Genomic DNA, 72,089 nt, shown 5'->3' with positions numbered 1-72,089 from the left:
ATCAACGATGCTTTCGAACTCATTGATGGGGACATGCTGCGCCGAGTGTGGGAGGAACTTGATTATCGGCTTGATGTCTGCCGAATCACTAAAGGGGCACATATCGAACATTTGTGAATGCCTAAAAAAACTTTTTGAGTTTTTGTATGTGTGTGCAAAGCATTTTGAAAATATCTCAAATAATAAAGTTATTGTAGAGCTGTGAAATCGCTTCAATCAATTGTAATAACCCTGTACATCTACATCTATCTACATCCATACTCCGCAAGCCACCTGACGGTGTGTGGCGGAGGGTACCATGAGTACCTCTATCGGTTCTCCCTTCTATTCCAGTCTCGTATTGCTCGTGGAAAGAAGAATTGTCGGTATGCCTCTGTGTGGGCTCTAATCTCTCTGATTTTATCCTCGTGGTCTCTTCGCGAGATATACGTAGGAGGGAGCAATATACTGCTTGACTCTTCGGTGAAGGTATGTTCTCGAAACTTTGAGGCAAAAGCCCGTACCGAGCTACTAAGCGTCTCTCCTGCAGAGTCTTCCACTGGAGTTTATCTATCATCTCCGTAACGCTTTCGCGATTACTAAATGATCCTGCAACGAAGCGCGCTGCTCTCCGTTGGATCTTCTCTATATCTTCTATCAACCCTATCTGGTACGGATCCCACACTGCCGAGCAGTATTCAAGCAGTGGGCGAACAAGCGTACTGTAACCTACTTCCTTTGTTTTCGGATTGCATTTCCTTAGGATTCTTCCAATGAATCTCAGTCTGGCATCTGCTTTACCGACGATCAACATTATATGATCATTCCATTTTAAATCACTCCTAATGCGTACTCCCAGATAATTTATAGTATTAACTGCTTCCAGTTGCTGACCTGCTATTTTGTAGCTAAATGATAAAGGATCTATCTTTCTGTGTATTCGCAGCACATTACAGTTGTCTACATTGAGATTCAATTGCCATTCCCTGCACCATGCGTCAATTCGCTGCAGATCCTCCTGCATTTCAGTACAATTTTCCATTGTTACAACTTCTCGATACACCACAGCATCATCTGCAAAATGCCTCAGTGAACTTCCGATGTCATCCACCAGGTCATTTATGTATATTGTGAATAGCAACGGTCCTATGACACTCCCCTGCGGCACACCTGAAATTACTCTTACTTCGGAAGACTTCTCTCCATTGAGAATAACATGCTGCGTCCTGTTATCTAGGAACTCCTCAATCCAATCACACAATTGGTCTGATAGTCCATATGCTCTTACTTTGTTCATTAAACGACTGTGGGGAACTGTATCGAACGCCTTGCGTAAGTCAAGAAACACGGCATCTACCTGTGAACCCGTGTCTATGGCCCTCTGAGTCTCGTGGACGAATAGCGCGAGCTGGGTTTCATATGACCGTCTTTTTCGAAACCCATGCTGATTCCTACAGAGTAGATTTCTAGTCTCCAGAAAAGTCATTATACTCGAACACAATACGTATTCCAAAATTCTACAACTGATCGACGTTAGAGATATAGGTCTATAGTTCCGCACATCTGTTCGACGTCCCTTCTTGAAAACGGGGATGGCCTGTGCCCTTTTCCAATCCTTTGGAACGCTACGCTCTTCTAGAGACCTACGGTACACCGCTGCAGGAAGGGGGGCAAGTTCCTTCGCGTACTCTGTGTAAAATTGAATGTTCACAAACAACGATGGAATTTTTACGTGTGACAACGCGCCATGTCACCGGGCTTCAGCTATTCTGAATTAGTTTGAAGAACATTCTGAACAGTACGAGCGAATGATCTGGCCACCCAGATCGCCCTGCGTAATTCGCAACGAACATTTATGGGACACAATCGAGAGGTCAGGTCGTGCCCAAAGCACTGCACAGCCAACGGTTTCGAAATTATTGATAGCTATAGAAGCAGCATGGGGCAGTGTTTCAGGAGGAGGCTTCCAGTTACTTGTTGAGTCCATGCCACGTCGTACTGCTGCAGTACGCCGGGAAAAAGGAGGTCCGACACGGTATTAGTAGGTATCCCATGACTTTTATCACCTCTGTGCCTGATGGCTTGAAGTCTGCAGGGACGCTTTCAGTGAGGTGTCTCCTGCCTGTGGAGAAATAGCGAACCATTCATCCTCAGTAACCGAAACCAAGAGAAGACACTGATGTTGGATAGTCCAGACTGGAATGAAGTCGATGTTCCAACTCATTCCAGAGGTGTTTCATTGCGTTGAGGTAGGGATACTGCAGAGGCCAGTCCGTTTCAGGTAAGTTACTGCCCACAACCATTGTCTCACAGGTGTTTCATTGGGTTGAGGTCGGGATACTGCAGAGGCCAGTCCATTTCAGGAAAGTTACTGCCCACAACCATTGTCTCACAGGTGTTTCATTGGGTTGAGGTCGGGATACTGCAGAGGCCAGTCCGTTTCAGGAAAGTTACTGCCCACAACCATTGTCTCACAGGTGTTTCATTGGGTTGAGGTCGGGATACTGCAGAGGCCAGTCCGTTTCAGGAAAGTTACTGCCCACAACCATTGTCTCACAGGTGTTTCATTGGGTTGAGGTCGGGATACTGCAGAGGCCAGTCCGTTTCAGGAAAGTTGCTGCCCACAACCATTGTCTCACAGGTGTTTCATTGGGTTGAGGTTGGGATACTGCAGAGGCCAGTCCGTTTTAGGTAAGTTACTGCCCACAACCATTGTCTCATAGGTGTTTCATTGGGTTGAGATCGGGATACTGCAGAGGCCAGTCCGTTTCAGGTAAGTTACTGCCCACAATCCTTGTCTCACAGTCTCTTATGTTGATACATTCATCGTGTCTGGACAGTTGCTCTAAAGTAAGCAACACTGTAAAATGAGTTCGTATACTTCTAAACTTAGCGGAATAAGGGCCATACCCTAACCACGAAAAACATTCCACATCGTAACCACAGTCTCCTCCATACTGCACCGTTGGCACTACGTATGATGACAGCTAACGTTCTACAGGCTCTCGTAGAACCCAAAAGCATCCATTGGATTGTCACAGGGTACAGCGCGGCCCATCACTCCAGATCACTCGTTTCCAGCCATTCACTATCAAATGGCGTCACTATTTACATCACCTGAAGTATCTCTTAGCTTTGACTACAGAAATGTTTGGTTGCTCGACAAGTGTACCGCTGTCTTCAGAATGAGATTTTCACTCTGCAGCGGAGTGTACGCTGATGTGAAACTTCCTGGCAGATTAAAACTGTGTGCCAGACTGAGACTCGAACTCGGGACCTTTGCCTTTCCCGAGTTCGAGTCTCGATCTGACACACAGTTTTAATCTGCCAGGAAGTTTCATATCAGCGTACACTCCGCTGCAGAGTCAAAATCTCATTCTGGAAACATTCCCCACGCTGTGGCTAAGCCATGTCTCCGCAATATCCTTTCTTTCAGGAGTGCTAGTTCTACAAGGTTCTCAGGAGAGCTTGTGTAAAGTTTGGAAGGTAGGACACGAGGTAATGGCGGAAGTAAAGCTGTGAGGACGGGGCGTGAGTCGTGCTTGGGTAGCTCAGTTGGTAGAGCACTTGCCCGCGAAAGGCAAAGGTCCCGAGTTCGAGTCTCGATCCGGCACACAGTTTTAATCTGCCAGGAAGTTTCGTACCGCAGTCTTTTTTTACTTTCACACACAATCACTGTGCTAACTGGATTGCTTGTAGCACTTTGGAACTCATGAGTGATTCCTTCTGCTGATTTCATGAGACTTTCTATAACCATCCTCTGGAATGCTTGGTGGTCCCTGTCTCGGTTTGTTCTGGGCTTCCTCCTTCGCATTGCCACTTCACAGTCGCATCACCGAAATCGACTTGGGCAACTTTAGAAGGGTTGAGCGTCCCTGATGGATTTGTTAGTGTGGTGACTTACAGTGGGTAGTGCTCCCAAGTCACGGTGCTCTCCCGACCGACGTATCCTGTTTCTGTTCTGTAACTGTTTCTCTACTGGCGCGTCCGACTCTCTAGTCACACAGTGGTCATCTGAGCATTACGTAGGACTGGCCGCATATTTTTCATCAGGCAGTGCATGTACAAAAACAAATATTTTTAGGAAAATGGTCTGGGGGGAGGGGGGGGGGGGTTCATGGTTCACCCTTAGTATTCGTCGCTGACAGACTGTACCAGCATCGATTGTGTGACGTACACTTCGCTGATAGTCAGTTTCTATGCCTCGTCCATTGACTATCCTTACTGCTGACGAAGCATCCATTCGCTTTCTGCTCTTTCTTAGCTTCGTTAGAGCATCAGACTACGTATGGCAAGGCTACCACCTTTCCAAAGTACAAACCTACAGATCTCCAGTCAGCAGTGTCAGCCTTCCATTCACTTTCTGTCACACTGCCCTTGTGTTTGGTTCTCATTGCTGATGAACCTCAGTCTCCTGCTGCTAAGAACTCCCTTTAGTGATCTTCACCTGACTATCCACTTCTTCCCCATCCAACTTAAAGACATAAAGAACTATTGCCGAGTAAATATAAACTAACCTCTTGAGCCAAAAATCTAACAATCTAACAAAATTCCAGCAGCAGACTAAAACATATGTATCAATTTGACTGAAATCGTTGTGGGTGTCAAGCTGCGTCATTATGAAACAATAGAACTACTACCGAATCGACCTTTCAGTGCTCTTTGCAGCGAAGACTCTTACTCGTAAACTCCTCGTCTTTCCATAAGAAACGACTGCTTGCCACATCGTTATTGTTGAGTGACCTTCAGAAATGTTACACAACTAGTTGAGGACATTTTGCCTACCAGTGCACTGTGTAATCCTCAGTTATCATTACCACAGTTTCCCGATCTCAGATATGTGTTCTACGACTTATTTTCGATATGAATTTGTTTTAGAATTGACATTACCCTTTCAGTATTACCTTGTACCCTCTCTCTTCTGTCGTAAACGGATGGAATGAGAGATTGTGTCTTTTGATATTAATTTAGATAAGCTTAATTACAGTAACATGCAGATTTACTTTCTATATATTAGTATTAATTAATTTACTCCTTGTCCTTTTGTAGTAATTTTTTAATGTTTTTGAGCAAATATTCGTTGTTGGCCGTCCTATTACGATGATGCAATGGATCGGCCGGCATTGTCGAGTCTTAAGTGCTCACATTACGTTCCAGAAAGCCAACCTGTCTTCACTCAGTTACATATAGCGTCATTTTATTGCAAAGTTAATTCTAAAGCACAAAACGAATTAATAATATTTCCAGGGTCACGCATCATTGTGTTAAAGGTAGACCTACAACACAGGATTCGCCGATTTTCATCGTTCATATTACCATTATAATCACACTTTCTCTCTTCTCAGTTTTGTATTCACCACAAACAATAATTTACTAAACAGAAAGAGCTATTATAACGGTCTACGATCACAATATTTTGTTTACCTGTTCCAATTAAGCACATTTCGGTGCTACAATGTCATTTACACTGACTACATTTAAATTATTGGGCAGATTTTTCGTCCGGAAACGTTACTGTACTCCTTGATGATAACAGAGTTGTATTTTGTTTCGCCTAAAGAGAAAAATAAATAGCTGTGACAGAGCGCTATCAGAAAAAAGTTTCTAATTTAATTTTATCCATATTTCGCAGCTTCAAACGTGACTCTATTTAATAGACTGGAAGTATGGATTAAACAAAGACTTCAGTCACAAATTTTCGTGTTTTATTAAATACGCGATTCATTTTGGATCCCGCGGGTCGATCATCATATGTAACTTAAATGATTTAGTTTTTTCTCTTGAATGAGGTGAATATCATATTCCCGTCATGAAAACGTTCGACGTTACGTCATGAATTTCGTAAGTCAAACACGGAAAATATGTGCGAAATAGTGAAAAAATGAACAGTGTAAACTTGCCACATAATCCAAGAAAAGCGTTTTTAACTTTTTTGTACCATCATACATTCTTTTCTCCATCCTGTTCATACATATCACTTCACTCAAGAGACACATTTGCATACACATGTCTGTAAACACTTCACAGATGTTGTTCCACATGGTGTGATCAAAGATGAATTTATTCGTAGTGCCAGAGATCTAACTACTAAATAATTTACATCCGCAGGGAATGACTTTAGATTGGGTCTTTAAAATTACTGAAAGAACTGTGTCTTGAGAAATCTCTTTGTTAATTTAACAAAGATTCAGTTTTTTTTATTTTATGGAGGTGTATCTCCGGTCGTTCTAACAGATTTTGGTCTTACCATTAGCTTCATTATGTAGTAGTACCAAATTGTTTTCTAGACTGTTACAGCATGTTTCGTTTTCAACATATATTGAGCAAAAATTGGTTTTTTGAAGTGGTTGAGCCTGAAAGCATTTACGTGATCTTGAAAACGGGTTTCCTACTGCCGTGTAGCGTGATATTGGCTTATCAAAGGCTAAAGGAAGAAAACTTTGAGAATAAATTACCTGTTCCCCCAGAGTGTGGGTTGTGCAGTGGGCCACCTTCTTACTCACGGAAAAACTTAAAAAAAACAATAATATGCCCCGGAAGAACTGGAATCTTGGAAGACAAACTGGCAAAGAAAGAAGTAAAACGACATCTGGATGCTGGAATGTGCAATGTATCTCCATAAAACTGAATATATTACCAACAGGACTTGACAGTTTCAAAATGGATGTTGTTGTACTCTCTGAGACCAACAGGAAAGGCAAAGGACTAGAAAAACTTGGCAATTATGTATATATTTGGAGTGGGGTGGCCAAAGCGGTAAGAGCCGAAGTAGGAGTTTCCATTATGGTAAAGAAAGCATGGAAAAAGGGAATCACAAATTGGAAATTTATTAATGAACGTATTATTATGGTAGAAATAACTCCATTTGCCAGAGAAGTAGTAATTATTGGTGTAAATGCACCCACGAAAGAAGGAAGAGACCAGAAGAAAGATACTTTCTAGACAATCCATAGGGAGACTATAGAAAAAATCCCAAGGAGGAAGGAACTGGTTATCATGCGGAACGGAAGAGTAGGTATTAGAGAATCATGTCCGATAGTGGGGAAACATGGAGAGACAGAATATAATGACAATGGAGAAAGACTGACTGAAATGTGCGAACAGTTTGATCTGAAAATTACCAACACATTTTTTAAACACAAGGACATTCATAAATATACTTGGCAGCAGAATACCAGAGAAATTCGTTCTATAATAGATTATATTATCATTAGACAGACAAGCAGTTCCAAGGCAGCAGGTGTTAGATCTCCTAGAGGAACCCAGTGTAGATCATTATTTAGTAAAAGTGAATTTCTGTTGGTAAACTTTCCCGTTAAATGTAAAGGAACTGTGAGACAATATTAGCTGCGAAATGTCCCTGACTTCCTATGTTCCTACAATTTACAATTCTTTATGTTTTACTAAGTTTTCAAAGATTATGTCTATTGTTTCTTTAGTTGGTACCTTTGTAAATAGGTTAGTTACATCAAAAGAGGCAAACCTGGCACCTGCAGGAATTATCTTTAATTACTTTAATTACTTTAATTACTTTAGTTACTAATTCATTTGTATTATTAACTAAGTATGGGTTATGAGAAGTATAGTACTGCTTCAGAATTTCGTTCAGTAATTGGGAGACTTTGGAGCCAGACGTAATTTTAGAATTAACAATAGGCCTCAATGGAACAGGAGTTTTGTGGATCTCAGGTTGAACTCTCAGTCTTAGGACTGTGGAATTCATTAAAATGCATGTTCTTATTTTTTGTTCTGCGAATAGGAAATGGCATTTCTGAACCATTTTTCTGATTTTGTTTTGGAATTTTACAGTTGGATCTTGTTTAAGCTCTGCTGTGTCGTTTTCAGAAAAGAAAAGTTTCTAACGTTCAGTGCATCCAGGAAGTTCCAGGTGGGAACAATATATTGCGTATTGTAGTACTTACACATAAAAATCAGGTATTCGGCGGATCCGCATGTGCCCCATCACGGCCTACATAGACATCTAACGGTTTCCGCGTTCTCCTCGATATCTTGGAGAGCATCTCAGGAGTCTCACTTCGAAAAGATTCCACAACACTTTCGTGCAATTCTTCATTTGTCTTGTACTTGGGCTGAAACTGCTGTGAGATGTGGCCTGTAATTGCAAAAGCGTCATGATGATCTCTCCATTGGCAAAGATTTCGGGCTAGTTCCCCATTCGGATGTCCGGAAGGGGAATGCCAAGAGGGAGGTGGCTATGAGAAAAAGATTCAGTATCCAACCAGCCGACGAAAACACGACGTTCTACGAGTCGTGGCGTGAAATCCCAGAAGTTTTAACGTAGTGGGGAAACTAGAAAAATCTGGAAAGAGAAATAATAAGGCTGAATCCAGATATAGTCGGGGTCATTTAAGTGAAATGAAAAGAAGACAAGGATTTCTTGTCAGATGAGGGGATAATACCAACAGCAGCAGAAAACCGTATAACGGGATTAGGATTCGTTATGAATAGGAAGGTAGGGCAGAGAGTGAGTTACTATGAACAGTTCAGCGATAGGGTTCTTCTCATCAGAATCGACAGCAAACCAACACCGACAACAATAGTTCAGGTGTGAATGCCGACGTCGCAAGCCGAAGATGAAGAGAGACTGAAAGTATATGAGGAAACTGAACGGGTAATTCAGTACGTAAAGGGAGATGGAAATCTAATTGTCACTGGGGTTTGGAATGTGGTTGTAGGGGAAGGAGTAGAAAAAAGTTTAAGGGAGAATATGGGCTTGCTAGTAGGAAAGAGAGACGCGAAAGACTAATTGTGTTCTGCAATAAATTTCACTTACTAATAGCGAATACTCTGTTCAAGAATCACAAGAGGAGGAGATATACTTGGAAAAGGCCGGAAGATACGGGAAGATTTGAGTTAGATAATATCATGGTCGGGCAGAGATTCCGAATCAGGTACTGATTATTAGGCGTACCCAGAAATAGATACAGACCCAGCTCACAATGGAAAGTAAGTTTAAGAGACTAGACAAGAAGTATCAATGGGCAAAGAAGTGGGATACGAAAGTACAAAGTAATGAAGAGATATGCTTGAAGGCTGCAGATAATGCCTTAGGCAGTTCATTTGAAGATGAATGGACATCTCTAAAAAGGGTAATTACAGAAGTTGGAAAGAAAAACCTAGGTACAATAACTGCGAGGAAACCATGAATCACAAAAGAAATACTTAACCCTAGGTCGCCTAAGGGGGGGGGGGGGGGGTTCGTTGAACCCACAATTTTTTTATTTCCCCTGCTTTTGCCCAAGTAACTTTCGTACTACATATTCCCTTTGAGCTGTTGTTTGTCGGCTATTTTATGAAATGTTAGTGTCAATATATTTTATAGAAAATTCCTGCTTTGAAAGAAAAAATAGAAAAACTTATAATGGGTCCAACAACCCCCCCCCCCCCCCCTCAGGCTTCCATGCTATAGAAAATTTCCCTTAGTAGAACTTCGTACTTCTCATCTCTACAACAATGCAAGTTAGTTTCTTGTTGGTTGGTATTCTTGATATTCATAACAATCGGTTTACTTTCAGAGGAAGTGATTGTTGATGTCAGTCAGTTGTTATTTATCTTGTAAACATGCAGTGAGTTAGTGCAGTTAGGCCTCCAGTAACTTTGGTGTCCTACGCAGCAAAAACGAAACCAAGTAAAAACTTACTGATGTTGTCAACAATGCAGCACGATAAAGGCACTGTTGGAGGAGAGAAGAATAAAACAGAGATAAATGCATATTATAATTCCACTTAAGGTGGAATTGATATCATTGATCAAATGGTGCGTATGTACACCTGCAAGTGGGGAACAAAGAGATGGCCTCTATCTGTATTTTACTCTCTCATCGACATTTGTGCTATTAATGCAACCACCATATTCATCCAGCAACATCCAAGATGGAATGAAAAGAAGCACAACAAACAGAAACTTTATCTTCTGCAAGCTGGGATGGAACTAGTGAAACTGCAGGTAGAAGAAAGAAGTGCCAATGCAAGAGGGTTATCTAACCAAATTGTCCAATCAATGGAGACTATCCTACAAAACAAAATCAAAGAAGTGACAGCAGAAGCATGTCAGCCTCCTGCAGGAAAAGGTCGGTGCCATATTTTTGTAAGAGAAGCTAAAACAAAGAAGCAGAAGTACAACAATCAAAGTAAACCAAAACAGTAGTGTGGACAGTGTCATAAACATGTGTGTAACACACACACAAAAAAATTGTGAATTGTGTCTCTTGCCTTGAAGCTGAGGACTCAGAGTAGTCTATCGTATATGAACACATTTGTATTTTGTATTGTAATATCTCAATTTTTTATTCACACAATCCAATATCCATAACAATTAACAACATTTATAAACCGATGCCTTAGTTAAAACACATAAACCATTTGGAAAGTTGTAATTTTTCGTCAGTAAACTTATTTAATACCTGTGGGCTCGCCGAACCCCCCCCCCCCCCCCCCCTTAGGCATCCAAGTTAGAAAAAAACGGCTTGGGCGTCCTTGGGTTTGCTGATCGAAGAAAGAAGGACGTGCAGAAATGTTCAGGCAAATTCAGGAATACTGAAATAAAAGTCACTTAGGAATTAAATAAATAGGAAGAGCAGGGACCACAAGGTGAAATGGCTGCAGCAAAAGTATGAAGAAAAAGAAATGTTTGGGGGAGGACTGATTCACCACGTAGAAAAATTAAACAACATTCGGTGAAATTAAAAGCAAGGGTGGTAACATGCATCGGAATTCAACTGTTAAATGTAGAGGAGAGAGCTGATAGGTCGAAAGAGTAATCTGAAGGCCTCTGTGAAGGGGGAAGACTTGTGCGATGACGTGACAGAAGAAGAAACAGGAGCTGATATAGAAGAGATAGGGGATTCAGTGTTAGAAACAGCATTTAAAAGAGCTTTGGAAGACTTGCAATCGAATAAGACAGAAGAGATAGATAACATTCCATCGGAATTTGTAAAATCATTGGGAGAAGTGGCAACAACAGGGCTATTCACGTTGGTGTGTAGAATGTATGAATTTGGTGATAGATTATTTGACTTTGGAAAAATATCGTAAACGCATGAGAGAGGTTATTCTGACGTTGCAGTTGAGAATGGAAACAAAACTGAACAAAAATAAAGAGACGTTCGTAGCATTTGTCGACCTGGAAAGAGCTTTCAACAGTGTAACATGGCGCAAGAAGTTCGAAATTCTGAGAAAATTAGGGGTAAGGTATAGGGAAAGCTGGGTAATATACAACGTGTGCAAGAATTAAGAAGAAACCATAAGAGTGGGGGACGAAGAACGAAGTGCTCGAATTAACTAATATTAAATTTACACATTGACGAAGCAATTATGAAAATAAATGAAAGGTTCAAGAGTGGAATTAAAATTCAAGGTAAAAGGATATGGATGATACCGATTGCTGATGACATTGCTATCATAAGTGAATGTGAATAACAATTACATGATCGGCTGAATGGAATGAACAGCCTAATGAGTAGAGAATATGTATTGAGAGGAAATCGAAGAAAGGCGAAAGTAATGAGAAAGAAGTGGAAAGTAGTAGAAATGAGAAGAGTGAGAAACTTAACATCAGGGTTGATGGTCACAAAGTAGAAGAAGTTAAGGAATTATACTACCTAGGCGAAACAATAACGAATGACGGACGGGGCAAGGAGGACATCAAAAGCAGACTAGTTGTGGCAAAATGGCATTCCTGGCCAAGAGAAGTCTCCTAGCAGCAAACATAGGCTTTAATTTGAGGAAGTTTCTAAGAATGTACGTTTGGAGCACAGCATTGCGTGGTCGTGAAAAAGAGACTGTGGGGAAACCGGAACAGAAGAAGATCGATGCATTTGAAATGTGGTGCTACACAATAATGTAGAAAATTTGGTGGACTGATAAGGTAAGGTATACCTGGAATACATGGAAAACACTGAGAAAAAGAAGGGTACTAGAGGGAGCTGTAGAGGATAGAAACTGTAGAGGATGACAGAGATTAGAATACATCCAGCAATAACTGAGGATGTGAGTTGAAAATGCTACTCTGAGATGATGAGGTTGGCACAGGGGAGGATTCGTGGTGGGCCGCATCAAAACAGTGATAATACTGGTGAGAGATCGAATATTCAAGAAAGCGAACTTTGCTCTCTGTGGAAACGTTATGTAATGTGTTGGCAGAATAGCCAACACCGTGTTGCTAGAGGAGGCCAAAATGCACGCGTTAAGCTCACGCAGACTGGCGTGACGTCTCGAACAGTGAAGGGAAATTATAGTAGCAAACAAAGTACGTAGTTGAAGTAATACTTGACTTTAATCCATAATTGGTGTACATCGGTCTGATGGTACATGCTTCACAAGATACATAGCAAAGGATAAATGGCGCCTTGCTAGGTCGTAGCAATTGACGTAGCTGAAGGCTATGTTAACTATCGTCTCGGCAAATGAGAGCGTAATTTGTCAGTGAACCATTTCTGGCAAAGTCGTCTATACAACTGGGGCGAGTGCTAGGAAGTGTCTCTAGACCTGCCGTGTGGCGGCGCTCGGTATGCAATCACTGACAGTGGCGACACGCGGGTCCGTCGTATACTAGCGGACCGCGGCCGATTTAAAGGCTACCACCTAGCAAGTGTGGTGTCTGGCGGTGACACCACATTATCCATCTTCGTTTCTGGTCCGCCTCCTTGGCCGAGTGGTGAAGGTGGCAGACCCGGGTTCGGTTCCCGGTACTGCATGGTAGTTTTCCTCGGCGGGAGTACTAGACCCGAGTGCACTCAGAGCTGTGACGGCATCTGATGTGCTGCCCCTGTACTGTGTTGAGAGGTATAGCTGCTCTGAGGTCAGAATGTCGACAACGGCCAGGAGTGCGTTGTGCTGACCCTGTGCCCTCCATACCGAAACCAATGACGAATGAGTGAGTTTGACACGGCGGTCGGTCGACTATCGCGTGGTCTTCACGGTCTAATCAATTGGTTAATTAATTAATCACCGTCTTTGATTGTGTAATATTTACGTATCATATTTGGTGAATTTCGAAGTTACACTATTGGATTACCAAAATATGACATTTAAGTGATACAACACATTATAGATATCGTGACAAAGCGCAATTTTAGTATAATTTGTTGTGCTAAAGTTGTCGGAAAATGAGACGTCAATGGAGTGGAACATAACCACATATAGATTCAAGATCGAAAGTAATTGAAATATATATTATTCAGTTAATATCATTAATTATATTTTTCGTGATGCAGTGTCCTCTTCTTTGCTAATTGGTGCTCGGTTACTTCATTTTTGTATTTGCAGTAACGAAGCCTCATTTAGGCCTATAATGAAGTGTGTACTGTTACTGCATTGCCTGCTTAGCTAGTTATTTTTAGTTACACGCGTTTTGTACTGTTATAGAACAATAATACAGACAATGCAAACATGAATGGAGCATACTGGCACTTAATTTAAGAGACTGAGGACATGTGTCAACTGTATGTTGTACTATAACTCGCCTCTTCCAGTAGATGACACATTATCATAACTAAGTCCGCCCCGGTAGCTGAGTGGTTAAGGATACTATTAAGATTTTACAGTATAATTATGATGTGTGCTTTTTCTACTTCAGAGAGTAGTTTTTTGAAATTTATAAGCTAATGTACAGAACTTAAGTGACATTGAGATTGTGTGTCTAATAGTGCCAAACACAAAACATGAAAGGTGCATTATTGGCTTATACTAGACATTTGGAAATAGACAGTTTTTATAGAAATCTCCTTATCGATTGGTTAAAACCATAAGATTCTATCTGATAAATGTAATATTCAATGGCTGGCACATTGTCCTGTTCATTTTTGCAGTGAAAGACTGATTATATAGATCTGATCACTTCAAATACTTAGATTCAATTAATGTCCAGAAAGTGTAGTTGGAAAGCTAGTCAACTTTATTATATATCTCCTTTCCGCCATTCTCAAGTATTTATGTTTAATTTAATTCTTTCTGGTGATTTAGTCAGTGACACAATCTTCTGTTGTCTTTCCTTAATGTCAGCGCAATTGAAATGATCAAACCGTTTTGTTTAAATAACTTCATGTATGTATAACTTAGTATCTATTTGGAATTTGTAACATTGTTTTTTTAAATAAAGGTTTTATAAAAAAAAAGTGGTCAGCGTGACAGACTGTCACTCCTAAGGGCCCGGGTTCGATTCCCGGCTGGGTCGGAGATTTTCTCCGCTCAGGGACTGGGTGTTGTGTTGTCCTAATCATCATCATTTCATCCCCATCGACGCGCAGGTCGCCGAAGTGGCGTCAACTCGCGAGACTTGCACCAAGCGAACGGTCTACCCGACGGGAGGCCCTAGCCACACGACATTTCCATTTTTTTTATAACTAACATTTGTTTTACACAACACTATTTCAGACATCTTAGACGCGATAATAATATTGACATATCCATTATATGTGATTACACGATTTAAATAGAGAACAGACATTACACATGTAGGAATACTGTTACACTCGTTATGTATTTTTGATACATAATTCAGTTTATCCGGATACATTTGGGGACTAATCCGACCAACATAATTCAGGATGAATGTGGCACCAATTTACACAATTACAGTGAAGCTTACGCATTTTGGTAAATAATAGAGATGTGGATTGCCGGCCGGGGTGGCCGAGCGGTTCTAGGCGCTACAGTCTGGAACCGCGCGACCGCTACGGTCGCAGGTTCGAATCCTGCCTCGGGCATGGATGTGTGTGATGTCCTTAGGTTAGTTAGTTTTAAGTAGTTCTAAGTTCTAGGGGACTGATGACCTCAGCAGTTAAGTCCCATAGTGCTCAGAGCCATTTGAACCATTTTGAGAGGTGTGGATTACATCAGTACTGTTTATGGTTCAAATGGCTCTGAGCACTATGGGACTTAACTGCTGAGGTCATCAGTCGCCTAGAACTTAGAACTACTTAAAACTAACTAACCTAAGGACATCACACACATCCATGCCCAAGGCAGGATTCAAACCTGCGACCGTGGCGGTCCCGCGGTTCCAGACTGAAGTGCCTAGAGCCGCTCGGTCACACAGGCCGGCCAGTACTGTTTATATCTTTACATATTTTTAATAAATAATGCAAGTCAAACTGGTACTTTTGGTATTAGGCGCTTCAGGTAGCCGCCGCGCTTCTGCTACAGACGCAGGTTCGAATCCTGCCTCGGGCATGGATGTGTGTGATGTCCTTAGGTCAGTTAGGTTTAAGTAGTTCTAAGTTCTAGGCGACTGATGACCTCAGATGTTAAGTCCCATAGTGCTTAGAGCCATTTTTGAACTAGTACTTTTGAACATGGCGCCAAATTACGCTAACTTGCATTTCTGAATTTCCCACAACTGTGACGCCGTTGCTCTGCCTTTACATGTAGGCAACACGAGCAAGTGTAAAGGTATAAGCCTCACAAGTGACATCGTCAATGCAGTCAAAGTGAACCAGATGCAGCATAGCTATACTACATGTAAGATTTGATTGTAGCCAAGCTGCGTAACTTGTTTATATCAAATACGTCTTTTAAAAATTAAATATTTGTTTCTAGTCTTTAGTTGCCTACTCTGAGAGGATCTTACTTTTGTCGCATCTACCATCTGGCCAGTTTTGACCCAAAAAACTTTGAGAGTACTCTGCATATGTAATGCGGGACAGACTGGGCATATCTTAATATTTTTAGAGAAGATTCGAAACTGGATCCATCGAGAACGGAAGCGCAAAGTGTTTAGTAGAGTCGATATTGAGAGATAAATGTGTCTAGGGAATGAGTCACTTCCAATAAATGTGTCATTTGAATGGTTTACGTCTGATAATAAAAAATATATGACGCCTTTTGTGTTCATTTGTGTACAGGCGAAGTAGCATACACGGTCTTTTGCTGCAATTCAGGAAGACAACGCTTCTCGTAAGCCACGTGCCGACGTCGCCCGCGACATTGCTGAACACCTGCCGGAATGAACGCCCGCGGCCGACACAGCAGGTAGGGCGAGTGTTGAGGCGCATCACCTAGCCTAGCGGGCAGCGCTTGCGGTTCATCCACCTACCTATCTACCTGTTGGTGCCGCCCCGTTAACAACGGCATCTCCCCTCCCCCCCCCTCCCCTCACCGTACCCGGCAGTCGGGTCCGTTCCGTTCCCTCGCGGCTACAGACAGCGACCTTACTTCCCGAACTCCCTGTGCTGGACGCTCCGGAATCCAGGCGACTCGGCTGTCTATCATCTCTGTCTGCGCCAGCTCTTTACAGGTGTACCGGTATGAAATGAGCGTTAAGATACAAATGTGTCGATAGGGAACATTCGTTGTGAACGAGCCTTAATTTTTTTTTCAGAATGAGATATTCACTCTGCAGCGGAGTGTGCACTGATATGAAACTTCCTGGCAGATTAAAACTGCCAGGAAGTTTCATATCAGCGCACACTCCGCTGCAGAGTAAAAAATCTCATTCTGGAAACATCCCCTAGGCTGTGGCTAAGCCATGTCTCCGCAATATCCTTTCTTTCAGGAGTGCTAGTCTTGCATGGTTCGCAGGAGAGCTTGTGTAAAGTTTGGAAGGTAGGAGACGAGGTACTGGCGGAAGTAAAGCTGTGAGGACGGGGCGTGAGTCGTGCTTGGGTAGCTCAGTTGGTAGAGCACTTGCCCGCGAAAGGCAAAGGTCCCGAATTCGAGTCTCGGTCTGGCACACAGTTTTAATCTGCCAGGAAGTTTCATATCAGCGCACACTCCGCTGCAGAGTGAAAATCTCATTCTGGAAACCTCCCCTAGGCTGTGGCTAAGCCATGTCTCCGCAGTATCCTTTCTTTCAGGAGTGCTAGTCTTGCATGGTTCGCAGGAGAGCTTGTGTAAAGTTTGGAAGGTAGGAGACGAGGTACTGGCGGAAGTAAAGGTGTGAGGACGGGGCGTGAGTCGTGCTTGGGTAGCTCAGTTGGTCATAAAAAATCTGAGTTAATCGATCAACAACGAACTTAACCGGATGTCTTACGACGTCCGCTCCGAGCAGATGAAACGAACACAAGCGAACAAATGAGATTAAAAAAAAAATGTTGGTAGAGCACTTGCCCGCGAAAGGCAAAGGTCCCGAGTTCGAGTCTCGGTCCGGCACACAGTTTTAATCTGCCAGGAAGCTTAATTTTTTTTGTTTGGTTGGTATGACATATGTCATAGATACTTAGTATACATCAAGTCATGGAACAAACAACATCATATGTTTTCATCGTGTCAACAATGTCGAATTTTGTACCAGAAAGTGATGATTTGCGGAAAGCATTAATTTTCTGTTTTCATTTGAAAAAAAAGTGCTGCAGAGTCGCATCGAATGCTTGTCGAGGCATATGGTGATCATGCTCTATCAGAAGCAACATGCAAAAGATGGTTTCAACGGTTCAGAAATAATGATTTTGATGTAAGAAATGAAGAACGTGGAAGACCAACAAAAAAGTTCGAAGACGCCGAATTGCAAGCAATATTGGATGAAGGTGATACTTTGAGTCAGAAACAAATGGCAGAAATGCTAAATGTTGCACAACAAACAATTTCTGACCGTTTGAAAGCTATAGGAAAGATCCAAAACTGTGTAAAATGTGTACCACACGAATTGGATGAAAGGCAGATGGAAAACCGAAAAACCGTTTGTCAAATTTTGCTTCAAAGACATGAAAGAAAATCAGTTTTGCATCGAATTGTTACTGACGATGAAAAATGGATTTATTTTAAGAATCCTAAAAGGGAAATATCATGGGTTAGTCCGGGACAACCATCAACATCGACTGCAAAACCAGATCGATTCGGCAAGAAGACAATGCTCTGTGTTTGGTGGGATCAGAAAGGTGTGGTGTATCATGAGCTTCTAAAACCCGGTGAAACTGTGAATACTAATCGCTACAGACAACAGATGATCAATTTGAACTATGCATTGATCGAAAAAAGACCAGAATGAGCCAGAAGACATGGCAAAGTAATTATTTTACACGACAATTCACCTGCATACAAAGCAAAACTGGTTCAGGATACAATCAAAACACTTGGCTGGGAGCTGCTACCCCACCCGCCGTATTCACCAGACTTGCCCCTTCCGACTACCATTTGCTTTCATCAATGGGACACGCATTGGCTGAGGAACACTTCGATTCTTACGAAGAAGTCGAAAATTGGCTGTCTGATTGGTTTGCTTCAAAAGACGAACATTTCTATTGGCGTGGTGTCCACAAATTGCCAGGAAGGTGGTCAAAATGTGTAGAAAGCAATGGTCAGTACTTTGAATAATATGTTTTTACTTTTCAATTCAAAATTAGTGTTTTTCACAAAAAATCGCTCATTTCATACCGGTTCACCTAGTAAACCAGTAGCGGCTGTTCCCTGAGAACTCTGGGGCGTTGTCCTCCCAATAACATCAGCCTTGCGAAAAGTTGCACCATGTATGAATCGTGAATCACCAGTCAACGCGTTTCATTTTCGTGTTCCGCCAGCCCATGTAAGCAAATGACGGATGTTTGAAGAATGGGTCGACTTCCAGTCAGTGTAAGTGAATGATCAATGTTTTCAAAACTAACTGAACTGCTGTGCTAGTTTCATGTTTAGTGTCATTGGTGTAAATAGCGTAAACAATAATTTATCTATTGGTAGCCAAAACCTTGCTTTTCAGAAAAAGTTGGAACTGAAAATTTTAGGATAGCCAAAACCTGGCTTAAACTTTGTACACACCCAAAATGTGTGCAAAAGCAAAAGTAGTTTTACCAGAAAATTTACACCTATTTTGTATAAACGTGCGGACTGTGTAGATATGAAATATCAAATGCTTTCCTCTGTTGCGGCGTGTCTGGTAATGAATGCTGGCGGAACATCTTTGGACCACAGATGCTGTAACAGACGTTATACATTGAGCTGGAAAAGATAAAAAACATAAATTGAGTGAACTACACATAAGTAGTAACAGTGAGTTTCCTATGCTCGGCAAAGTCAAAGAACAAAGCTGGATACAGCATACAGAATGACGATTCAAGGTTTCCATCATACTATTTTGCTTCAGTAACGCCTCTTTTCCTCAATATCTACATCGGATCAACGTTTTCGCTTCGCTGGTGCGTGAGTGTAATCCTGAGTCGGAAGCTGATGTCAGCCACATCTTGTTTATGTGCACCAAAACTGACTGCAAACGGTTGGATTATCTGAAGGCATTGCTGAGTATAGGGTACCACCTTCCTCAGTCAGCTACTTCTCTTTTATTTACCAAAGACATTCACCTTTATAAGGTAATTGTTGAGTTTTTTAAGAGTACTGTGGCACAATCTGTAGTTTTTAATGGTCTACATGTTCTATTTTTCTGTCTTGTTCCTGGAGATATTTCAGAAATGGTTTGAATTGTAACTCAATGTAATTATAACTACCTTTCAATCTAATTGTTGCAAAAATATACTGGACACCTGTGACGCTTTGAGCTTTCTCTACTTGTAAATATGCGTTTTTGTATTCATTTATTCATTTCTACATACAGGGTTATTACAAATGATTGAAGCGATTTCACAGCTCTACAATAACTTTATCATTTGAGATATTTTCACAATGCTTTGCACACACATACAAAAACTCAAAAAGTTTTTTTAGGCACTCACAAATGTTCGATATGTGCCCCTTTAGTGATGCGGCAGACATCAAGCCGATAATCAACTTCCTCCCACACTCGGCGCAGCATGTCCCCATCAATGAGTTCGAAAGCATCGTTGATGCGAGCTCGCAGTTCTGGCACGTTTCTTGGTAGAGGAGGTTTAAACACTGAATCTTTCACATAACCCTACAGAAAGAAATCGCATGGGGTTAAGTCGGGAGAGCGTGGAGGCCGTGACATGAATTGCTGATCATGATCTCCACCACGACCGATCCATCGGTTTTCCAATCTCCTGTTTAAGAAATGCCGAACATCATGATGGAAGTGCGGTGGAGCACCATCCTGTTGAAAGATGAAGTCGGCGCTGTCGGTCTCCAGTTGTGGCATGAGCCAATTTTCCAGCATGTCCAGATACACGTGTCCTGAAACGTTTTTTTCGCAGAAGAAAAAGGGGCCGTAAACTATAAACCGTGGGATTGCACAAAACACGTTAACTTTTGGTGAATTGCGAATTTGCTGCACGAATGCGTGAGGATTCTCTACCGCCCAGATTCGCACATTGTGTCTGTTCACTTCACCATTAAGAAAAAATGTTGCTTCATCACTGAATACAAGTTTCGCACTGAACGCATCCTCTTCCATGAGCTGTTGCAACCGCGCCGAAAATTCAAAGCGTTTGACTTTGTCATCGGGTGTCAGGGCTTGTAGCAATTGTAAACGGTAAGGCTTCTGCTTTAGCCTTTTCCGTAAGATTTTCCAAACCGTCGGCTGTGGTACGTTTAGCTCCCTGCTTGCTTTATTCGTCGACTTCCGCGGGCTACGCGTGAAACTTGCCCGCACGCGTTCAACCGTTTCTTCGCTCACTGTAGGCCGACCCGTTGATTTCCCCTTACAGAGGCATCCAGAAGCTTTAAACTGCGTATACCATCGCCGAACGGAGTTAGCAGTTGGTGGATCTTTGTTGAACTTCGTCCTGAAGTGACTGACTGATGTGAGTGCATTTCAAGCACGACATACGCTTTCTCGGCTCCTGTCGCCATTTTGTCTCACTGCGCTCTCGAGCGCTCTGGCGGCAGAAACCTGATGTACGGCTTCAGCCGAACAAAACTTTATGAGTTTTTCTACGTATCTGTAGTGTGTCGTGACCATATGTCAATGAATGGAGCTACAGTGAATTTATGAAATCGCTTCAATCATTTGTAATAGCCCTGTACATTGTAACTATGTGCCATTGAGGGCTAAATAGAGTTGCTACTAGGAAGACTAAATAAAAAAAAGTGTTTCCAAGAATCATTACAACCTTACCATGTAGATCGATTGTATCAAATTCTGCAGGAAATTTCTACTTGCACTAAGAGTACATGACGAAACGAATACTTCAGAAAATTCTGGTATTTTTCGTGGTTTGGTCAACCTGATAACAGCATTTGATTCCAAGCTGAAGGAATGTATTTTTTTAAAAAATGGATTTTTCCAAAACAAGTTGATTTCCGAAGAAACTTCGGGAACAGATTGCGTCGCAACTGAAGTTCACGAAAAGACGGATTGTGAAACGTTGTCTCAGTTCGTATTCATCGCTCGGTACGTATTAAAACGGAAAGTACATGAGACGTTCGTACATTTTATAACACCCAGAGATCGCACACCTGTGGGAATAAGTAGTGAAGTGTTCAACGAACTTAACAAACTATAGATTGAGGACAGATAGCTCAGAATTGTGATGGAGCTTCTGTTATGAGCGGTAGCCAGAATGGGGTGCAGGCAAGAGGGAAAGCACTGTATGGAAAAGCAAATTTGTTATACGCACCAACTTAACCTCATTGTAGAGCGCTGTGCAACACGACACGAAGAACTTAGAATATTTACTAGCAATTTACTAGGATTCTCACCTTTCTTCTCAGTCAATGAAAGGACTACCGTATTGGTTAATGTTGTTAGTAAACGTATTCCAAGGTACAGCGATACAACAAGATGGAGCTTTAAAACTCGATGTGTCAACACCGTACTTAAGAACACGAATTAAATAGCTGAATACCTTGGGATCATTGAGGACGATGATAGCAATGATTATTCAAAAACCAGCAATGCACGTGAATGTTGGAAACTTCTCAACAACGACCAACAAGTTTTTCAATAAGCTCCTGCCACATCGCGACGTTTTGCAATCAGCTGCAATGCACAGCTGTCGATAGTGTGAAAACTCTTAACAGTGTCTCTGATTCAAGTCAGCGATACAACTGACGAGAAATTCTCTTGATCTCGATCATCATTGGGAAAACGAGGATGGAAATGAAGACATCGCCGGCCCAAAACCTTTCCGTCTTGTAGACTTCCTTTAAACTGTTGCAAAGGGATGGTTCAAACGGCTCTGAGCACTATGGGGCTTAACTGCTGTGGTCATCAGTTCCCTAGAACTTAGAACTACTTAAACCCAACTAACCTAAGGACATCATACACATCCACGCCCGAGGCAGGATTCGAACCTGAGACCGTAGTGGTCGCGCGGTTCCAGACTGTAGCGCCTAGAACCGCTCGGCCGTGTTGCAAAGGGAGTCTGAGACTTTGTTATGGCTAAAATGGACGAGTGTTTCGCATTTAGCAGTCAATTGTCAACAGCTGTATTAAGCCAGACCAGTTTGTTTCCAAAATACAAGTTGTTATTCCCTGGGAAAGAATTTCAGACTGCAGTTAAATTATTTGACTTAAGCGTAAAAGAGCTAGGACACGAACTGACAGTCATATGCAGTAGAAATGGTTTCCAAACTGAAAGCAGAACGTTAGCGCTTCCGAATTGTATCTACGAGAATAAATTAAAACCTACTTCGCCAGAATCAGAGAAACTCCTGTAAATTATTTGTACAATACCAAGGACCCTAGCGGAAAGCGAGAAGTGTTTCTCCACACCGAAAAGAATAAAGACTCCACACAATGGAAGAAGGGAGATGAATGCGTTAGCTATGTGGTTTATAGTAAAAACATTTTAGAATATTCATAATTTTAATGAGGTTGTAATTGACCACTTTGATGAAGGGAAGCAGACGAAAATGAAGTTCGTCTGTAAACCTATTAATTAAGGTAAGAACGTCGTTTTAATTTTATTTCATAAAATACTCTCCTGCCTGCAGAAAACATTAAAAGCTTATGTGAGTGTGTGGCGTGGTTACATAAGCTCCTTCGTTCTCGGTCCGTTCTTCTTTGAGCAGATGACACCTCGCCGGTCTTATGTGGACCCAGAAATCTGAGCGTTGTAAGGACCTCCCTCTGCAGTATTTGATTCCAGTTTCGCAAGAACGCAAGTGTGTCCACACCCTGTTTTCATGCAAGATGGGACGACATCACATGTCACTTGCTAGGTGAAGGATAAGATTTAGCCGGCCGAGGTGGCCGAGCGGTTCTAGGCGCTACAGTCTGGAACCGCGCGACCGCTACGGTCGCAGGTTCGAATCCTGGCTCGGGCATGGATGTGTGTGATGTCCTTAGGTTAGGGTTGGGTTGTTTTGGGGAAGGAGACCAGACAGCGAGGTCATCGGTCTCATCGGATTAGGGAAGGATGGGGAAGGAAGACGGCCGTGCCCTTTCAGAGGAACCATCCCGGCATTTGCCTGGAGTGATTTAGGGAAATCACGGAAAACCTAAATCAGGATGGCCGGAAGCGGGATTGAACCGTCGTCCTCCCGAATGCGAGTCCAGTGTCTAACCACTGCGCCACCTCGCTCGGTTCCTTAGGTTAGTTACGTTTAAGTAATTCTAAGTTCTAGGGGACTGATAACCTCAGACTTTAAGTCCCATAGTGCTCAGAGCCATTTGAACCATTTGATAAGCTTTAAGAAGCGTTCGGCAACAATCGCATCATCTCTAGGCAATTGCAAGATATGTTGCCTTCCAGACTGTGGTGTCACCGCCAGACACCACACTTGCTAGATGGTAGCCTTTAAATCGGCCGCGGTCCGTTAGTATCCGTTGGACTCGCATGTCGTCATTATCAGTGATTGCAGACCGAGCGCCGCCACACGGCAAGTCTAGAGAGACTTCCTAGCACTCGCCCCAGTTGTGCAGCCGACTTTGCTAGCGATGGTTCACTGACAAAATACGCTCTCATTTGCCGAGACGATAGTTAGCATAGCCTTCAGCTACGTCATTTGCTACGACCTAGCAAGGCGCCATTACCAGTTACTATTGATGCTGTAATACATACCTCATGCCAGCCTGCTTGAGCTAAAACGCGTGCCTTTCGGCTTCCTCTCAAAACCGGGTTGGCTCTCTTGCCAATCCACAACACAGACCCAGGTTGTGGACATATTTGAAAGATCGTGTCTCTCAGGGAAACATCCAGACTGATCAGAAGGATGGGATACGATGACATATCACTCTGGCGTGTTGCGAGCAGCTATCGATCATGCCCTATTACGGATGCAGCATGTTGCTGAGTCACTGAACACACGTTGAAAGTAGTGATCACATCCTAACAAACGCTCCAGAACTACCGTTATCACGTGTTTGATCGTTCCCCCCCTTTTTCTGTACCCACACCGCGTCCTGACTGCTTACGGTGCCATATTTTCACCTTGCTGTGCAAAGTGGAAGTATTACTTTTTTAGCATATTCCGTGAGTGCACCACTTCATAAACATACCTACGATGTTTCAGCATCCTGCCATGTACATAGCCCGCAGTGCAGGACTGTGAACAACGTCAGTTGAATTACAACCACGCGGTAAGACAAACACAACGATAAACATATTCCCATTTTCCTGTAGTCACTGTTATGTTGTTATGGTCTTCAGTCCAGAGACTGGTTTGATGCAGCTCTCCATGCTACTCTATCCTGTGCAAGCTTCTTCATCTCCCAGTACCTACAGCAACCTACATCCTTCTGAATCTGCTTAGTGTATTCATCTCTTGGTCTCCCCCTACGATTTTTACCCTCCACGCTGCCCTCCAATACTAAATTGGTGTTCCCTTGATGCCTCAGAACATGTCCTACCAACCGATCCCTTCTTCTGGTCAAGTTGTGCCACAAACTTCTCTTCTTCCCAATCCTATTCAATACTTCCTCATTAGTTATGTGATCTACCCATCTAATCTTCAGCATTCTTCTGTAGCACCACATTTCGAAAGCTTCTATTCTCTTCTTGTCCAAACTATTTACCGTCCATGTTTCACTTCCATACATGGCTACACTCCATACAAATACTTTCAGAAATGACTTCCTGACACTTAAATCTATACTCAATGTTAACAAATTTCTCTTCTTCAGAAACGCTTTCCTTGCCATTGCCAGTCTACATTTTATATCCTCTCTACTTCGACCATCATCAGTTATTTTGCTCCCCAAATAGCAAAACTCCTTTACTACTTTAAGTGTCTCATTTCCTAATCTAATACCCTCAACATCAACCGACTTAATTCGACTACATTCCATTATCCTTGTTTTGCTTTTGTTGATGTTCATCTTATATCCTCCCTTCAAGACACCATCCATTCCATTCAACTGCTCTTCCAAGTCCTTTGCTGTCTCTGACAGAATTACAATGTCATCGGCGAACCTCAACGTTTTTATTTCTTCTCCATGGATTTTAATACCTACTCCGAATTTTTCTTTTGTTTCCTTTACTGCTTGCTCAATATACAGATTGAATAACATTGGGGAGAGGCTACAACCCTGTCTTACTCCCTTCTTAACCACTGCTTCCCTTTCATGTCCCTCGACTCTTATAACTGCCATCTGGTTTCTGTACAAATTGTAAATAGCCTTTCGCTCCATGTATTTTACCCCTGCCACCTTTAGAATTTGAAAGAGAGTATTCCAGTCAACATTGTCAAAAGCTTTCTCTAAGTCTACAAATGCTAGAAACGTAGGTTTGCCTTTCCTTAATCTTTCTTCTAAGATAAGTCGTAAGGTCAGTATTGCCTCACGTGTTCCAACATTTCTACGGAATTCAAACTGATCTTCCCCGAGGTCGGCTTCTAACAGTTTTTCCATTCGTCTGTAAAGAATTCGTGTTAGTATTTTGCAGCTGTGGCTTATTAAACTGATTGTTCGGTAATTTTCACATCTGTCAACACCTGCTTTCTTTGGGATTGGAATTATTATATTCTTCTTGAAGTCTGAGGGTATTTCGCCTGTTTCATACATCTTGCTCACCAGATGGTAGAGTTTTGTCAGGACTGGCTCTCCCAAGGCCGTCAGTAGTTCCAATGGAATGTTGTCTACTCCGGGGGCCTTGTTTCGACTCAGGTCTTTCAGTGCTCTGTCAAACTCTTCACGCAGTATCGTATCGCCCATTTCGTCTTCATCTACATCCTCTTCCATTTCCATAATATTGTCCTCAAGTTCATCGCCCTTGTATAGACCCTCTATATACTCCTTCCACCTTTCTGCTTTCCCTTCTTTGCTTAGAACTGGGTTGCCATCTGAGCTCTTGATGTTCATACAAGTGGTTCTCTTATCTCCAAAGGTCTCTTTAATTTTCCTGTAGGCAGTATCTATCCTACCCCTAGTGAGATAAGCCTCTACATCCTTACATTTGTCCTCTAGCCATTCCTGCTTAGCCATTTTGCACTTCCTGTCGATCTCATTTTTGAGACGTTTATATTCCTTTTTGCCTGCTTCACTTACTGCATTTTTATATTTTCTCCTTTCATCAATTAAATTCAATATTTCTTCTGTTACCCAAGGATTTCTACTAACCCTCGTCTTTTTACCTACTTGATCCTCTGCTGCCTTCACTACTTCATCCCTCAAAGCTACCCATTCTTCTTATACTGTATTTCTTTCCCCCATTCCTGCCAATTGCTCCCTTATGCTCTCCCTGAAACTCTGTACAACCTCTGGTTCTTTCAGTTTATCCAGGTCCCATCTCCTTAAATTCCCACCTTTTTGCAGTTTCTTCAGTTTTAATCTACAGGTCATAACCAATAGATTGTGGTCAGAGTCCACATCTGCCCCTGGAAATGTCTTACAATTTAAAACCTGGTTCCTAAATCTCTGTCTTACCATTATATAATCTATCTGATACCTTTTAGTATCTCCAGGGTTCTTCCATGTATACAACCTTCTATCATGATTCTTAAACCAAGTGTTAGCTATGATTAAGTTGTGCTCTGTGCAAAATTCTACCAGGCGGCTCCCTCTTTCATTTCTTAGCCCCAATCCATATTCACCTACTACGTTTCCTTCTCTCCCTTTTCCTACACTCGAATTCCAGTCACCCATGACTATTAAATTTTCGTCTCCCTTCACTATCTGAATAATTTCTTTTATTTCATCATACATTTATTCAATTTCTTCGTCATCTGCAGAGCTAGTTGGCATATAAACTTGTACTACTGTAGTAGGTGTGGGCTTCGTATCTACCTTGGCCACAATAATGCGTTCACTATGCTGTTTGTAGTAGCTTACCCGCACTCCTATTTTCCTATTCATTATTAAACCTACTATTGCATTACCCCTATTTGACTTTGTGTTTATAACCCTGTAGTCACCTGACCAGAAGTCTTGTTCCTCCTGCCACCGAACTTCACTAATTCCCACTATATCTAACTTTAACCTATCCATTTCCCTTTTTAAATTTTCTAACCTACCTGCCCGATTAAGGGATCTGACATTCCACGCTCCGATCCGTAGAACGCCAGTTTTCTTTCTCCTGATAACGACATCCTCTTGAGTAGTCCCCGCCCGGAGATCCGAATGGGGGACTATTTTACCTCCGGAATATTTTACCCAAGAGGACGCCATCATCATTTAGTCATACAGGAAAGCTGCATGCCCTCGGGAAAAATTATGGCCATAGTTTCCCCTTGCTTTCAGCCGTTCGCAGTACCAGCACAGCAAGGCCGTTTTGGTTATTGTTACAATGCCAGATCAGTCAATCATCCAGACTGTTGCCCTTGCAACTACTGAAAAGGCTGCTGCCCCTCTTCAGGAACCACACGTTTTTCTGGCCTCTCAACAGATACCCCTCCGTTGTGGTTGTACCTACGGTACGGCTATCTGTATCGCTGAGGCACGCAAGCCTCCCCACCAACGGGAAGGTCCATGGTTCATGGGGGGGGGGGGTAGTCATTAAGTTGTTTTATTTGTTGCAGTTTTCTTTGTATTCCACATATGCTGTAGTTTCAATAGTTAAGGGTTTGCTTTTAATTTGTACTTGTATTACTGTCCATGTTTAATTCCCCTTGTAGTTGTCTCATCAAATACTGTTCATATTTTACTTTGCTCATTTATTTAATGTAAACTGGTATACAGCCACTGCTTTGATTATAATGTTAATGTTAAAATGCAGTACCACCACACTCTCAGACTGTAGGTTCCCTCAAACACCTCAATTTTCCTGCATTTACTAATTTCTGTTTATCTTATTGATATTGCTCAAGTTCCTCGTGGATTCTGTATTTACATTGACAACTGTCTCTTTTTTTTTTAATTGGTTGTGTATCACTCTCCATGTTTCATACCTCTTGATGCAGCCTTGTCTAGTACTAATTTTATCTTATTTCATTAGTTTTGTATATTAATAGAAACTGTTATGTAGGCATGCTATTCCTATTTTGTGCTAAAGGTTTTCCTGTCAACTCCATTGTTATTTATGTACTGTTCAGTTTTTACTATTTCATTGCAAAGATGTTACTCTCTGTATGTTTCTACTTCACTCTAGATGTGTTACTTCTCTTCCAATGTTGTCTGCCAACATTTAACTTCTTTGGTGATAATACTCAGTAAATGTCTGAAGATGGCCTTGTAAGCCGAAAACCGGTTAGCAATAAAAATAATATTGTAGAACAAAAGCAAACTGGTGCTTTTCATTTATTATTACAACGATAAACGTTGTTGCAAACTAAATAGACCACTAGCTTCGTGGATGACTACGTAACGACGCCAAACAATTAATAAACGAGTTTGCGCACACAGAAGAGTTAGGTGAAATACAGCTTGCTCTTCTTCTTTTCCTTTTGCCTTTTCCCATTCCTCTATAAGGTCGGCACTGTTATACAGCGGTTTGGTGACGGCTAGCTGCGTTTGGTGGCCGGATGCCCTTGCTGACACACGGCCCCGGAAGGATAGTGTCTGTCCCATCTGTGTGTGTCTTATGGACATCAAGCGCGTATCTGAGGCGGGAGGGGGAACCAGCTCGGCATTCACCAACCGAGATCATCAAGGCTGCCTGGCTCACCAGGCGGATACAATCCAGGACTGGCTCACCTTCCAGTGTCTCGGAAGCGAGTGAGTTAGCCCTCTTGGATACCCAACTGCATTCGATCAATATCCAACGCCTGAATTGTATGAGGTACCCACGAAGCTGCGGAACAAAGCAACGGCGAAATGTCCGCAACGCCAAAACCAAGTATGGCCGCTCTGTTGTATGCAATGCATCGTATGCTTGAGCACTGCGGAAGAAATTGGCACGCATATGCGAACGAAAGGGAAAAATCTGATGCAATTTTTTCAAGCCCCTGCAAACGAATTGAACGACTATCTCTCACCATCAGTCAGCTCTCAAATGGCATGTTCTCGACAGACGTTGTTTCAAAATTGTTAAGGCTTTCGTGGCCACTAGTTGACAAACTGCCTATTGGCTTCTGTCTCGGGTTCTTCGGCCGACGTTCATCTAATGATTTTTCTGACGTTTCGCCAGCACGAGTGGCTGGCATTATCAAAGCTTCACCCTCCATTGCCGGTGCTGAACTGGAGGCGAGCTCGCGGCCGCAGACTATATGTACCTGGCGCGCCAACATCCGAGGGCTTCTCCGCGGTTATTTCCGGTGCGGTTCTCCTCTTGCTACCTGCGACGGTCGTTCGCTGCAGTACGGGAAGCCAGGATCCGTTTACCTTAAGGCTTTCCTCTTTCTTGTTGAAGCTGTTCGCGTGTTTTTGTATTTCTACAGCTTCTCTGAACAAGGGGGTGTGATAGTGCTCCTCTACAGCCAGAACTTCCGTGTCGGCGAATTTTATTACGTCGTCGATCTCACTCAGTGCGTGCTCTGCCACAGTCGATTTCTCCGCCTGCCCCAACCTGTAATGTCGCTTATGTTCTTTGATCCTGGTGTTGATTGATCGTCCAGTCATTCCGACATAAACTTTTCCGCATATGCAAGGTATACGGTATATTCCCCCATTTGCAATGTCGGGAATGTCCATTAACACCAGGATCAAAGAGCATAAGCGACATTGCAGGTTGGGGCAGGCGGAGAAATCGGCCGTGCCAGAGCACGCACAGAATGAGACCGACCACGTAATAAAAGATGGCCACGTGCTGGGAAGGAAAAAAAATCTAACTTCGCCATAACTTTGCTTCTTTATTAATATATAAAGCAGTATGTGTAAATTTCGCAGTGTTTTTTTTTTGCGCTTTAGGACCTGAAATTGGTATCTGAAAAAAAACCATGGCCATCTGTCGCTGTTTCTGTAGTATGACTGCCACAGATACTACTACAACGCAACGGCCTTGTATCACTAGCAGTCGAGATGACAGGCATCTTATCCGCATGGCTGTGACGGATCGTGCAGCCACGTCTCGATCCCTGAGTCAACAGATGGGGACGTTTGCAAGACAACAACCGTCTGCACGAACAGTTCGACGACGTTTGCAGCAGCATGGACTATCAGCTCGGAGACCGTGGCTGCGGTTACCCTTGACGTTGCATCACAGACAGGAGCACCTGCGATGGTGTACTCGACGACGAACCTGGGTGCACAAATGGCAAAACGTCATTTTTTTCCGATGAATCCAGGTTCTGTTTACAGCATAATGATGGTGTCATCCGTGTTAGGCGACATCGCGATGAACGCCCATTGGAAGCGTGTATTCGTCATCGCCATACTGGCGTATCACCCAGCGTGATGCTATGGGGTGCCATTCGTTATACGTGTCGGTCACCTCTTGTTCGCATTGACGGCACTTTGAAGAGTGAACGTTATATTTCAGATCTGCTACGACCCGTAGCTCTAGCCTTCATTCGATCGCTGCGCAACCCTACATTTGAGCAGGATAATGCACGACCGCATGTGGCAGGTCCTGTACGGGCCTTTCTGGATACAGAAAATGTTCGACTGCTGCCCTGGCCAGCACATTCTCCAGATCTCTCACCAACTGAAAATGTCTGATCAATGGTGGCCGAGCAACTGGCTCGTCACAATACGCCAGTCACTACTCTTGATGAACTGTGGTATCGTGTTGAAGCTGCATGGGCAGCTATACCTGTACACGCCATCCAAGTTCTGTTTGACTCAATGCCCAGGCGTATCAAGGCCGTTATTTCGGCCAGAGGTGGCTGTTCTGGGTACTGATTTCTCAGGATCTATGCACCAAAATTGCGTGAAAATGTAATCACATATCAGTTCTAGTATAATGTATTTGTCCAATGAATACCCGTTTACCATCTGCATTTGTTCTTGGTGTAGCGATTTTAATGACCAGTAGTGTTCGTCTGAGGGTGCAAGGTACAGGGTGTTTCAAAAATGACCGGTATATTTGAAACGGCAATAAAAACTAAACGAGCAGCGATAGAAATACACCGTGTGTTGCAATATGCTTGGGACAACAGTACATTTTCAGGCGGGCAAACTTTCGAAATTACAGTAGTTACAATTTTCAACAACAGATGGCGCTGCAAGTGATGTGAAAGATATAGAAGGCAACGCAGTCTGTGGGTGCGCTATTCTGTACGTCGTCTTTCTGCTGTAAGCGTGTGCTGTTCACAACGTGCAAGTGTGCTGTGGAGAACGTGGTTTATTCCTTAGAACAGAGGATTTCTCTGGTGTTGGAATTCCACCGCCTAGAACACAGTGTTGTTGCAACAAGACGAAGTTTTCAACGGAGGATTAATGTAACCAAAGGACCGAAAAGCGACACAATATAGGATCTGTTTGAAAAATTTCAACGGACTGGGAACGTGATGGATGAACGTGCTGGAAAGGTAGGGCGACCGCGTACGGCAACCACAGAGGGCAACGTGCAGCTAGTGCAGCAGGTGATCCAACAGCGGCCTCGGGTTTCCGTTCGCCGTGTTGCAGCTGCGGTCCAAATGACGCCAACGTCCACGTATCGTCTCGTGCGCCAGAGTTTACACCTCTATCCATACAAAATTCAAACGCGGCAACCCCTCAGCGCCGCTACCAGTGCTGCACGAGAGACATTCGCTAACGATATAGTGCACAGGATTGATGACGGCGATATGCATGTGGGCAGCATTTGGTTTACTGACGAAGCTTATTTTTACCTGGACGGCTTCGTCAATAAACAGAACTGGCGCATATGGGGAACCGAAAAGCCCCATGTTGCAGTCCCATCGTCCCTGCATCCACAAAAAGTACTGGTCTGGGCCGCCATTTCTTCCAAAGGAATCATTGGCCCATTTTTCAGATCCGAAACGATTACTGCATCTCGCTATCTGGACATTCTTCGTGAATTTGTGGCGGTACAAACTGCCTGAGACGAGACTGCGAACACCTCGTGGTTTATGCAAGATGGTGCCCGGCCACATCGCACGGCCGACGTCTTTAATTTCCTGAATGAATATTTCGATGATCGTGTGATTGCTTTGGGCTATCCGAAACATACAGGAGGCGGCGTGGATTGGCCTCCCTATTCGCCAGACATAAACCCCTGTGACTTCTTTCTGTGGGGGCACTTGAAAGACCAGGTGTACCGCCAGAATCCAGAAACGAACAGCTGAAGCAGTACATCTCATCTGCATGTGAAGCCATTCCGCCAGACACGTTGTCAAAGGTTTCGGGTAATTTCATTCAGAGACTATGCCATATTATTGCTACGCATGGTGAATATGTGGAAAATATCGTACTATAGAGTTTCCCAGACCGCAGCGCCATCTGTTGTTGACAATTGTAACTACTGTAATTTCGAAAGTTTGTCCGCCTGAAAATGTACTGTTGTCCCAAGCATATTGCAACAAACGGTGTATTTCTATCGCTGCTCGTTTAGTTTGTATTGCCGTTTCAAATATACCGGTCATTTTTTAAACACCCTGTAGGTGGTCTGCGGTGCGGCTGGAAGCTGTGCTTTGCTGGAGTGTTGTACTGAGACCGTCGCCGAGGACCGTACGGATGCGACACGTCGTTTACCGCAGTTGTATCCGTTAGGGGAATAGTTATGTGTCGCTTTCGGCCATCCAAAATATCCTTGCCAAATTTCACAAGTCCCGCGTGGCAAGGCAAGGCAGGGCAATGCCAGGCTGAGAGTGCTGAAGAAGATTCTCGACACAGATTAGCGGTGTTGTTAAGTTTGAACTCTTACATGTGTGAAGGCGGCGTGCAAAGCATTGTTCTGTCGGTAGCGCCCCACTGTCGTCAGAGTATGCTTCTTGAATTGTGATACACGCCTTCTTGAATGATGAGTTGTTGTAATGAAGACTGTACAATTACGTATTTCGAGGACATTGAGCCGCCGTAATATAGGCTTTTTTTTGTGCTGGTGCACGACTTCCTAAGTGTCGTTGTATGTAAGTAGGTAACAGCAGAATTCACGTCTTGGAGTGCAGCATTATGAGAACTCTACGGAAGGTAGGTCAGGCAAGTTTGACAAGTGCATGTCGTGCGACTGGTCTGCAAGCAAGCAGCGCCGACGGGTAGCTCAGTGTATCCAAACTGTTACCCAGCCCTCTGCTCTATGCTGGGGATCTGCCCTGTGTTTTAGCTAGTGATGAGACGTGTGTGTCTAGGGTTTCAAAGTTTTGTGATGTGTATGGACTCTGGCCTAAACTTTTAGGCTAGACATTTTAGTGTATTGCAAAGTGGATGGCTCCTTCCTTTTTTCCTTGCGGTCAGCCAGCCACTTCCATCTGCTACATTGTTTTAGCTCCCTCTACTACTTTCTTCTTGTGTTGTCCATCTTTTACTGCTGACGGCATGCTTCGTCCCACGTTTCGGTGTGGGTAGGCACATATTCTTCCAAGCTTGTTACCTGTGTTTTACGTTCTGTTTTAGCCAGTGTGCAGGGGGGGACGGGGGGGATTCCCCCCCCCCCCCCCCCCCCGTCTGCATCAGACCATCCCCACCTCTGGTTTTAGTTTATGCATCCTAACCTGAGATGTGTATTTCCCACGCACTGGAGTAAAACTTTACATATAATTTAAATTTGTGGAGCCGAACACTGAAAGATTTTAATAAGACTTATTATTAATACTATTAGTATGTTTCAGTTTTCTATCATCAGAGTAAGTACAACTTTTCACAAATGTGTCTCTACTTTTTGAATTCCCCTCGTATATCTGTACCCATATGTAGATGATTTTGTAAATAAGCTTTACCTACAATGTACTTTTAAACACATAACAAGGAACTGGCTTTTCTGATAGTGCATACGCATCAATAGTTAGTTTCGGCATTAACATCTATTTATAAATAGCTGTTTAACCATGCGTAACGCCACGATCCAAGTTAGTTATATATATAATTCTACTAACCCCCTAAGACATCCCCCCCCACCGGTAAAAGCACAAATCGCACCCTGGTATTAGCTTAGTGTTCTGAGTATTTTCTTGACACCCGTCTCAATCAGTTACTGAGCGGGCGCTGAAGACCTTGCCGTCGTGCGCCCATACAACCCTCTCCATCCATCCATCCATCCATCCATCCTCTACTCCCTGCTGTGACGCAGAGTTATATTTTAAGGTTCGCTGACGAGTATGATTCGTCTTCAGCGGCCTACAGCTGGTTCATATCAGTACGCTACACCACCGAAATAGGTTTCATCCTCGTTGCACGGTTGGATAATGTTGCAATACCGCGTTGATACAACAACACGTCAAGCAACTTCATTTACGGTGTGTTTATTGGTATTTCCAATCACAATACGGATATCTAGTTCTTCAGCTTCTTCCAGGGTATTTGTTGATTGAACAGTCCGCGCACTCTCAGGAGCTCAGTTTGTTAGCGCACCTGAAGATGGCACGTTGTTTGATGGCCGAAATACTGTGCCCGTTGGGTACTGCTATGAACCGGCAGTACACCTGTTTGATCGACAATGCGGAGAAGCTTATTTTCTGCCATTTTGTCGCCACTCTTGATCGGTCTCATTGCTCTCATTCCACACAACGGACCGGCACATACAAACCACTTCACAGCGACGACATACGTCAGCCGTAGAACCTCACATATCTACCTCGTGCCCGCACTACACAATTCATATACACTCCTGGAAATTGAAATAGGAACACGGTGAATTCATTGTCCCACGAAGGGGAAACCTTATTGACACATTCCTGGGGTCAGATACATCACATGATCACACTGACAGATCCACAGGCACATAGACACAGGCAACAGAGCATGCACAATGTCGGCACTAGTACAGTGTATATCCACCTTTCGCAGCAATGCAGGCTGCTATTCTCCCATGGAGACGATCGTAGAGATGCTGGATGTAGTCCTGTGGAACGGCTTGCCATGCCATTTCCACCTGGCGCCTCATTTGGACCAGCGTTCGTGCTGGACGTGCAGACCGCGTGAGACGACGCTTCATCCAGTCCCAAACATGCTCAATGGGGGACAGATACGGAGATCTTGCTGGCCAGGGTAGTTGACTTACACCTTCTAGAGCACGTTGGGTGGCACGGGATACATGCGGACGTGCATTGTCCTGTTGGAACAGCAAGTTCCCTAGCCAGTCTAGGAATGGTAGAACGATGGGTTCGATAACGGTTTGGATGTACCGTGCACTATTCAGTGTCCCCTCGACGATCACCAGTGGTGTACGGACAGTGTAGGAGATCGCTCCCCACACCATGATGCCGGGTGTTGGCCCTGTGTGCCTCGGTCGTATGCAGTCCTGATTGTGGCGCTCACCTGCACGGCGCCAAACACGCATACGACCATCATTGGCACCAAGGCAGAAGCGACTCTCATCGCTGAAGACAACACGTCTCCATTCGTCCCTCCATTCACGCCTGTCGCGACACCACTGGAGGCGGGCTGCACGATGTTGGGGCGTGAGCGGAAGACGGCCTAACGGTGTGCGGGACCGTAGCCCAGCTTCATGGAGACGGTTGCGAATGGTCCTCGCCGATACCCCAGAAGCAACAGTGTCCCTAATTTGCTGGGAAGTGGCGTTGCGGTCCCCTACGGCACTGCGTAGAATCCTACGGTCTTGGCGTGCATCCGTGCGTCGCTGCGGTCCGGTCCCAGGTCGACGGGCACGTGCACCTTCCGCCGACCATTGGCGACAACATCGATGTACTGTGGAGACCTCACGCCCCACGTGTTGAGCAATTCGGCGGTACGTCCACCCGGCCTCCCGCATGCCCACTATACGCCCTCGCTCAAAGTCCGTCAACTGCACATACGGTTCACGTCCACGCTGTCGCGGCATGCTACCAGTGTTAAAGACTGCGATGGAGCTCCGTATGCCACGGCAAACTGGCTGACACTGACGGCGGCGGTGCACAAATGCTGCGCAGCTAGCGCCATTCGACGGCCAACACCGTGGTTCCTGGTGTGTCCGCTGTGCCGTGCGTGTGATCATTGCATGTACAGCCCTCTCGCAGTGTCCGGAGCAAGTATGGTGGGTCTGACACACCGGTGTCAATGTGTTCTTTTTTCCATTTCCAGGAGTGTAGTTGCGTTGCGACCGGTGGACGCTACTGAAGTAGCGACTAACGTAACGTGTCCGCAGCTCGTGGTCGTGCGGTAGCGTTCTCGCTTCACACGCCTGGGTTCCCGGGTTCGATTCCCCGCGGGGTCAGGGATTTTCTCTGCCTCGTGATGACTGTGTGTTGTGTGATGTCCTTAGGTTAGTTAGGTTTAAGTAGTTCGAAGTTCTAGGGGACTGATGACGTAAGATGTTAAGTCCCATAGTGCTCAGCGCCATTTGAACTATTTTTGAACTAACGTGATGCCTCGTGAGCTTAGGTGCCTTTACAGAAGACTGTCGAAGAACGCGTGGAACAAGCCATACATTCATACCGCTCACCCTTATGGACAAAGGAATAAATTTAATGATGGAGATAAATTGGCGAGACAGTAAAAATTGTACAGTAACACCAACTTTTTATCCTTCATTTACTGAATACTTACATTCCCAGTTTCTATGAATTTACGTATTTGATTTTCGTGCGTTTTTGTGCCTTCACTTTCTAGTGAACAGTAACTGTATATATACAGGGTGAGTCACCTAACATTACCGTTGGATATATTTCATAAACCACATCAAATACTGACGAATCGATTCCACAGACCGAACGTGTGGAGAGGGGCTAATGTAATTGGTTAATAGAAACCATAAAAAAATGCACGGAAGTATGTTTTTTTAACACAAACCTACGTTTTTTTAAATGGAACCCCATTAGTTTTTTTAGCACATCTAAACATATAAACAAATACGTAATCAGTTGCATTGTAAAATGTTAATTACATCCGGAGATATTGTAACCTAAAGTTGACGCTTGAGTACCACTCCTCCGCTGTTCGATCGTGTGTATCGGAGAGCACCGAATTACGTAGGGATCCAAAGGGAAAGGTGATGGACCTTCGGTACAGAAGCGACTGGAACAGCACATTACGTCCACATGCTAACACGTTTTTATTGGTCTTTTTCACTGACGCACATGTGCATTACCGTGAGGGGTGAGGTACACGTTCGACGGGCGTTTCATAGGACGTGGAGGACGCATAAATTGGCCAGCCCGTTCTCCTGATCTTACACCTCTGGACTTCTTTCTGTGGGGTACGTTAAAGGAGAATGTGTACCGTGATGTGCCGACAACCCCAGAGGATATGAAACAATGGCAGCCTGCGGCGACATTACACCAGATGTACTGCGGCGTGTACGACATTCATTACGCCAGAGATTGCAATTGTGTGCAGCAAATGATGGCCACCACATTGAACATCTATTTGCCTGACATGTCGGGACACACTCTATTCCACTCCGTAATTGAAAACGGAAACCACGTGTGTACGTGTACCTCACCCCTCATGGTAATGTACATGTGCGTCACTGAGAAAGACCTATAAAAAGGTGTTAGCATGTGGACGTAATGTGCTGTTCCAGCCTCTTCTGTACCTAAGGTCCATCACCGTTCCCTTTGGATCCCTACGTAATTCGGTGCTCTCCGATACACACGATCGAATAGCGGAGGAGTGGTACTCAAGCGTCAACTTTAGGTTACAATATCTCCGGATGTAATTAACATTTTACAGTGCAACAAACGACACTGATTACGTATTTGTTTATATGTTCAGATGTGCTAACAAAACTAACGGGGGTTTCATTTAAAAAAACGTAGGTTTATGATAAGAAACATACTTCCGTGCATTTTTTTATGGTTTGTATTAACCAATTACACTAGCCCCTCTCCTCACGTTCGGTCTGTGGAATCGATTCGTCAGTATTTGATGTGGTTTACGAAATATATCCAGCGGTAACGTTAGGTGACTCACCCTGTATAAGGGGCAGAGGCGTAATTACAGAAACCAGTACCTGTTTGTTAGAAGTACTGACGCTGGCTGTTAGACACTTGTCCCACTGCGACACAAGGCGGTGAATGGCTAAAATTCCCAGGACTGCGATGTGAATCAGTTACTCCCCCACAGCTGGAGGTCGTCGTCAGAGGTGAATCATTTGCCCCTCAGAGCCTTTCTAAGGGGACCAAAAATGTCGTAATCACAGGGAGAGAAGTCCGGTCTGTGTGGAGGGTTGCCGGGAACCTCCCATTTGAATTCCTGCAGGAGTGGCGCGACTGTGTTGGTCGTATGAGGCTTCGCATTGTCGTTGAGCAGAATGGGCCCACGGGTGAGATTGCCTGGTCGTTAGCGCTTGGCGAAGGGTGGTCAAGGTTTGCGAGTAACGCTGGGCGTTCACTGTTGTCCCATGCTGCAGGAATTGAATCAGGAGGGGGTCATCTTGGTCAAAGAAGAACGTCAGCACAACCTTTCCTGCACTCATGTGGACTACGACGCCCAGCTGTACATGCGGAACTGGTTCACATCGCAGCCCCGGAAATTTTATGAGGCAGCCATTCACCGCCTTGTGTCACACTGGGACAAGTGTCTTAACAGCCAGGGTCATTACTTCTGACACACAGATCCCGGTTTCTGTAATTATGCCTCCGGCTAGTTTCTTTTTGAACGCTCCTTATATCTTCTTTCAGATGTTTCCAGAATGAGATTTTCTCTGTGCAGCGGAGTGTGCGCTGATACGAAACTTCCTGACAGATTAAAACTGTGTGCCGGACCGAGACTCGAACTCGGGACCTTTGCCTTTCGCGGGCAAGTTCTCTGCCAGTTTTAATCTAAGTTTCTTTCAGATGTGTTGCTTAGTTTTGTTTTAAGAACTTGAAGTTGCTTTAATCTTAATGTAGGGTAAGAATTTTATAGAACAGATGTTAGTATTAGTCTTTATTTTTCTTATTTATATTTTGTGCCATCGCACTTAGTAGCGCCACATTCTGGAACGTTTTATCTCTTGCTGAGGTCTGTCTGTCATTTTTTGAGTTAGTCCTTACTGGAATGAGATTTTCACTCTGCAGCGGAGTGTGCGCTAATATGAAAATTCCTGGCAGATTAAAACTGTGTGCCCGACCGAGACTCGAACTCGGGACGTTTGCCTTTCGCGGGCAAGTGCACTACCAACTGAGCTACCAAAGCACGACTCACGCCCGCTACTCACAGCTTTACTTCTGCCAGTACCTCGTCTCCTACCTTCCAAACTTTACAGAAGCTCTCCTGCGAACCTTGCAGAACTAGCACTCCTGAAAGAAAGGATATTGCGGAGACACGGCTTAGTCACAGCCTGGGGGGTGTTTCCAGAATGAGATTTTCACTCTGCAGCGGAGTGTGAGCTGATATGAAACTGTGAGCTGTGAGTACCGGCCGTGAGTCGTGCTTCGGTAGCTCAGTTGGTAGAGACCTTTCCCGCGAAAGGCAAAGGTCCCGAGTTCGAGTCTCGGTCGGGCACACAGTTTTAATCTGCCAGGAAGTTTCATATCAGCGCACACTCCGCTGCAGAGTGAAAATCTCATTCTGGAAACACCCCCCAGGCTGTGGCTAAGCCATGTCTCCGCAATATCCTTTCTTTCAGGAGTGCTAGTTCTGCAAGGTTCACAGGAGAGCTTCTGTAAAGTTTGGAAGGTAGGAGACGAGGTACTGGCAGAAGTAAAGCTGTGAGTACCGGGCGTGAGTCGTGCTTCGGTAGCTCAGTTGGTAGAGCACTTGCCCGCGAAAGGCAAAGGTCCCGAGTTCGAGTCTCGGTCGGGCACACAGTTTTAAATAGTCCTTACTGCTTTGTTGGGTATTCTTTTGCAATTTTGTGCAGATTCTACACAGTACGAAGTGGGTAAGGACTGTGCTCGCTGTGGGCAGACACGAGGAGAATTATCTGCTCTCTGGAAACAGCCCGGAGCTGTGTTGGCCGGGGTGGCCAAGCGGTTGAAGGCGCTACAGTCTGGAACAGCGCGGCTGCTACGGTCGCAGGTACGAATCCTGCCTCGGGCATGGATGTGTGTGATGTCCTTGGGTTAGTTAGGTTTAAGTAGTTCTAAGTTCTAGGGGACTGATGACCTCAGAAGTTAAGTCCCATAGTGCTCAGAGCCATTTGAACCATTTTTTTGTGTTGGCCGCGGTCGCCGGACTTCACGCTACTGCTCAGAGCTACGGCGACGTTGCCGCACCACTGGCGAAAGCTGCGACACCTCTAGTGCTGTTGCAATACCCTGGAAAACCCACTGCACCGCGTCGTGGGATGCGTAACATTTGACCCGGCTGTCGAGGTAGAGTGGCGGACGATGGTGGGTTTCTGCGTCTCTGGATCGCGGACGAAAGTGGCAAATGGCCACACGGATGGGTCCTTACGCCTTAGCGATAGGCACGAGATGCTACGCTTTGTTTATATCACTGCCATCACAGTATGCCTCGCCTGTTGCTCCAATGGAAGATTTTTCCGCCCAGTCCGAACAAGTGCTGAGGGTGGGTATGCTAGTCGTTCGAAACTCAAACGTGAGGCGTGTAATGTGTACTGGAGCCTGTCAGGGCTACATCAGGCAGGTCGGGGAAGAAGGCCAGTGAGTGGCAGCTACGTCTGCTGGAAGGTCCCGTCCGTGGTAACAGGCGCTGCCGGCGGCTGCTGAACGCACACCGTGGCTCGTGTCGGCACGAGCGGCGCCTGCCGCTTGCATTCCGTGGCCATCCTCAGCTCCTCTTGGTAGCTGGCTCGCTTGGTGAAACCATCTGTATTGAAAATGGAAATGCCGTGTGGCTAGGGCCTCTCGTCCGGTAGACCATTCGCCTGGCTCACTTGCACTTCGGCAACTTGCGTGACAATAGGGATGAAATTATGATGGTAAGGACAACGCAACATCCAGTCCCTGAGCGGAGAAAATCTCCGACCCAGCCGGGAATCGAACCCGGGACGTTAGGTATGACATTCCGTCGCGCTGACCACTCAGCTACCAGGGGCGCATAATTTGTATTCATATTGACGGTGAAAACAGGTGTTAACAGATGTGAAAATTACCGAACAATCAGTTTAATAAGCCACAGCTGCAAAATACTAACACGAATTCTTTACAGAGGAATGGAAAAACTAGTAAAAGCCGACCTCGGGGAAGATGAGTTTGGATTCCGTAGAAATGCTGGAACACGTGAGGCAACACTCACCTTATGACTTATCTTAGAAGCAAGATTAAGGAAAGGCAAACCTACGTTTCTAGCATTTGTAGACTTAGAGAAAGCTTTTGACAATGTTGACTGCAATGCTCTCTTTAAAATTCTAAAGGTGGCAGGGGTAAAATACAGGGAGCGAAAGGCTATTTAAAATTTGTACAGAAACCAGATGGCAGTTGTAAGAGTCGAAGGACATGAAAGGGAAGCAGTTGTTGGGAGGGAGTGAGACATGATTGTAGCCTCTCCCCGATGCTATTCAATCTGTATATTGAGCAAGCAGTAAAGGAAACAAAAGAAAAGTTCGGAGTAGGTATTAAAATCCATGGAGAAGAAATAAAAACTTTGAGGTTCACCGATGACATTGTAATTCTGTCAGAGACAGCAAAGGACTTAGAAGAGCAGTTTAATGGAATGGATAGCGTCTTGAAAGGAGGATATAAGATGAACATCAACAAAAGCAAAACAAGGATAATGGAAAGTAGTCGAATTAAGTTGGGTGATGCTGAGGGAATTAGATTAGGAAATGAGACACTTACAGTAGTAAAGGAGTTTTGCTATTTGGGGAGCAAAATAACTGATGATGGTCGAAGTAGAGAGGATATAAAATGTAGACTGGCAATGGCAAGGAAAGAGTTTCTGAAGAAGAGAAATTTGTTAACATCGAGTATAGATTTAAGTGTCAGGAAGTCATTTCTGAAAGTATTTGTACGGAGTGTAGCCATGTATGGAAGTGAAACATGGACGATAAATAGTTTGGACAAGAAGAGAATAGAAGCTTTCGAAATGTGGTGCTACAGAAGAATGCTGAAGATTAGATGGGTAGATCACATAACTAATGATGAGGTATTGAATAGGATTGGGGAGAAGAGAAATTTGTGGCACAACTTGACTAGAAGAAGGGATCGGTTGGTAGGACATGTTTTGAGGCATCAAGGGGTCACAAATTTAGCATTGGACGGCAGCGTGGAGGGTAAAAATCGTAGAGGGAGACCAAGAGATGAATACACTAAGCAGATTCAGAAGGATGTAGGTTGCAGTAGGTACTGGGAGATGAAGAAGCTTGCACAGGATAGAGTAGCATGGAGAGCTGCATCAAACCAGTCTCAGGACTGAAGACCACATCAACAACAACAACAATATTGAGGGTGCAAGCAAAGCTCACTGTAACATCGATCGTGGTCGTCTGTTTGGAACAAAGTGAATGTTTTAAACCTGTCTCACACAAATTCTGCGAGATTATCGGATGCGAATTTATAGACGACGGCCGTACGCTGGAGAACTGTAGCGCCCTCTCAGTAGATTAGGCGTGCACTACGCGCAGGAAGCGGCTACTTGGACAGCAAAGTACGTGTGGCGAACACGTGAATTTATTTTACGTTAGAGGAAAACCTCCTTGGGCTTACTGATGAACTGTCTACCGAAATCGAAGATAGATTAGCCACATTCGTCCTCTCTGATCAGAAGAAAAAATTGTCAAATTGATGTTGGTAAACTGCAGCTGCATCCATGACAAAGTCCCAAAATAGTAACGCTTTTTCGGGTAATAATGCTCATATAATAGTAGAACAGACAGTTGGTAGAAAGCGGATGTGAACAGCAGAGAAATCCTACTCTGCTGGTCATTAAAATTGCTACACCAAGAAGAAATGCAGATGATACATGGGTATTCATTGGACAAATATATTATACTAGAACTGACATGTGATTACATTTTCACGCAGTTTGGGTGCATAGATCCTGAGAAATCAGTACCCAGAATAACCATCTCTGGCCGTAATAACGGCCTTGATACGCCTGGGCATTGAGTCAAACAGAGCCTGGATGGCATGTGCAAGTACAGCTGCCCAAACAGCTCCAACACGATACCACAGTTCATCAAGAGTAGTGACTGGCGTATTGTGACGAGCCAATTGCTCGGGCACCATTGACCAGACATTTTCAATTGGTGAGAGTTCTGGAGAATGTGCTGGCCAGGGCAGCAGACGAACATTTTCCGTATCCAGAAAGGCCCGTACAGGACCTGCAACATGCGGTCGTGCATTATCCTGTTCAACTGTAGGGTTTCGCGGCATCGAATGAGGGTAGAGCCACGGGTCGTAACACATGTGAAATGTAACGTCCACTGTTCAAAGTGCCGTCAATGAGAACAAGAGGTGACCGAGACGTGTAACCAATGGCACCCCATACCATCACGCCGGGTGATACCCCAGTATGGCCATGACGAATACACGCTTCCAACGTGCGTTCAGCGTGGTGTCGCCAAACACGGATGGGACCATCATGATGCTGTAAACAGAACCTGGAGTCATCCGAAAAAATGACGTTTTGTCATTCGTGCACCCAGGTTCGTCGTTGAGTACACCATCGCAGGCGCTCCTGTCTGTGATGCAGCGTCAAGGGTTACCGCAGCCATGGTCTCCGAGCTGATAGTCCATGCTGCTGAAAACGTCGCCGAACTGTTCGTACAGATAGTTTTTGTCTTGGGAACGTCCCCATCCGTTGACAGGGGGATCGAGACGTGGCTGCACGAACCGATACAACCATGCGGATAAGATGCGTGTCATCTCGACTGTTAGTGATAATAGGCCATTGGGATCCAGCACGGCGTTCCGTATTACCCTCCTGAACCCACCGAGTCCATATTCTCCTAACAGTCATTGGATCTCGACCAACGCGAACAGCAATGTCGGTATACGATAAACCGCAATCGCTATAGGCTACAATCCGACCTTTATCAAAGTCGGAAAAGTGATATTACGCATTTCTCCTCCTGACACGAGGCATCACAACAACGTTTCACCAGGCAACACCGGTCAACTGCTTTTTGTGTATAAGAAATCGGTTTCAAATTTTTCTGATGTCAGCACGTTGTAGGTGTCGACACCGACGCCAACCTTGTGTGAATGCTCTGAAAAGCTAATCATTTGCATATCACAGCATGTTCTTCCTGTTGGTTAAATTTCGCATCTGTAGCAGGTCATCTTCATGGTGTAGCAATTTTAAGGACCAGTAGTGTAAAGCCACACTGGAATATATCTGCAAGGATAGCAGCCTGTGAACCCGTTGCTTCCTGGTATTCATCGCAGTGAGGAATTCAGTAATATTTAGTGATGTTATTACTGAACCAGAATAAGAAATAACCTGTTTGTAGTTAAGCATCAAAGTTGGTTCAGGCATGACAGTAGGATGCTTTTATAGACCGCCTGCGTCAGAACCAGTCAGAGATAACTTACAGAACGTCGTCAATAAATTTCCTAATCATGCTATTCTAGTACGTGGAGAAATCAGTTTGACAGCTGCAGGATAGGAGAGTTATGTGCTAAAACGTGATGCCACAGAGAGCGACGTGTGTGCGAATATTCGGAACGTCTTGTGCGACAGCTACATCGGGCAGGTAGTCTGAGAACCAATTTGTGAGGATTACGTCTGTCTTCTCAGCAACAGATACAGCTTAACTTTTCGAACCTGTTAACGTAAAGGATGGCATCAGTGATCATAAGGGTGTGATACCACCAATGACTACGGATGTTACAAGGAATGTTAAGAAAGTTAGGAAAAGATTTTTGCTTTGCAAGATTCAAATGGTTCAAATGGCTCTGAGCACTATGGGACTCAACATCTGAGGTCATCAGTCCCCTAGAACTTAGAACTACTTAAACCTAACTAACCTAAGGACATCACACACATCCATGCCCGAGGCAGGATTCGAACCTGCGACCGTAGCAGTCACGCGGTTCCGGACTGAAGTGCCTAGAACCGCACGGCCACCCCGGCCGGCGCTTTGCAAGAGGCACAGGATATAAACTGCAGTTCATTTGAGTAGCCAGCATCAAATTTTAAGTTCTGAGGGCAAAGATGTGCCGGCAAACGGATAAAATTCAAAAGCACTCATCAATAAGTGTTACACAAGTACGTGCCCAATAAGGTTTTAGTGGATGTGAAAGACAGACCGTGCTTTAATACAAAGTCCGAAAGTGCCCAGAATGCAGAGAGAGCTTCGTCGCAGATTTAAGCGAAATCAAAGCGTTGTTTACAAACCAAAACTGAGCGAAACGGAAATGAGCGTGAGAAGAAAAATGATACAAGTGTTTAAACGAATTAGAAATTACAATTTTGCCTTTCGCTCTGACTAAGATCTCAAAGACGTTTCGATCTTGGCAACCACAACTTGGGGATTAAGAAGCCGCTTCAGCTGTATTTTATCTTTTTACTATCGGGTCACAACCAGTTTTGCGGCACTGAAAATCACATCCTTGGGTGACATTTGCATAACAATGAATTACGAAAGAGTAACCGGCGCTAAAATGTCACCTGGTACGAAAAAAATTCAAGGAACTTTTAAAAACCCTCTAAATGGCAGTACGTCAAAGAATCAAAATCAGCCTGTCCTAGGGATCCAAGTCCAAAAAGGTAGGTGGAGCCTAAACAAGTTACACCACGGCAGTGGTCTGGCAACACGAAGATACGTGAAAACCGTATAGAGGCAGGATCAGCGCGTATCGTAAAGAGAAGTTGTATACACTTCTGAGAAGTGACACTTGTGAGAAACTAGAATGTGGCGACACTTGTGAGAAACCCGGGATACTACAGGGTGTTTCAAAAATGACCGGTATATTTGAAACGGCAATAAAAACTAAACGAGCAGCGATAGAAATACACCGTTTGTTGCAATATGCTTGGGAAAACAGTACATTTTCAGGCAGACAAACTTTCGAAATTACAGTAGTTACAATTTTCAACAACAGATGGCGCTGCAGTCTGGGAAACTCTATTGTACGATATTTTCCACATATCCACCATGCGTAGCAATAATATGGCGTAGTCTCTGAATGAAATTACCCGAAACCTTTGACAACGTGTCTGGCGGAATGGCTTCACATGCAGATGAGATGTACTGCTTCAGCTGTTCAATTGTTTCTGGATTCTGGCGGTACACCTGGTCTTTCAAGTGTCCCCACAGAAAGATGTCACAGGGGTTCATGTCTGGCGAATAGGGGGGCCAATCCACGCCGCCTCCTGTATGTTTCGGATAGCCCAAAGCAATCACACGATCATCGAAATATTCATTCAGGAAATTAAAGACGTCGGCCGTGCGATGTGGCCGGGCACCATCTTGCATAAACCACGAGGTGTTTGCAGTGTCGTCTAAGGCAGTTTGTACCGCCGCAAATTCACGAAGAATGTCCAGATAGCGTGATGCAGTAATCGTTTCGGATCTGAAAAATGGGCCAATGATTCCTTTGGAAGAAATGGCGGCCCAGACCAGTACTTTTTGAGGATGCAGGGACGATGGGACTGCAACATGGGGCTTTTCGGTTCCCCATATGCGCCAGTTCTGTTTATTGACGAAGCCGTCCAGGTAAAAATAAGCTTCGTCAGTAAACCAAATGCTGCCCACATGCATATCGCCGTCATCAATCCTGTGCACTATATCGTTAGCGAATGTCTCGTGCAGCAATGGTAGCGGCGCTGAGGGGTTGCCGCGTTTGAATTTTGTACGGATAGAGGTGTAAACTCTGGCGCATGAGACGATACGTGGACGTTGGCGTCATTTGGACCGCAGCTGCAACACGGCGAACGGAAACCCGAGGCCGCTGTCGGATCACCTGCTGCACTAGCTGCACGTTGCCCTCTGTGGTTGCCGTACGCGGTCGCCCTACCTTTCCAGCACGTTCATCCGTCACGTTCCCAGTCCGTTGAAATTTTTCAAACAGATCCTTTATTGTATCGCTTTTCGGTCCTTTCGTTACATTAAACCTCCGTTGAAAACTTCGTCTTGTTGCAACAACACTGTGTTCTAGGCGGTGGAATTCCAACACCAGAAAAATCCTCTGTTCTAAGGAATAAACCATGTTGTCTACAGCACACTTGCACGTTGTGAACAGCACACGCTTACAGCAGAAAGACGACGTACAGAATGGCGCACCCACAGACTGCGTTGTCTTCTATATCTTTCACATCACTTGCAGCGCCATCTGTTGTTGAAAATTGTAACTACTGTAATTTCGAAAGTTTGTCCGCCTGAAAATGTACTGTTGTCCCAAGCATATTGCAACAAACGGTGTATTTCTATCGCTGCTCGTTTAGTTTTTATTGCCGTTTCAAATATACCGGTCATTTTTGAAACACCCTGTAACTTGCCGTCACAGGGCCACTACCTGCTCGGCCACTGCCTGCTGCCGCTTGGTGTGACTGAGCAGCTGAGGGACATTCACACTCCTCCAGTGCAGCAAGGTTACATTATTTCAGAATTTTTTGGGCAAGGAAGAATGGCCATAGTTAAATTAGAAATCGGAGCTGATTTTGCCCCCACGATATCACATCAGCCATTAGTTGCAGCACGGTTATGCGTAAGACCTTTTTCATTGGAATTTTTGGTCTGATTAATCTTACAAAGGGCATAATTTTCGCTCAAACTCATATTTAACGATGTATTTTCCAGAAACTATAGAAACCGAAACTGTTTTCAATGTTTACAGGATGATTATTTATTTACCATTTTTTACAATAGGGCGATCGGCGTGAACTGAATCCCTTTTCAGTACTTACAAGTGTTGCTGTAGCTTCAGCCATTTCCTTTTCATTGTCATTTCTGTGCATAGGCCATGCAAGTAAGAAATGATTTTTTATTTACATCAACTTGGAGTCTTGTAAGGGCCTTATAAACTATCTCATCTGTCCTAATTGCGGACTTCTTTCTTCTTTTCCCACCTAGATTTAAAACTAGTCGGTCAAATTGATGCCCATGATATTTTACAAAGGAGTAAAAATTTGGATGAGCCTTCGAAATTAACGTATTTATCGTCCGATTCCATCCTTCTGAAACATTGTTGGTGCGGTGACGGCTTCCTGCGCAGTTCTTCCATATATCCCTTGGCATGTCTTCATTATCCAGTCATTGTTCAACAAAGTAGTCGTAAAAATCCTGCAGTTTTTCATTATCTGGCGTGCTCTCCTGAATGCATAGCCACCCATCATCTAACATGTCCAGGGGAATATGAGCCAAAGCGGAACGCAATCTTATGTGAAAACGAATTTTTTCGGTTTCACTGTAGGCAGCAACAAGGCCGCAATTCTGCATTTGCCTCCACAAGCACTGATTGAAATGGTAGTTGCAGCCATTAATCTTTGCATTAGGAAACAAATTTGTTACTGATTGGATGATTGCAGCTTCACAATCCACCATGTTAGCTGTAGGATTCCATCCAGGTACGTTGCTCTCGCTTTTTATTGCGTAGCAAGGCGTACACGGTTGGAACTGTGTTTGTTTCCTCCTCAGAACTAGAAATATCGGCATGAACAATAAATAACTGTCCAAACTGCTTGCTGGAGCTTTTGAATGTTCCATCGACAAAGAACGAATTGCAGTCTGTTAAACAGGATTTTCCCCTTTCGCTGGCGAACACCAGTATCCTATCATTTGGTCCTCTGTCGTCATCTGCAAGTAAAAATTTACTCCTATCACTCATTAGCAAATGATGTCCTTGCAGAAATATTCCCGCAGCATCGGTCGGATCTTGTGTAGATCCCATACTTTTTTGCCTGATGCGTTGCAGCGATCGTTTTGCACTCCTGTGTGATGGCAGTGATGTGACGATGCAGTACTGAACTGCGGTGTGCTACCTGTTTGGTGTCCCTGTAGACCACCCGCTACCTGTTCTGTTCGGCCGGGTCTCCTCACAACTGTCGCTCCTCACAAGTGTCGCTCCTCACAAATGACGCTCCTCACAAGTGTCGCTCCTCACAACTGTCACTCCTCACAAGTGTCGCTCCTCACAAGTGTCGCTCCTCACAACTGTCGCTCCTCACAAGTGTCGCTCCTCACAACTGTCACTCCTCACAAGTGTCCCAACCCCCTTAAAGAGCATAGCGGCAGCTCACGGCGAAGGGCACAATAGACTCCCCCCCTCCCCCCCCCCCCACCACCACCACAAAGAAAAAGCTGGACAATATGCGTCAAGCAAGTTGCTTATTAATGGGAAAAGAGATGTAAAAAAAAATAAACATATACCACAGCTCCAGGTTATGTGCATTCCCGAAAGACACGACGTGACCACGTACTGTAATACTAGCCTATCAGGCTTTATATAGTTTTTATGTATCTTCGTGTTACCAGAGGATGACTGTGGTGTAATCTGTTTTGGCTCCACCGACCATTTTGGACGTGAATGACAGCATCTGGCTGACTTTGATTCATTGACGTATGGCGATTTACTGACTTCTTCCTTTGGTCTGACAATGAATGTTGGGTTCCATGTTCCGGGCTGCTTAGCTCTTGTTACTTAGTTACGTGAGTCCAGTTTTGTCTATTTTTGGTATTTTTAAGACTTCTTTACAATTTTGACATATTAGCTGGTAGTTTAGGGACAGTTCCTCTTTTGTGAATCATTGTTATGCAGATGTCACAGAAGGATGTGGTTTCTGTGCTGGATAATGGCCTTTGGCCGAAACCCGTTGCGCATTACACAATACTATAAACAGCAGCGTACAGTGTTATATAAAGACATTTCTGCAATTTATGAAAGCTGTGGAAGAAATAAAAAAAATTGGATAGGACATGAGATCAGGCATCAGGTAACAAGTTTCACCAGGCTGAGACAGAGAGTCTTTGGTGTAAGTTGGGTTGAGTTGTTTGGGGGAAAGAATCCAAACAGCGAGGTCATCGGTCTCATCGGATTGGGGAAGGACGGGGAAGGAAGTCGGCCGTGATCTTTCAGAGGAACCATCCCGGCATTTGCCTGGAGTGATTTAGGGAAATGTGGCCGATCGGTTCTAGGCGCTTCAGTTTGGAACCGCGCGACCGCTACGGTCGCAGTTTCGAATCCTGCATCGGGCATGGATGTGTGTGATGTCCTTAGGTTAGTTAGGTTTAAGTAGTTCTAAGTTCTAGGGGACTGATGACCTCATATATTAAGTCCCATCGTGCTCAGAGTCATGTGAACCATTAGATTTACGGAAATCACGGATAACCTAAATCAGGATGGCCGGTCGCGGGATTGAACCGTCGTCCTCCCGAATGCGAGTCCAGTGTAAGCGCTATAGTGAGATGAGAACACTGGTTCAGAACTGGAAAGCGCGGCGGGGTGCATTAAATCATTCAGAAGACTGGTGGCAATAAATAAATAGACCTATACACGATACGCAGTTCGTTGTCTTCAGTTCATCAGACGAGATGTGTGGCGTTGTGCGCGCAGCGAGGCTGTAGTTTAAGCAGATCCTTATGACCATACGTGACTGTACTTCTTAGGGCGTGCTTTGAGCGCCGCGAGAAAATCCGTTGTGTGTCAACAAAAATGACGGAATGCACAGCGCAATGTTGACTCGCGTATTAAAGTTACGACTAACGGAGTGTGAAGCCAGGTAATCCTGTCTTTAGTGGAGAACCACGTGCAGAGCCATGGAAATATACCTGCACAGAACTCTGGTAAAGATGTCGGTTTCACGTCAATTACTGCGGGGCTCCAAGCCCTCCAGGAAGTGAACAGACTTGCGCCACAGCCGTTGTTGTGGTCCGGTGAACAAACCGTGTAAGCAGATGCAACCGCCGGCCAGTTACAACGCAACAAGTAGAAATGAAAGCTACGAATATTTTTCTCTTGACAGGCTCTGCAAACACCCCGCCGTCACTCTTTCCACCCACCCTCCACCCCCACCCCTAGCGCACAACTTTCACCCTCTGGCGTTAGGAACTTGCTTATTAATAATAGTGATGCTGTAACTGTTGGTTGGTAATACGAGGTGCATTCAAGTTCTAAGGCCTCCGATTTTTTTTCTCGGGACTGGAAAGAGATAGAAACATGCGCATTGTTTTAAAACCAGGCCGCGTTCATTGTCAATATGTCCCAGAGATGGCAGCACCTTACGGCAGATGGAATTTTACCGCCAGCGGCGAGAATGAGAACTGTTTTAAATACTTAAAATGGCGACGTTTTCCTTACTTGAACAGCGTGCAATCATTCGTTTTCTGAATTTGCGTGGTGTGAAACCAATTGAAATTCATCGACAGTTGAAGGAGACATGTGGTGATGGAGTTATGGATATGTCAAAGGTGCGTTCGTGGGTGCGACAGTTTAATGAAGGCAGAACATCGTGTGACAACAAACCGAAACAACCTCGGGCTCGCACAAGCCGGTCTGGCGACATGATCGAGAAAGTGGAGAGAATTGTTTTGGGGGATCGCCGAATGACTGTTGAACAGATCGCCTCCAGAGTTGGCATTTCTGTGGGTTCTGTGCACACAATCCTGCGTGATGACCTGAAAATGCGAAAAGTGTCATCCAGGTGGGTGCCACGAATGCTGACAGACGACCACATGGCTGCACGTGTGGGATGTTGCCGAGCAATGTTGACGCGCAACATCATGAATGGGACTTTCTTTTCGTCGGTTGTGACAGTGGATGACACGTGGATGCCATTTTTCAATCCAGAAACAAAGCGCCAGTCAGCTCAATGGAAGCACACAGATTCACCGCCACCAAAAAAATTTCGGGTAACCGCCAGTGCTGAAAAAATGATGGTGTCCATGTTCTGGTACAGCGAGGGCGTAATCCTTACCCATTGCGTTCCAAAGGGCACTACGGTAAACGGTGCATCCTACGAAAATGTTTTGAAGAACAAATTCCTTCCTGCACTGCAACAAAAACGTCTGGGAAGGGCTGCGCTTGTGCTGTTTCACCAAGACAACGCACCCGCACATCGAGCTAACGTTACGCTACAGTTTCTTCGTGATAACAAGTTTGAAGTGATTCCTCATGCTCCCTACTCACCTGACCTGGCTCGTAGTGACTTTTGGCTTTTTCCAACCATGAAAGACACTCTCCGTGGCCGCACATTCACCAGCCGTGCTGCTATTGCGTCAGCGATTTGCCAGTGGTCAAAACAGACTCCTAAAGAAGCCTTCGCCGCTGCCATGGAATCATGGCGTCAGCGTTGTGAAAAATGTGTACGTCTGCAGGGCGATTACGTCGAGAAGTAACGCCAGTTTCATCGATTTCGGGTGAGTAGTTAATTATAAAAAAAATCGGAGGCCTTAGAACTTGAATGCACCTCGTATTCACTGACAAAATGCAACCTAACGCTAGACTGCGTACTTACGGCTATCCTGTGTGGCCGTATTTTAGTACGACTTTAAAAGAGAGAGAGATTATTAACTGATCACCGTTGCGTCGGTTCTCGATTGCGTTCAGGAGACGTACAGATTGATTACGCGAAGGGGTTTTCTTAATATACCTTTTGACTCGGATTGCCTTCACGCAATCAGAATCTTGGATGAAAATACCTAAGGGACCTATTTGAATATAAAAGTTGAAATGAAAGCAAATTAGTGGAATTTCGTAAGAGAAAGATTAACAGATCGGAAGTTGAACACATTAGTGGTCTCCCAGATACAATCGAGACACCGCGATAAAGAGCGAACCTGTAACGAAGCTCATATACAATTTGAACATCACTTTTGGTTAGTGAAAGAAAAGAATAAGAAGAAAATTACTGCATCGTAAAATATCAATATATTTTGAACAAACTGGCTTTAAACTTCTACCCATTGACAAATACGCAATAAATGCATGACGTACATCTGATATTTCTTTTGTGCATAGCGCAGTCGAATAATCGCTGCTCTGTCAGTCCGTTCCTTCTTAAAATTAAATGTCCTTGCGTGTGCGTAAGTACATTGTATCCTCACCCGAGTTACCGAAATGTTTGTTCGTCGTTTCACATAGTTTTTACACAAAATAAAAGCAATGCTATGCAGTACGTCTTAACATGTCGGCGACCAGAAGTACAAGGGATAATGAAGACTCTAGAATATTTCTTAACAAAAGATAGATTGTGCCTTCTTCTGTTTCGCAGCTTCTTGGTATCAAGCGCTGCTGCAATGATTTTAAATATCTGAGCCCAGCGTGTCATGGAGACATGTTGGAAACGACAAAGGACATCAATGAGTATATGTACTGAGAAGTACGAAACGAGGTCTTAAAGAGGTCCTGCATGATCAACTAGGACTGACACCAGATATAATTCTAATGACTCGTTTCTGAATTTTGAAAATGTTCTCTTTGTGAGAGGAGTTTCCCCAAAAGATGATTCCATAACTCGTTACTGAATAGAAATAGGGCGAAAAAACTAACTTCTTCATTTTTAAATCACCTATTTCTGCAATCATACGTACTGCAGATGTAGCTGAACTAAGACATTTCATTAAGTCTAGAGTGTGGGTATTCCAATTTAGATTGTGGTCAATTTGTAGCCCTAAAAATTTGACACTGACTACTGCTTTAATTTCATTGTTTGAATACATTATACTTATAGGGTCGAGTATTATTTGTGAGGTACTAAACTGTATGTACTGGGTCTTGTCAAAATTCAGTGACAATCCATTAGCTGTGAACCACCCATTGATTCTTACAAATATTTCATTAGCTGATTGCTCCGTGAGATCACGGGTACTGTTTTTTATACCAATATTTGTATCATCTGCAAATAAGATCAAATTTGCATTTTGTGACACTGCATATGGAAGGTCATTAATACATAATAGGAACAACAAAGAACCTAAAATAGAGCCCTGGGCCACCCCTTGTCTGATGTTTTCATATTTTGAATGACTATTGTTATGTGGTATGCCTGATACAGACACACACTGTTTTCTTTTAAAAAGATAGGATGAGAACCATAGCCTGCTACTCCTGTTATACCATAATATTTTAACTTTTGTATTAACACAATCAAAAGCTTTAGCCAGATCACGGAATATTCCAAGTGGTAATAACTTTTTATTTATTGATTCTAATATATCATCTGTAAAAATGAATATAGCTTGATCAGTTGACAATCCCTTCTGAAATCCATACTGACTGCAAATGAGAATATTTTTCTGTACTAAGTGTTTATAAAGTCTATTGTACATAACCCTTTCAAACACTTTTGAAAATATTGCCAATAATGAAATGGGACAGAAGTTTTCCACAGACGATTGTGTAATAGTTTGACAATTGCATATTTAATCCTATCTGGAAAAGTACCACTGTGGAGGGATACATTACATACGTAATTCAGTATGTCACAAAGTTCTGAGGAGCAACATTTAATTATGGTAGTGCTGATTTCATCATAACCACTGGAACATCTGTTTTTAAGAGAGCTAATAATATTAGAAATCTCTTTCAGTGAGGTAGAATATAGCTGAATTTTGTCAAACTTCTGCAGAAATGCATTTTTTAAATATTTTGAGCTGTCTTCTGAAGAACTATGCAAACCTAAGTTGTCTGCTACTAAAAGGGAAAAGTTGTTGAAAGTGTCTGCAATTATGGAGGTATCTCTAATCAACTCATTATTTACATTTAACATAATTTTGTCATCTGCCTGATTAGTTTTTCCTGTTTCACTTTTTACTATGTTCCATACAGTTTTTATCTTGTTATTAGAGGCATTTATTTCATCTTGAAAAGAAATACATTTTGAGGTTCTGATTACTTAGTTTAGAATTTTACAATATAATTTTTAATGTGATTTAGCTCTGTAGTCATCGTTTTTCCTTGACATTAAGTATAATCTTCCTTTTTTTTTCAAGATACTTTTATTCCATTTGTAATCCAAGGTTTTGAAACATTTAATCTATTTGCTTTGATTACTTTCTTAGGGCAGCAGTTTTCAATGTGACCTATGAGCATATTAGAGAAACAGTTACACTTTTATTTTATCCCAGCTGAATTGTATACATCTTTCCAGTCTGTATTCCTCAAACAGTTTTTTATACCTTTAATTCCTGTTTCATTTATTATTCATATAATGTCCCACTTCCTGTTATTAGTTGAATCAGACCCCACTATAGTAAATGTAAGCAACTGGGCATCATGATCTGAAAGGCCATTAAATATTGGATTTATACTATAATTTGCTAGTGTGGTAGTAGCTATGACGTTATCAATAGCAGTGCTGCTGGTATCCATAACCCTGGTTGGGACCTGTACTAAGGGAATGAGATTATAAGAAGCGGTAAGAGACTCTAGTATGGATCTTGAGTAACTACCCTCCAGTAAATTTAAATTAAAATCTCCACTTAGTATGAGTTCCTTATTTTTAGAAGTTGAGAAATTTAATACTGCATCAAGCTGTTCAGTGAATAGCTGGAAATTACCAGTTGAAGCCCTGTGTATTGTTACTATAATTATTTTTCTTCTGTGTGTTTCTACTTGTGTGGCACATGCTTCAAAATGCTGATCACTGCAGTATTTAAGAATGTCAATGTTTTTATAATTGTTACCCTTTCTAATATAAGTGGCAACTCCTCCTTTCTCCTTTACCAATACTTTGAAGCTAAGGTATATCCTTCCATATTAAGCATTTCAATTTCACTACCTAATTATATCAACAGGATTTGTAGACTAGCTCATCTAAACAGATCTGAAATTCATTAATTTTATTGTTTTTTAAGCCTCTGATATTTTGATGTACTAAATTTACTGTTACTTTTTTGTCTTCACAAGTATTATGCTTAACATTTTCAGGTACATCTTGTTTCAATATTGAATGTGTAGATAACGAACTTAATCTAAAAAAGAACTACTTCCATGAGTTGCAGTGTCCCCCCTTAAAGAATTTTCTATCAACCTAGCCAGTATATCGTTCCCTATTCTACTGAGATTCAGGCCATGAGAATCAAAGCCCCACCTACCAATAGTGTCAACAGGAACCAAACCAATCCCCGACCCAGCACCAGCCCGAAGCAATCGATCCAATTCCATATTGACCCTCCTCACAGAGCTGTTCAACTGGGTCGATCGTACCACTTGAAAACAGGTACAAACCCAACATTAGTATGGTTCGTTGCTGATGCTATTTTTACCAAGTCACTCTCAATATTATAGCCCTGGTCCCTATCGATACTGTTCCCTGCTCCACCCACTATTACAACATGATAGTGTGTCTGCAGGGGGAATGCAATACGCCCTTCACCGCCAGAAGACAGAAGACAGTAGGTAGCAATAAGGACATACCACAACTAGGACGACCTCGTAAAACTACTAAAAGTGATGATACATATACCAGAATTACCAGTAAGAGAAATAGATTCAAAATAGAGCAGAATTGTTAGAAATGAACACGACAACAATATCTGCTGCAACAGTAAAAAGGAGACTGACTGAACCCGGCTTGAAAGGATGTGTCACAGCAAGAAAACTCCTTCTAAAGCCCATATAAACAAAAGAGACTTGAATGGGCTAGAAAACATCGTAATTGGACTTTGGAAGAGTGGACGAAGGTGCTATTCACCGATGAATCGAAGTTCGAGATTTTTGGAACCAGAAGGAAAATATTTGTTCGGCAGGGGAAAGGGTAGCCCAGCAGTGTGTTCTACCTACAGTTAAACACGGTGGAGGTTCTTTTATGGTTTGGGGATATTTTGCTGGAGATGAAGTTGGCGACATTGTGAAAATAGAAGGATGTATGGTTCAGAAGCAGTACCAACGCATACTTCGGTATCATGCGATACGAAGTGGGTCGCGCATAATAGGGAAAGGGTTCACCTTACAACAGGGTAATCACCCAAATCATCGGTCGGCATACTGTACCAACTGCATTACATCAAAGAAAAAACAGAAAGTACTGAATAATATGGTATAGCCGTCGCAAACCCCGATTGTACTCCCATTGAAATGGTCTGGGATGAAGTGGACAAGTGTATCAGGGAAGTTAATACACTCCTTGAAATGGAAAAAAGAACACATTGACACCGGTGTGTCAGACCCACCATACTTGCTCCGGACACTGCGAGAGGGCTGTACAAGCAATGATCACACGCACGGCACAGCGGACACACCAGGAACCGCGGTGTTGGCCGTCGAATGGCGCTAGCTGCGCAGCATTTGTGCACCGCCGCCGTCAGTGCCAGCCAGTTTGCCGTGGCATACGGAGCTCCATCGCAGTCTTTAACACTGGTAGCATGCCGCGACAGCGTGGACGTGAACCGTATGTGCAGTTGACGGACTTTGAGCGAGGGCGTATAGTGGGCATGCGGGAGGCCGGGTGGACGTACCGCCGAATTGCTCAACACGTGGGGCGTGAGGTCTCCACAGTACATCGATGTTGTCGCCAGTGGTCGGCGGAAGGTGCACGTGCCCGTCGACCTGGGACCGGACCGCAGCGACGCACGGATGCACGCCAAGACCGTAGGATCCTACGCAGTGCCGTAGGGGACCGCACCGCCACTTCCCAGCAAATTAGGGACACTTTTGCTCCTGGGGTATCGGCGAGGACCATTCGCAACCGTCTCCATGAAGCTGGGCTACGGTCCCGCACACCGTTAGGCCGTCTTCCGCTCACGCCCCAACATCGTGCAGTCCGCCTCCAGCGGTGTCGCGACAGGCGTGAATGGAGGGACGAATGGAGACGTGTCGTCTTCAGCGATGAGAGTCGCTTCTGCCTTGGTGCCAATGATGGTCGTATGCGTGTTTGGCGCCGTGCAGGTGAGCGCCACAATCAGGACTGCATACGACCGAGGCACACAGGGCCAACAGCCGGCATCATGGTGTGGGGAGCGATCTCCTACACTGGCCGTACACCACTGGTGATCGTCGAGGGGACACTGAATAGTGCACGGTACATCCAAACCGTCATCGAACCCATCGTTCTACCATTCCTAGACCGGCAAGGGAACTTGCTGTTCCAACAGGACAATGCACGTCCGCATGTATCCCGTGCCACCCAACGTGCTCTAGAAGGTGTAAGTCAACTACCCTGGCCAGCAAGATCTCCGGATCTGTCCCCCATTGAGCATGTTTGGGACTGGATGAAGCGTCGTCTCACGCGGTCTGCACGTCCAGCACGAACGCTGCTCCAACTGAGGCGCCAGGTGGAAATGGCATGGCAAGCCGTTCCACAGGACTACATCCAGCATCTCTACGATCGTCTCGATGGGAGAATAGCAGCCTGCATTGCTGCGAAAGGTGGATATACACTGTACTAGTGCCGACATTGTGCATGCTCTGTTGCCTGTGTCTATGTGCCTGTGGTTCTGTCAGTGTGATCATGTGATGTATCTGACCCCAGGAATGTGTCAATAAAGTTTCCCCTTCCTGGGACAATGAATTCACGGTGTTCTTATTTCAATTTCCAGGAGTGTATATTCAGCAAGGAACATCTCTAGAATATTCTTCAGGATGTTTGGAATCATATAGATTCATGATACCTACAAAAACTGATTGTCCACATGCCGCGAGTTTGTGAGGCAGTCATTAAATCCAAAGGAGGATATTTTGATGAAAGTAAAATATAATGACTGAAATGAAATGTCGTGTGGCTAGGGCCTCCCGTCAGGTAGACTGCTCGCCTGGTGCAGGTCTTTTGAGTTGACGCCATTTTGGCGACCTGCGCGTCGATGGGGATGAAATGATGATGATTTGGACAACACACCACCCAGTCCCTGAGCGGAGAAAATCTCCGACCCAGCCGGGAATCGAACCCGGGCCCTTAGGATTGACAGTCTGTCACGCTGACCACACAGCTACCGGGGGCGGACAATATAATGACTGTGATTGTATTACATATGTGGAAGTTAATATAATTATGTTTTGTGAGAAATATTTGTGTTGTAAATCTGAAATACCGGGGTGCATTGAAATTAATGAGCGGTAGTGTATATATATTTTTTCCGCAAAAATTTGATGCACTACGTCGTCATCGAAACTACTCGCTGCACCCCGCACATGATCACTCGTGTATATTAGGGCGTTTTAAAATAGAATCCGATTGATGCAATAATTTTTCTGATGATTACTTTGCTAGCGCTAAACCTCACGCCAGAACTCTTTCGGCACTGTGACACTCTTGTCCTTGTCGTCATCAATAACACCATATGCGATGGATTTCTGTGCCTGCTTTCATCTGGATTACCCCAGGCCTGAAAACGTGGACACCTTCTTCCCGCTGCAGATGACACTATAGTTTGCTTCGGCACTGGTATTAGCTGGTGATAACAAATCTTGTTTAATAAATGTAAACATGGTTCACAGTAGGCTGAAATGCGATTTTTATTTAATCGTGCGATTAGCTAATATCAACTAAGCGTCATAATCAAGCACATTTGTAACCTCTGTATTTCATGTCATTTTCAGATCACTCTTATTCTGCACTTTGCTCTATGTACAACAACATGGTAAGTGACAGCAGCTGGTAATCTATGTTATTGTACATAGAGCAAAGTTGATAATACGATCTTGAAATGTGTCACTGTAGTGTGGGTCCTTTCGTAAAATGCCGGAATATGACTACTTTTTACTTGTAATTAAGACTGATTTGAAAATGACATGAAATACAGATTTTACAAACGTGCTTGACAATGACGCTTAGTCGAAATTAGCTAATCGCACGATTAAATAAACATCGCATTGCGGCCTACTACGGATCATGTTTACGTTTATTAAGCATCTGGAGGTTGTGGATCCCCAAAAATACGAAATTTTCTTATTGTCATCATCATCAGTTATCTGCTATATTAGCAGGTCCTTTGCCTCTCCATTTTCTGCGATCCATTGCTTCCTTCTTAAGGCTGCTGTATGTTGTACCGTCCATCATGTCATCCAGTATCTGGAATCTCTTCCTTCCTCGCTTCCTTTTCCCTTCTACATAACCTTCTAAAACTGTTTTTATCAGTCCGTCATTCTTTCTTAATATATGCCCAATCCAATTTCTTTTTCTTCTCTTTATTACATCTAGTAACTGTCTTTTCTCTCCCACTCTTCTCAGTACCTCTTCATTTTTTACTCTGTCCATCCAACTTATTCTTTCCATCTTCCGCCATGTCCAGATCTCAAAAGCCTCCAGCCTTTCTCTGTCTTTTTTCCTCATAGTCCATGTTTCAGCGCCATATAGAAGAACACCCTATACAAGACATTTTATGAGTCTCTTTCTGAGTTCTCTGTCCAGACCGCTGCAGAAGATTCTCCTTTTCTTATAAAACGCCTCTTTTGCCATTGCTATCCTTGTTTTAATTTCTGTGGTGCACTTCCAGTCGGTGTCTATCCTGCTTCCAAGATACTTAAAATTTTGCACCTGTTCTAGTGTTTCTCCATTCAGCACAATTTTTATTTCCTTATTTGCTCCTATTGCCAATACTTTTGTTTTATTTGTGTTAATTTTCATCCCATACTTTTTTCCGTTAGTTGCAATGGTGTCCACCAAATCCTGTAATTCTTTTTCCCCTGTGGCTAGAAGGACCATTTCATCAGCAAATCTCAAGCACCCTACTCTTCTTCCTCCAATTTCTACTCCTTTGTCATCTAATGAGCATTGGTCAATCATATTTTCCAAGTACAGGTTGAAAAGAGTAGGTGATAAACAGCATCCTTGTCTTACTCCTTTCCCTAGTCTGATCCAGTTTGTACTTTTTCCTCTCACTTTAACTGAAACTTTTTGATTAAAGTATAATGAGTTTATAAGTCTTCTGGTTTTCCAGTCCACTCTCTTTTCCCTCATAATAGTCGCCAGCTTGTCCCAAACCACATTGTCAAATGCCTTTTCTAAATCGATTAAGCACATATATAGGTCTCTTCCTTTTTCAATAAACCTTTCTCCCAAGATTCGTAGGAGCCCTATTGCCTCTCTGGTGCCCGTATTCCGTCTAAAGCCAAACTGCTCCCCGCCGAGATTCTCCTCTATTACTTTTTCAAGTCTTTTATTAATAATTCTTAACATCACTTTGGTTGCATGTGAAATGAGGTTGATTGTCCTGTGCTCGCTGCATTTCTTGGTTCCTTGTTTTTTCGGTAATGGAATCATTACTGTTGTCAAAAAGTCCTCAGGCCATTCACCACTGTCATATATTTTATTACATAACCTCAATATTTCTCTTATTCCATTGTGGTTCAAGCATTTTAGTATTTCTCCCGGTATTGTATCTGTACCTACTGCTTTGCCATTTTTCACTGCAGCAATGGTAGACTTTACTTCTTCCATTATGATGGTCGGTCCTTTCTCTTCATCACTTACACTGTTGTGTGTTTCTTATTGTAGGTGATGCTAAAAGACGACGAAATAACTTGAACTACAATTATGCAGTGTAATTCTGATAAACTTACTACGTAACCTAAATGGCACAGCCAGCAGGAAAATCGCGCTTCAAAAATGTGTGTGCCTTCTTAGAGTTCTGTTCTAGACTCTTGGAAGACAGCAGAGAACTTGCTCGCTCCATCAGCCATTCTGTCGCTTCGATACATACCTCGGCCACCGCTGTTTCATTTTGATTACAGCCATCACTGCCTCTTCTACTAGAGTGTCTTCGCTGACGTTTTCTTGTCTCACAGTATGTTTTCGAGTGCATCTGAAGTGAAGCCATTCTTCTAGCGTCACTGATGTTGCACATGGAAAGACATTCCGGTAGACTCACGCGGGCGATTCCAATTTTTGGCCTGCCACTTAAAGTTACAGTCGTCTCCAGTTTTTCCCCATTATAGATTAGCATCGTCGGACAGCCACCTGATAGTTTCATTTCGAAAGAGCGTCAGTCCGTTCCACAGTCTTGCACCTCAGCAAACGTACAAAAATAATGGAAATGTTCTCGGACATTGGTACCGCGTCATTGTTGTAGAATCCTCTGATTAGAGGATTCGGCCTTAATGCTGTGCCCTTCCTCAGGAAAGCTGCTATTCACTCAGCAAAAAAGACCGAAATGATGAATCGGAGCCGGCCGCGGTGGCCAAGCAGTTAAAGGCGCTACAGCCTGGAACCGCGCGGCCGCTACGGTCGCAGGTTCGAATCCTGCCTCGGGCATGGATGTGTGTGCTGTCCTTAGGTTAGTTAGGTTTAAGTAGTTCTAAGTTCTAGGGGACTGATGACCTTAGAAGTTAAGTCCCATAGTGCTCAGAGCCATTTTTGATGAATCAGAAGATTCTACAAAACGAGCGAGGTAGCGCAGTTGTTAGTACACTGGACTCGCATTCGGGAGGACGACGGTTCAAACCCGCATTCGGCCTCCCTGATTTAGGTTTTCCGTGATTTCCATTAGTCACTTCAGGGAAATCCCCGATGGTTCCTTTGCAAGGGCATGGCCGACTTCCTTCCCCCTCCTTCCCTAAACTGATGGAACAGATGACCTTGCTGTTTGGTCCCCTCCCCCAGATCAACCAATCGACCAGCCAAGATTCTACAGGAATGGTGGGGCACCAGTATCCGGAAAGTTTCAGCTTCGTCAATAACGGCCGCTTAAGCCTATGTCCTTACAAAAAATAATCAATGGTTGAGAAAAGCATGAGAGTGAGTGTAAAGCTATCTGTTTCAAACAGTTACATGTAGGACGAATTATACTTTCAGAAAATGTTGTGTTAGTCTCTTTTCTATACAGGGGAGTCCATGGATCGTGACCGGGCCAAATATCTCACGAAATAAGCGTCAAACGGAAAAGCTACAAAGAACGAAACTTTTCTAGCTTGAAAGGTGAAACCAGGTGGCGCTATGGTTGGCCCGCTAGATGGCGCAGCTATAGGTCAAACGGATATCAACTGCGTTTTTTTTAAATAGGAACCCCCACTTTTATTACATATTCGTGTAGTACGTAAAGAAATATGAATGTTTTAGTTGGCCCACTTTTTTCGCTTTGTGATAGATGGCGCAGTAATAGTCACAAACATATGGCTTACAATTTTAGAAGGACAGTTGGTAACAGGTAGGATTTTTAAATTAAAATACAGAACGTAGGTACGTTTGAACATTTTATTTCGGTTGTTCCAATGTGATACATGTACTTCGTGAGTTTATAATTTCTGAGAACGCATGCTGTTACAGGGTGATTGCCTGTAAATACTACATTAATGCAATAAATGCTCAAAATGATGTCCGTCAACCTCAATGCATTTGGCAATACGTGTAACGACATTCCTCTCAACAGCGAGTAGTTCGCCTTCCGTAATGTTCGCACGTCCATTGACAATGCGCTGACGCATGTTGTCAGGCGTTGTCGGTGCATCACGATAGTAAGTTACTTCAACCTTCCCCACAGAAAGACTTCCGGCGACGTCAAATCCGGTGAGCGTGCGGGCCATGGTATGGTGCTTCGACGACCAATCGAACTGTCATGAAATACGCTATTCAATACCGCTTCAACCGCACGCGAGCTAAGTGCCGGACATCCATCATGTTGGAAGTACATCGCCATTCTGTCATGCAGTGAAACATCTGATAGTAACATCGGTAGAACATTACGTAGGAAATCAGCATACATTGCACCATTTAGATTGCCATCGATAAAATGGGGGCCAATTATCCTTCCTCCCATAATTCCGCACCATACATTAACCCGCCAAGGTCGCTGATGTTCCACGTGTCGCAGCCATCGTGGATTTTCCGTTGCCCAATAGTGCATATTATGCCGGTTTACGTTACCGCTGATGGTGAATCACGCTTCGTCGCTAAATAGAACGTTGCAAAAAATCTGTCATCGTCCCGTAATTTCTCTTGTGCCCAGTGGCAGAACTGTACACGACGTTCAAAGTTGTCGCCATGCAATTCCTGGTACATAGAAATATGGTACGGGTTCAATCGATGTTGATGTAGCATTCTCAACACCGACGTTTTTGAGATTCTCGCGCAATTTGTCTGCTACTGATGTGCGGATTAGCGGCGACAGCAGCTAGAACAACTACTTGGGCATCATCATTTGTTGTAGGTCGTAGTTGACGTTTCACATGTAGCTGAACGCTTCCTGTTTCCTTAAATAACGTAACTATCCGGCGAGCGGTCCGGACGCTTGGATGATGTCGTCCAGGATACCGAGCAGCATACATAACACACGACTGTTGGGCATTTTGATCACAATAGCCATACTTCAACACGATATCGACCTTTTCCGCAATTGGTAAACGGTCCATTTTAAGACGGGTAATGTATCACGAAGCAAATACCGTCCCCACTGGCGGAATGTTTCGTGATACCACGTACTTATACGTCTCTGACTATTACTGCGCCATATATCACAAAGTGAAAAAAGTGGTCCAACTAAAACATTCATATTTCTTTACGTACTACACGAATGTATAATAAAAAATTGGGGTTCTTATTTTAAAAAAAAACGCAGTTGATATCCGTTTGGCCTATGGCAGTGCCATCTAGCGGGCCAACCATAGAGCTATCTGGTTTCCCCCTTCAAGCTAGATGAGTTTCATTGTTTGTAGTTTTTTCGCCTGATGCTTATTTCGTGAGATATTTGGCCCGGTCACGATCAATGGACCTCCCTGTACATGCTGCTCAGCAAAAGTCTGCAATTATATCGTAAAATGTAGTCTACGATACTAGAGGCGTAATTGATAGTCATTTCATGCATTATCCACTTAGAGCCCATATACTTGACGGTGTTTACCACTGGCATGCTTTTTCGCCGTTTCCCAGTCTTGTAAACATACCGCTGCCTCAGCGGCATGCCGCGATTAGACCAGTATCAACAACAGCCTCATGTAGTTTGAGTTCAGGAACACGCCACGTAGAGGCGTACAACACTTTAATAGAGCAGGATAGTGGCTTTACTTTCAGCAGGTCATACACAGCAAAATGTCATTGATCGGGTTACATGTTAAAGTGGTGTGTCTCAGGTACAGAGAAAGTACAGAGAGGCGGGAAATGTGAACGACAGACCTCGCAGTGGTCGTTCTCGTATGACGACACTAATGCGGGATCGTTTGCCAGAAACGCTGGAAATGACTTCTCCCGCGCAACAGGGATTCGTATCTCAGACCAAACAGTGCGTAGAAGATTGTATCAGGGTGGTATTTGTGGTGTCACCGCCAGACACCACACTTGCTAGGTGGTAGCCTTTAAATCGGCCGCGGTCCGCTAGTATACGTCGGACCCGCGTGTCGCCACTATCAGTGATTGCAGACCGAGCGCCGCCACACGGCAGGTCTAGAGAGACTTCCTAGCACTCGCCCCAGTTGTACAGCCGACTTTTCTAGAGATGGTTCACTGACAAATTACGCTCTCATTTGCCGAGACGATAGTTAGCATAGCCTTCAGCTACGTCATTTGCTACGACCTAGCAAGGCGCCATTATCATTTGCTATTTATCTTGTGATGCATATACCGTCAGACCGATGTTCACCAATTATGGATTAAAGTTAAGTATTCCAGAAGCTACGTACTTTTCTTCCTACTATAAATTCCCTTAACTGTTCCAGACCTCACGCCAGCCTGCGTGAGCTTAAACGCGTGCCTTTCGGCTACCAATCGTAGTGGCTTGGCTGTCTTGCCAAGTCACAACAGTATTCTTTCCGGAAGACCAACAAGAAGTTTTGCACCGAACCAACGGTACCAACGCAATCGAAGGACCTGACCTCTTGCGCATCAACATTGGATCATTGCAGAATAGCCTAATGTCTTGTTTTCTGACGAGACCAGGATTCGTTTGCGACCTGGCGCTAGACGTGTTAGGGTTTGGAGAAGCGCTAGACGACGTCAGAAATACCGATACGTTCAGGGAGTCCATGGTTTACAGGTGTAAGTGTAAGGTTCTGAGCGGCAATAATGATGGACGGCCGGCCGAGGTGGCCGAGCGGTTCTAGGCGCTACAGTGTGGAACCGCGCGACCGCTACGGTCGCAGGTTCGAATCCTGCCTCGGGCATGGATGTGTGTGATGTCCATAGGTTAGTTAGGTTTAAGTAGTTCTAAGTTCTATGGGACTGAGAAGTTAAGTCCCATAGTGCTCAGAGTCAAATTAACCATTTTTTGAATGATGGACGGCGGACCCCTCCAATAGCAATTTGAAGGTCCTCGATACCTCCAAGGGGTCCTACAAACGACTGTAGGGCCCTACAGACGTGGAGTCGGTGACAGGTTCATCCTAGTCGGTGACAATACAAGGCCGCACCGTGCTCTAGCCGTGTCTCGGTATCTTCTGAGAGGCACCCACGTGCCTTGCTCATACTGTGGCATCAAGCAGTCAGGCCTGCAAGATGAGTGGTCTGCCAAGCGAGTGGATTCATTCTTATTTATCGAGTAACATGAACTCTAGTACTCACACTTAAGTTACAAATTATCCTCCTGTATGAATAATACGCAACGGAAACACGCATCCGACTATCAGTAATTTACAGAACTCTGACTGTTCACTACGCACTGGCAATACCACATTTTCTTTCCTTTTTATTTAACGGCTTTTATCAACACGTGGCCATCGCACTGAATATGAGTGGCGCACACATTATAAATTCTGGATATCATGACAACATACAATTCGAAGGAAAAGGCCAACAATCTTTTTCTTTTCACTATCTTATTTATTCCGATAAATTCTATAACCTAAACACACAAATTCTATAACCTACAACAATAACACATGAGAAATTCCGCCCAGTGGGCATGGCTTAACATTGGTGATTCTCTACCTTATGGTCTCGTAATTATTTAACGCTACAGTGCACTTTCTGGATAGGATGGTGGATCTTTTATTATTTCTCACACTTCGACTCTCACAATCATCATCACGAAACTTTCCTCGAGACCGAGCAGTACAAAAGGAACACGCATAACCCACTAATCTTTTGAAACTACCTCGCTACTCTCCCATGCAAACCACACATACCCAAATTACATGACATACACCACACTACAGTCTGAAATGCTACACAGGGAATAGTCACAACATTATCACTCTCAGCTTTCCCACTTCAATTAATATTTATTCCAGTTTCACACGACACTGCCCCACTTCGTAATTCTACTTTCCTACTATGAACTCTGGAGATATATGCACGTCTTCCTGTGCAATGCTAGCCAAGTGGCGTTGCTGGATAGACGGCCGACTCACCTTGTTTCTCTCTCAGAGTGTTATAGTTTGAATCAAGCGTCACACGGAAACATATCTCGACGAGTAATATTAAGAACATATTCATCACACATGCGAGTCCTCAACTGATACCATGGACGAGTACTTCTCTTTATCCTTTGTCTCATACAGAGATTGAGACTCACACAGTACTCACCACGTGGAAGTACTCGTCTCAAATTTCAAGTCCTGCACACGCCATTTCTTAAATATTTCAACTTATAGTACACACGCTAGTAATTCAGCTTATCTTAAGCACACGGAAGTATTTCAACTTATTGCTACACGTGGTTTCATTGTGACCGCTGGTCACTTCCGAAGATTACTACAATCCCATTAATATTACCTGCCTGACATTTAATTCTCCCCACAAAAGTTCCTGAAATAGAGAAATTATTATTTCAAACTGCTCTTAAATATTCCACATGCATACCATGTCTCCACTCTATTGTCTTTACGGAGCACAACTAAGACAGGTCTTAACAGCACAAGATCCAGCGGCAGAGTGCTGAAACATGGCCGTTCTTCAGGTCATCTCGCACCTCTGTCGAGGTGGGGGAAGACCATGCTACCGTATTGGTCAGCCACATTTCAGAGCTCCGGTAAGTTTCATCTCTTTGGTTCCACCAAAGGTGGCCAAAGGATCGTCTCAAAGATGATCATATATTCACATTCACTATCTGCGGTTAGCAGACGACCATACATTCATTCATTTCACAGATCTCACCAAACTGGATGTAGCGATTTATTTTGTGGGAGTGCACATATGATAAATTAAATAAATAAATTGTCATTCTTTCCTACAGTGGTATCCGGCTTCGCTGTATTAATTTCAATTGAGTTATTTTACAAAAAAAATCTGTTGTTCTGACAAAAATAATGAAGTATGTTGTACCTATTTTCAGTGTCGGGCGGTACTGTACCCTTTCACTTCAAAGATGCAACATGAACCAAAGGCATTGGCAAGTGCAGTCTCCAGACGTGAAAGCAAACGAGCAAGCATGGGACGTGTTGAAGACGGGCATTATACAGCGTCCGAAACCACCTGACAATCTTCAGGACCTCACTAAAGCTGCCACTGAGGAGTGGGACCTCGTAACCCAAGATGAACTTGATGGTCTCATCCACAGCATGTCTCGCAGATTGGAAGAAGTCATCCGTTTGTGGAGAGAACATATTCACTCCTAGAGACATAATTTTTCAAGACGCACTTTTAGAATAGAGGCTGCTTCGTTTTGAAATGATATTTTTGTAGCTATCAAGATCATTCTTGTTTTCAGAAGGAATTATGTTTATTTTGTAATAAGGTATTGTACAGAACTCAATGGATGTACATAAGAAGTCACTGTAGTAAACTGTATAAAATTCCAAACTTCCGTTGAGGTGTGTATTTATATAATTAAGAACAATGTATACGCTGTCCTTAGTGCAACTAAGATTAAAAATTGCTTTCGTAATATTTTATTGGCTGCTACACATCAAACTGTTACCATTTCGTATTGTGTGATAAGATCTAAGGAAACACGACAACAAAGAAATATACAATATGTTAGAAGGATCAGAATTTCTCTTTCTTAATTTTATGTGTTGATAATTAGCAGCCGGTCGGAGTGGCCGAGCGCTTCTAGGCTCTGTCTGGAACCGCGCGACCGCTACGGTCGCAGGTTCGAATCCTACCTTGGGCATGGATGTGTGTGATGTCTGTAGGTTAGTTAGGTTTAAGTAGTTCTAAGTTCTAGGGGACTGATGACCTCAGATGTTAAGTCCCATAGTGCTCAGAGCCATTTGAACCATCTGATAATTAGCAGTTCTGTTATTCCTCCCATGAGCAAATAATGCCATATGTAAGTGCCAATTGGAAAATAAAAGAAACTTACAGGTGTCAACAGCCGGGATCATTCAAGAAATTGTGAACGTTGGGATTTCAGGACAATGTGAGTTTAAAATTCAAACATGGGAATGTATTCAGGTTCTAGTAATGACAGTGTAATTCGTTCAAGGATGCATTTAAATGAGCAAAGAATGAAATCACAAGTTAGCATTTCTAGAAGTAAAGTGATTCCAGCTTGATGTTAAAGCAATATGTAAGTATAAATTGCGTATTATAGCGCACTGAATGACGGAATTACTGAATGGCGTCCGCTTTCGACCAACTTCCATTAATCAGTAGAGCTCAAAATTTGTTACGAGGTAACATCATTTCCACACTTGCAACGCTTGTGACTTTTTTTTTCTTAAATGTATGGACCTGCTGTATCCCGAACAGACACAGACACAGGACTCGTCACTTAAAATCCCGGCATCCTATCATCCATCATTTTTTTCAGTTAACCGCCTTACACAAATTCAACGATGGTTTCACAGATTTACATCCACAAATCTGTAGGCAGCGAGCTACAGTGAAGTGCGTGCCATACTGTACCTCCCGTAGCAACAGGTGTTAAGATTTCTTCTGGTTCACCGAGCGAGGTGGCGCAGTGGTTAGATACTGGACTCGCATTCGGGAGTACGACGGTTCAATCCCGCGTCCGGCCATCCTGATTTAGGTTTTCCGTGATTTCCCTAAATCGCTCCAGGCAAATGCCGGGATGGTTCCTATCAAAGGGCACGGCCGTCTTCCTTCCCCGTCCTTCTCTAATCCGATGAGACCGATGACCTCGCTGTCTGGTCTCCTTCCCCCAAACAACCAACCAACCAACCAACCATTTCTTCTGGTTCCATTCGCGAATGGAGCGCTGATGGTGTGATTACGTAAATCCCCCCGTGTGCCCGCTGTAATTAGTCTGGTATGTCGTCGCTGCCCCTACTGGAACGACGTGTGGATGCGTTTGTTAACCATACAACGCACGCTTCTATGGCTGGCATTTGCGTTATGCTGATATTTGTTTTATGGACATAAGGCCGTGGTCCGAGGCATAACTCCCTGCCTGGCGTTTCGTCTTCCAGTGCTGGAGACTTCATCAGAGGCTACAACGACACGGAAAGCAGTCACAGTGTCAGACTAGCTTAGCAAGTTGGGATGTTTGTACGTATCCACCCAACAGTCGGTTCGTGACGACATCAGACAGCTGACCGACTTGTGTTATGGAGGTTGTACGTGTACTGCAGTGAGGTAGAACTGGTGCAGGTTTTTTACTTCTTTTCATTTTTCAAATTTTTTGACACTAATCCCAACACCAGTACTCTTAGAATGAGATTTTCACTCTGCAGCGGAGTGTACGCTGATATGAAACTTCCTGGCAGATTAAAACTGTGTGCCGGACCGAGACTCGAACTCGGGACCTTTGCCTTTCGCGGGCAAGTGCTCTACCGACAGAGCTACCCAAGCACGACTCACACCCCGTCGTCACAGCTATACTTCTGCCAGTACCTCGTCTCCTACCTTCCAAACTTTGCAGAAGCTCTCCTGAACACAGTTTTAATCTGCCAGGAAGTTTCATATCAGCGGACACTCCGCTGCAGAGTGAAAATCTGATTCTGGGAACATCCCCCAGGCTAAGGCTAAGCCATGTCTCCACAATATCCTGTCTTTCAGGAGTGCTAGTTCTGCAAGGAGAGCTTCTGCAAAGTTTGGAAGGTAGGAGACGAGGTACTGGTAGAAGTAAAGCTATAAGGACGGGGCGTGAGGCGTGCTTGGGTAGCTCGTTAGTAGAGCACTTGCCCGCGAATGGGGAAGGTCCCGAGTTCGAGTCTCGGTCCGGCACACAGTTTTAATCTGCGAGGAAGTTTCACCAGTACTCTTACTTTTAACAGAAATATCATCTAAAAATCTAGATCCATGCATCTTGTTAATGCACATATTAATTTGCAGCTCAGTTTTTAGTAATTTAATTTGGCATTTTTATTAAATTGAAGAGCCAAAGAAGCTGGTACACCTGCCTCATGCCGTGTAGGGCCCCCGCTAGCACGCAGAAGTGCCGCAGCACGACATCGCATGGACTCGACTAATGTCTGAAGTAGTGCTGGAAGGAATTGCCACCATGAATCCTGCAGGGCCGTCCACAAATCCGTAAGAGTAGGAGGGGGTGGAGATGTGTTCTGAACAGCACGTTGCAAAGCATCCCAGATATGCTCAATAATGATCATGTCTGGGGAGTTTCGCGGCCAGAGTATCTGTTTAAGCTCAGAAGAGTGTTCCTGGAGCGACTGTGTAGCAATTCTGGACGTGCGGCGTACAGTATTATCCTGCTGGATTCATGAGGTTGTCTCTATACCCGTAAACGTCCATCCACTCGATACAATTTGAAACGAGATTCTTCCTTCTAGTCAACAAGTTTCTAGTCATCAACAATCCAATGTCGGTGTTGATGAGCCCAGGCAAAGAGTAAAGTTTTGTGTCACGCAATCATCAAGAATACACGAGTGGGCCTTCGCCTCCGAAAGCCCATATCGATAATATTTCGTTGAATGGTTCGCACGCTGACACTTTTGATGGCCCAGCATTGAAATCTGCAGCAATTTGCGGAAGGGTTGCACTTCTGTCACCTTGAATGATTCTCTTCAGTCGTCGTTGGTCCCGTTCTTACAGGATCTTTTTCCGGAGGCAGCGATGTCGGAGATTTGATGTTTTACCGGATTCCTGATATTTACCATACACTCGTGAAACAGTCGTACAGAAAAACCCCCGATTCAAAGCTACCTCGGAGATGCTGTGTTTCATCGCTCATGCGCCGATTATAACACACGTTTAAACTCACTTAAATCTTGATAACCTACCTTGTAGTAGCAGTTCCTGATCCAAGAACTGTTGTTGTCGACCGCGGCGCCGTATTCTTCCTGTTTACACACTCCTTTATTTGAATACGCATACCTATAACAGTTTCTTTGGCGCCTCAGCGTATATTTCCTGTAAGATATAAAACCTTTATCAGTGTTAACTGTTAAGCAACAACGTCTTTGGTTCAACACGAAATCTTTGAGTCTGCCGCAAACACACAACAAGCCTCACAACGCTACAACAAAAAAGGCAGTGAATGTATGTATGTATCATCTGAAGATGAGCTGCTAGGCAGCTCGAAACCGGTCATGATTTACTGAAATATGTCTGTTTGGAAAGGGGAGTGATTGTGGAATATCACCAAAGAT

The sequence above is a fragment of the Schistocerca cancellata genome, chromosome 8 (assembly GCF_023864275.1).
Source record: "Schistocerca cancellata isolate TAMUIC-IGC-003103 chromosome 8, iqSchCanc2.1, whole genome shotgun sequence".
NCBI lineage: Eukaryota > Metazoa > Arthropoda > Insecta > Orthoptera > Acrididae > Schistocerca > Schistocerca cancellata.
This window is presented reverse-complemented; position numbering follows the sequence as displayed.